The sequence below is a fragment of the Betta splendens genome, chromosome 19, assembly GCF_900634795.4.
Source record: "Betta splendens chromosome 19, fBetSpl5.4, whole genome shotgun sequence".
NCBI lineage: Eukaryota > Metazoa > Chordata > Actinopteri > Anabantiformes > Osphronemidae > Betta > Betta splendens.
Genome location: NC_040898.2, coordinates 4,296,247 through 4,366,896, shown reverse-complemented (window position 1 = coordinate 4,366,896; position 70,650 = coordinate 4,296,247). Strand labels below are relative to the sequence as shown.

General features: G+C 44.5%; 4 protein-coding genes, 1 long non-coding RNA gene and 1 other non-coding gene across 7 annotated transcripts in view; 2 read left to right on the top strand and 4 right to left on the bottom strand.

Moving 5' to 3' along the window:
* Positions 1–4,716: 4,716 nt before the first annotated feature.
* On the bottom strand, positions 4,717–6,594 carry LOC114846120 (GTPase IMAP family member 4-like). Its single transcript, XM_029134901.3, has 2 exons — positions 6,436–6,594; positions 4,717–6,011 (listed from the first exon to the last, which is right to left on the bottom strand). Exons 1-2 carry the CDS (start codon positions 6,476–6,478, stop codon positions 4,939–4,941), a joined length of 1,116 nt encoding a protein of 371 aa, XP_028990734.2. The 5' UTR covers positions 6,479–6,594; the 3' UTR covers positions 4,717–4,938.
* A 17,507-nt stretch (positions 6,595–24,101) lies between these two features.
* LOC114846166 (NACHT, LRR and PYD domains-containing protein 12-like) lies at positions 24,102–50,421 on the bottom strand. 2 transcript variants are annotated; one of them, XM_029134965.3, is made up of 9 exons: positions 50,247–50,421; positions 32,440–32,776; positions 29,804–31,637; positions 29,218–29,388; positions 28,687–28,863; positions 28,256–28,429; positions 25,283–25,456; positions 24,897–24,943; positions 24,102–24,777 (listed from the first exon to the last, which is right to left on the bottom strand). In XM_029134965.3, exons 2-9 carry the CDS (start codon positions 32,696–32,698, stop codon positions 24,212–24,214), a joined length of 3,402 nt encoding a protein of 1,133 aa, XP_028990798.2. In that variant the 5' UTR covers positions 32,699–32,776; positions 50,247–50,421; the 3' UTR covers positions 24,102–24,211. The 2 variants fall into 2 exon arrangements, with proteins under 2 accessions (XP_028990798.2, XP_055360552.1); XM_055504577.1 differs by lacking the exon at positions 50,247–50,421 and adding an exon at positions 49,537–49,618.
* Positions 32,038–32,205, top strand: LOC114846616 (U1 spliceosomal RNA). Its single transcript, XR_003784085.1, has one exon. It is a non-coding gene; the product is annotated as a U1 spliceosomal RNA (small nuclear RNA).
* Positions 50,422–52,748: 2,327 nt separating the features above from the next.
* On the bottom strand, positions 52,749–56,542 carry LOC129603421 (uncharacterized). Its single transcript, XR_008693271.1, has 4 exons — positions 55,586–56,542; positions 54,579–55,110; positions 53,892–54,107; positions 52,749–53,154 (listed from the first exon to the last, which is right to left on the bottom strand). It is a non-coding gene; the product is annotated as an uncharacterized LOC129603421 (long non-coding RNA).
* Positions 56,543–59,443: 2,901 nt separating this feature from the next.
* sh3bp1 (SH3-domain binding protein 1) lies at positions 59,444–67,530 on the top strand. The gene is made up of 18 exons (XM_029134984.3): positions 59,444–59,737; positions 61,216–61,258; positions 61,478–61,582; positions 61,655–61,731; positions 62,676–62,787; positions 62,988–63,064; positions 63,191–63,278; positions 63,356–63,424; positions 63,511–63,601; positions 63,688–63,824; positions 63,928–64,039; positions 64,218–64,299; positions 64,380–64,460; positions 64,809–64,922; positions 65,017–65,114; positions 65,421–65,592; positions 65,680–65,996; positions 66,784–67,530. Exons 1-18 carry the CDS (start codon positions 59,688–59,690, stop codon positions 67,221–67,223), a joined length of 2,265 nt encoding a protein of 754 aa, XP_028990817.1. The 5' UTR covers positions 59,444–59,687; the 3' UTR covers positions 67,224–67,530.
* Positions 67,531–67,694: 164 nt separating this feature from the next.
* Positions 67,695–70,650, bottom strand: part of cdc42ep1a (CDC42 effector protein (Rho GTPase binding) 1a) — a 7,381-nt gene continuing 4,425 nt past the window's right edge. Inside the window, exons 3-4 of the mRNA XM_029135007.3 lie at positions 69,830–70,641; positions 67,695–69,156 (exon numbers count right to left, since the gene is read on the bottom strand). Of these exons, the coding sequence (XP_028990840.1) occupies positions 68,447–69,156; positions 69,830–70,301 (1,182 nt within the window). The 5' untranslated portion in view covers positions 70,302–70,641 and the 3' untranslated portion in view covers positions 67,695–68,446. The remainder of the gene's footprint in view (positions 69,157–69,829; positions 70,642–70,650) is intronic.

Sequence of the window (70,650 nt, the reverse complement as noted above, 5' to 3'; positions counted from 1 at the left end):
CTCTTGGCATGACATGTGTGTGTGTGTGTGTGTGTGTGTGTGTGTGTGTGTGTGTGTGTGTGTGTGTGTGGCGAGTGCAAACAATTCTTCCCCAGAGTTTTTATCTCCTTTTTTTTCCGTTACTCTCATCTCTCTTTTGTTTCTTTTAGGGGTTTAGTTTCAATAGTCTTGCTTTTTCAAATCTTTTCTTTTGTCTCTAATTTTTCTTTTAAGGTGCGTATGTCCTTTTACACAAAGCGATTCTCCTTTTGAACCCATAACCAGTTTCCCACTCATGGAAACATGAAATGCACTAATAACCATATTTACTTTTTACTGTTGTAATGCTGCAGTCTGGTGGTGGAGACTTAGATCGCCCCGAACCCATCTTTCAGAGTCCCGGCGGTTTCCTGCCTTAGATTTTTTGTGTGTTCCGGCCGGAACCTTCCCAAAATGCCTTTTTATCGGACGTCTCCGTAAAAAGGGAACCAACCTGATCTGGCGACAGAGCCTTTCACGAAGTATTTCCTCAACGTTAGGCCCCTCTAGGCCCGGGTCCCTCGTATCTTGAAAATACTTCACTCTGCAAACGCGCTCCCTCTTTCAGAAGCCGTCTTTTATACTCAGTCCCCCACGTGTGGACCACGCACAGATTAAAAAAAACATGTCTGTATCCTCAGTACAGACGGAAGCTCGGTTCCACGAGCCAACCCTTAGCAACCGACGTCTCACCACCCAGAGCAGACTTTGATCTAATTAAGAACATGTATTATTGGGATTATTATTTTCTCGATCTAATTAATTTTTCCTAATCAAATTAAGTGTTTCAACCAAATAGAAGATTTCTTTTCTTTTTTTTTTCAACCAATTGAAATGTTTCAGCTAATTTAAAAATAAAAGTTCCAATCTTTTTGTTTTTCCCAAATCAAAAGAATCTCTCTCACCGAGCCGAGCCAAATTAGGATTTGAGTTTGAATCTGAGTTTGTGGATCTCGTCAGAGGTCATCCAGACGGGTGAGCAGTCCTCCCAGCTCTGAATGTCTGTAGAGGTTTGGAGGCTGAGCGACCCTAGTCCTCAGGACTATCGTCCCTGGTCACACCGTCCAGACGACCTGCCGCGGGATCCTGCCGACAACGCCAATTTCTGTGGTGGAAATTTTCCTTAAAGAAGTAGATGAGAGAGAGTTGTCCTTTTGTGCGATTTATTGAAATAATAAAGAAAATAAAAATAATGGGGAAAGCAAATAAAAAGCATGGATGTTGATCGTGCACATCAACAAACCAAAAACCAGCTGGGGAGATCAGTGCACACACCACGGAGGTGTGATGCAAAGAGCCCACGATCCTCAAGTTGCTTCTGCCTTTTTTGCTTCTCTGTCCGACTAGGGTGGAATGTCTTTCTAACCCAATCAAATTACATGCACCATCTCCTCCCTGTCGCAGTGTGTGTGAAGATATTTACATTCTCACACCTGCATTGCTGACGTCCAACTATCTGTGAGAAAGGAGCACCAAGTCTGAACAGACAGAGACACAACTCCCTGACCTTGGGTTTGGGAGCTAGAGTTGAGAGTCTATCAGGCAGAGACAACCATTGAACAATCTAGGTGAAATGTCAAATGCATACAGTAAGACAAAACAGATATTAATTGCAGAACATAAGTCATAAATTGTATAATAACTGCAAAGAAATAAGGAAGAAACAATTTTTCCCATAACACAACCCCATCACTCGTCAGTGCACTCTGTGAACTCTGAAACGTTAAAAGAATACTGTTGTGTAGTATGAACAGCAGTTGGTAGCACGTAAGTAGGAGGAAGCCTTTTTTGTTGTAAATACGTTTTTCTCATGTTGATGTTAGGAGCATAAGGAAGTCGCCCTGTCCTTTATTTTCCACATTTATTTTCAAGCAGGTTAATTAGGGTGTGGAAGGATGTGTTTTGTCTGTTATTTTGGGCACTGCTCTTTTTCGAAGCCAATAAATGCTACAAACATATTTTGGCTTTGGTTTGGTTACTTGGGCTTGACAGGAGGGGAAGACAGGATCTTGGCCCTAGACTGAGGTGTAACAGCCTTGATCAGTGAAATGGGATTCTCTGTAACATGCGATGTAAGAAAATAAAATGTTTAAATCACAAAGTGGAAGAAATTTAGATTTACAGTATAGCATATAAACATTTCATGTATTTGAAGTAAATTTAAAAATAAATTCATGGACTCACACACACACACACACACACACACACACACACACACACACACACACACACACACACACACACACACACACACACACACACCTTCTTTGGAGCGGTCTTGGAGGCCTGGGAGCTTCAGGGTCCTGCTCAGTATCTTAGCTGTTCCTGGAACTGCACTCTTCTGGACAGAGATCTCAGATGTTGTTCCTGGGATCTGCTGGAGCCTCAACCAAGTGCTGGATGCTTTCAGGGGCATTTTTACACAGCCTGCACCTGGGGCCCTGCCTGATGTGGTAGATCCCAATCTCTGTTGATCTGGTACTCAGAGCCCACTCCTGTGCTGCTGGGATCAGTGCCTCTGTGCTGTCTCTGTGTGGCCTCTAGGGTTGTTTTACACTTTCCCATTGAGTTCTGGTGATGACCGATGAAGGTTCTTAGAGTCCTGTTGATCTTCTATAGTTCCAAGCAGGGCTACATGAAGTGAATGTGGGAACTATGGATACTACGAAAGCCAACATCTAGGCTAACACTAAAATAACTAGTACAATGCTCTAATAATACTTAATATTAGTTTTCATTTTTTCCTTCATCTATATCATCTTCAAATAGTATTAATAGTATAATAGTAAACGACAGTACTTACAGCTAAGATTATGAAGCTTTTTTTTGGTTGTTGTGTTGTGTGTCCCTCTACAAGGTTAGTAAAGCTGTAAGCTGCAACCAGTCAAGTGAGAAAAAAAGGAGACTTATCTAGACTTGTATAGCCATGCCACTCCCTATACTATATACAACTCTCAACTCCATCAGTGTTATGGTGGACTGAACCTGACTGGCACTGAAACCAAATGCAGAGAGGTGAACGAATGATATTAACAACTACCTAGAATCACTGCAGGCCTAAACTGAAAAAGAACATAACAGAGCCCCCCAGTGGTCACCTCCTGGCAGCCTACTACAGTTTGGATTCGAGGCACATTTGATCATCTACAGTGGAGAGAAACACTAAGAACTGTTTAATAGGTTCCTGCTTGAAATGTGATCTGATCATTAACAACGAGAGTCTGGAAACTGGAGTCAGATACTGACAAACAATCAATCAATAAAACAAAGATAATGATGTTTAAAAGAATTAATTATGTTTCTTGCCTTGGAGAGGGATGACCTGCATATCTGGCGTGGACTAGAAAAGCTCACACCATGTTACTCTGCTGAGGGGACTACCATGAACACTTGTGTTATATGTACCTTGGCAGTCATGCATTACAGTATATTGCATATTAGATGTGCATCATTGGCACAGCCACACCATGCACTTGAGCATTGTAGCCCTGTGAAGACACCCCATTAGCCAAGCGTTGCATCGCGAATCAGTCGTGCATAAGTGTTAACCAGGTAGCAATTTCAGCACATACCAAGCTGTGTACGTAGCAAAGCCATATGCACTGTATAATCTAAACCATGACTGTTGTGTTAAAGTCATGTTAAAGTTACATAGGTCTTGACTTTGGAATTAACATAGGAAAGGATGACTTGGCACTATGTATCCTGCCAACACCAAGGCCTCAATGCCAAAATTAGGGTTAATGTAATGGTTGTTAAAGAGAAGGTTTTTTTGTAAAGAACTTTATTAAAGTGTCTTGGTTTTTTTTTCTGTGGTTCTCCTTGACTCTGATTCGGGCAGTGACAATCACTGTCTTACTGCCTGATAATCACTTCTTCTGTAATTTAAGTATATTAATGTATTTTACAACACAATGGGAGTGTGACTCACACACTGAAAATTTTCTTGCATGATCTGGTTATTATTTCCTGACCTCAGTCTGCAGTGCCAGAATAAGTTGTACAGTTGGGGTTTAATACGACCTTCCTCCAATCGAAGCAGGTACACAAGGAGACACAACGTACCTGTTAGTGGAACAATGCAAACATCTCATGCAGAGGTGCAGGAAGCTTCCTACATCCAGTACAGAATCATGCTGCCATTTACAGAGCTGTGTGTTAGTGGCACTACTAAACTACCTTTATTCAAGGACTCCAACTTAACCTTATTGTAACTTAACCCTCATGCCCCCCTCTAAAAAACTCCCCTATGAGACCTTCATGGCAAAAAAGACACGCACATAAAAACTGTTAAAAAATCATCATCATCATCATCATCATCATCATCATCAAATAATTTCCCTCTGGGAATAATAAAGTGTTTAGAATGTTGAATCTTTTGAATCACCTAAACAACTTCAGACCTGCCCAAAACCATATAATCAATTTCAGGATTGTAAATGTCATTTTATCTTCTGAGTAGGATGTGACACTGGTGACCACGATAGTGTGGGATTCACTGTGTGTTACACACAAGTGTTAATAAAGAAGTGAACTATGAAAACGTAATTACATACATTTATACTCTCTGCTTAGACTTCTTCACTTGCATTTTATCAAATTGCAAGCAGCTATTTTGAACATTGATCTAATATTGAATAAATGTAAAACATGGCATAAGGGGGGGTTAATTACATTGACCCACACCTCCACAATAAATGGATAATGGACTAATTACTTTATTTGGGAAAAAAGATTATACATTAAATCATCCAAAACTTACACTAGATGGTATCATGACAATGATGAGTATTAGGAGTTTTACTAATTTTTCTAGCACATTTTATCTCAATTGTGCCAGAAATACAATAATCTTGATTGCCCAAGTAATAATTGTAGATTTATTGCAAGAGGAGTTAAACTACTTGGATTTAAAATCACTCAAGACAGACTGCACGTTTGTTGAATTCCTTTACCAAGTTCAGTAAATGCCTCTGTAAATAACTGGCCAAATTTAATCCAAGGATTGGATTCCTCAGCTTCCTTTCTGGCCTGAGCCTCATACATGGATCTAATCCTTTCTTCTTCATCCTTCTTTTCTCTTGCAAGTTTTTCCTTTAGGTCATTTAACTCTTTGCTTTTTTCTTGTCTCTCTCTTTTTCTCTCCTCCTCTCTCTCTTTCCTCTCCCTCTGTCTCTTCTCATCCCTCTCATCTTTCTCTCTTTTCCTCTCTTCCTCCCTCTCTTTTTTCTCTTGCTCCCTCTGAGCTTGCATTTCTTCTTGTATTTTCTTCGCCTGTTTCTCATATTTTTCCTCTATTTTTCGTTCCATTTCCTCTTGTTCTCTGCGTATTTTGTCTTCCTGCTCTTTCAGGATACGCTGTTTCTCCTTCTCTATTGCTCTTTCTGCCTCTTGCAAATCCTTGTTGGTGTAATGACTTCCTCCATTTTCGTTCACTATGTTCCTAATCTTTTGCATCAGCTCATTGACCTGAGAACGATTCTCTTTGTCCTTGTTATTGAAGACATGATACTGGTTGTTACATCTGGCCACAAGATGCTGAAGGCCTGGTGATCCTTTCATGAAATCTTCAATGGTTTCATCAAGGTCATCACCACGAGTAAAGAGAACCATGCTGTATTTGTCTGCAGCCTCACCGAAGACTTGTTGAATCTTCTCCACTGACTTCTCTTCCTCTTCAGTGAACCTTCCCACACTGACGACCACCAGAAAGACATGGGGTCCAGGAGCAGCAAAGGAGATGCACTGACTTAGATCTTTGGTGGTTTTCTCCTCGTCGTATCTGGTGTCAAACAGACCTGGGGTGTCAATGACAGCAACCTGCTGTTCACCCAGCAAAGCTTGTTCTTTTTTGCAGAAAACAGTCAGAGACTGAGCACCGCACTTTGACTCAAAAGCCTTTCGACCCAGTATCGTGTTTCCACTGGCACTTTTTCCGATTCCAGTCTTTCCCACCATCACAATCCTCAGCTCTTCATCATTTGTGATCAATCCTATGTAGATAACAAATAAAATTTTAAACCATCTCATGTAAAACAAATTTTGCTTTGTGATGCTTTGTGATCACTTTGTGATGTTTGTAATGTGTCAATTCATTGTTCTGCTCCATCTGTCAGCAAAGACCAAACATGTCTAGACTCACATTTTACAGAACAAGGTCTCTTGTAGCAACAGCATTTTAAAAACTTTGCTTCTCTGAATTCAAATAGTTCGTGAAATAAGGTTTAATTGACAGCCTAATGTAAAAACCTGACTTCAGAGTAATATAACGAGCAATGAGTTTGAATTAGTAGGTGAGATGTTGTTGTGAGATGTATGTTCACTGTATTACATCATGTCAAATCATATTTAGGTTTACTTACAAATCATCAAATATCATATATCATTTTATAATACAATTGTAGCATCATGACTCACCTGCTTTGCTGAACACACTTGGGTTGTTAAAGGTGCCGTCCATGACTCAAAGAAGCAGTGCAGCTACTGAAGACTTGGCCCTTGTTGGTTTTACTACGACACAGATGCCGATGGTTCTGCTGCTGCAGCTTTTATATGATCTTCAACCAAAACCACACCCTCCCTCAGCTTCATAATGAAAGTGAAAGCAAAACTGTTGCAAAGTTGTAGTAGTGATCTGACTCCAGATCAGGTTTCTACAGGACCATGAGGAGGAGCCCAACACTCCAGAGTGACGTTCTTCCCAAAGAGGGTTAACCCCCCCCCCCGTTCTTGTCACTGTTACCTGAAAACCAAATCAATCCAAATGACAACAACACAAAGTGTGTGTCACTACAGAAACAGTAAAACAAGCAGCACTGACAGTAATACTGCCCTGGATTCAAACTCCTTCACTAGGAGACAGTGATAAATGTCTGGGTTTGCCTTTAGTGGCAGCAACACGTGGGACGTAAGTTTGAATAAGAGAAAACATCAACGTCTGTGTCCAGGAGTCTGAGTTTGTTGGCAGCAAAGAGAATTAACAATAAACTCTGACAAAGTCCAAGCATTGAGTATGTTGATTATGTTAGAATAAGCAGTCATCAATCAGGAAGTTACTTATAGATGATTGACAGGGCAAATGTCAAGTGAAATCAAAAGTCAATGAAAATGCATGAACATAATATAGTTGTTAATAAATGCAGTATTTGATTGTACAGTAATAGCTGATTAAAACACTGAAGCAGCAAACTTCAAACCTTACAAAAGGGGGCTGTCAGCGACTCATCCTACATCTATTCATATGGCAACAAATCATCTGCTTTACATAGTGATGGTTCTGTTTGGCTTTTTTCCTATCAGGGGTAACCACAGAAAATAAGTCACACGGATGTTTTGGCCAGTTTGGATGCTGGATTCCCTTCCTGACGCAAGTCCTCTATTTAAATGGTCTGAACAGACTAAAGACTAAGGAGTGGACAGCAAAGATATGAGAATAATAATTTGGCACATCTGTTTTTTTACAACCAGGAGACTGGAGACATCTGATGTCCTCCACAACCACAGGACAAAATATCAAACAAATAAAATGGGAAACTTAGGGAGGACTAGATTAAGTGACCGGTGATGGATTAGTGGATAAACCAAGCTAAAGAAAAACAAGCAGGTCATTCTGAAGCAGATCTTGGTGGCAGGAAGAAGTCAGAGAAGCTGCTGACCACATGCAACAAACATCACCTGGTCTGAATCTGTTCTGAGTTTTGCTTTTTTATTTATATGGTTTAAAAAATGATTCTAGTTTTGCTGATTGTCAAATAGACAAACGTCTGCACCCAGTGGGTCTGGATGAGTCTGGAAAGATTGAAAATAAACCAAAAACAGATCTGAGCACAAAGTCTTAGAGCTGCAACTGAGAAGCCATGAAGCGTCAGCTTCAGCATGGACACAAGTCTGACCTTTAAAAGAATTAGCAAGACAAACCAATACTGATAAAAAAACACAGTGTTGGTAAGTGATCCATTGCAGCAGCTCGGCCCGACCCACTGCACTGAGGCACTAATGGTTGTTGTTTGTCCTTTTCCACTGAATGGGTGGAGGCATTTCCAGGAAATCAGCCCACTTCAATGAGAAATTTTTTTCTAGTTTTACTTTCGGTACTGTGTCGTAAATTGGTCCCTCTGCCTCATTATCCTTTAAATCTCTCCACACATATGATGGATAAACATCTACTACTGTACATTACTAATATAATAATAATTCTTTCTTATCTTAAATTGGATTTCTGATGTCATAGACTTTTTAGAAAGTTATAGGAACACTCCTTATGTTATGTTTTGGCTCCAATAGTCATCGTAGTCATCATAGGAGGGATGTTGGGTTATAGAAAGAAAAAAAACTAAGAGAAAGTTGAAATGACTTGTGATGCATTAATGATGCGTCTCCAGCAAAATGAGACTCAGGGTCACGACCCTCTATACCCTCTAAGCAGTTGGAGTTAGAGCACATTAGAAAAAAGAACCCAAATATACAGATATCTATGTATAATGTACAGCACAGCATGTGATGAAATCTGTGGGGAAATGCTTGGTTTTACAATGTCAGTCAAACCATTACATTAATATATACAAAAATGCAAATATACTTGAATAATAAAGTATAAATTAAGTTTTTATTTTTTCCCCAAGCATGTAAAAGAAAATAAAGTAACAATAAGTGAGGTGAAGAAAAGAAATAAACAATAGAGAATAGGTTGTACATTTACAATACAACAAAGTGGGAAAACAACAATAATGAAAAATCTATGTAGTTCATAACTCATTCATATTTCATAAAATATCAACACAAACACCATATATATTACATGCTTGAAGGGGAGTAGGAAGAAGTACTTATCTAGTCTGACCCCCTTTCTTCGAACACTAAATAGTTAAGATGGCGTCCTATGCGTAGACACATATTGTAGCGGATCCAGTCCCGTGACCCCCAACACCAGCCCCACTGTGCATCTAACCTTGTGCAACGACTCACTTACACAACAGTCACTCTAATTGCACACTGACAGACAAGTAACTCAATACAAGATTATGTTCTTTAACCAAACACCTCCTAAAGCAACAAGAGTTGTGAGCCATGTGTATACATTAAATTAATTATCATACACCCTACGCCTGTCACAAACTGTGTTTGAACGGAGATGACGGACCCGCATGCACAGCTACAAAGACTCGTAGTAGCAGGTAAAAAGGCTTTAATGTTTTCCTTGGTCAAAACAGGCACAGATCGGAAACCGGGAAGGCAGATTGGCAAAGGTACTTAATATTCAAGGCTACAGTACCGACAGGGGAAATCCAGAAGACGAATCGTGGGATCAGACAGAGTGGCAACACGTAAACTGAGCACAGAATGCTGGGACGGACTAAGTCAAAACAATCTGGCGCAGAACTCAAGTAGGGTGGGCGAAGGGAGGACTGTCTGAGGCAAAACAACCAGGGTGGGCCTCAGGGGGCCACAACAACCAGCCTCAAATGAGACGCGTGCAAAATCAAAACCAGCGTGCAGAACCAAAACCCGGGTAAAAACAGGAGTCCAAATAAGCAGTCCACAAATTACATGCTTGAAGGGGAGTAGGAAGAAGTACTTACCTAGTCTGAACATGGCAACTTAAGAAAGTCCACTCATCTCTTTCAAGGAGGATGAAGGTGAGGCGAGACCCAGCAGCCGCTGGACCGGGAGCGCAGTAACGGAGTCCAGTGGCGAGCAGTCGGATCTGGGAGGTCGGCACAGTAAACAGCCGTCTCCCGAGCCCCATACGGTGAGACAACCTTCTGGCGGCAGGCGAGTCGAGGTGGCCGGTGACACAACAGAGTGCGCCCAGCGGGGCACAGGAACCGGCAATGTCCTCCAGACAGCCACCCGTCCAGGGGCTGAAGAGTTGAGGAGGCAGCGCCACCCGTGCGGCAGGAGTAGCCGAAAGCGAGGCCACCAAGCCGTCAGACGAGATGGCTGATCCGGGACTAGGGACGAGAACCGACAAGGAGCCTGAACCAGAGACGCGGGATGAACCAGGGATGAAGACAGGTGAAGGACCACCAGGAGTCGATGCAGACGTGGCCGGACCACCAGGAGCTGATGCAGACGTGGCCGGACCCCCAGGAGCTGAGACAGACGTGGTTGAGACCAGACGAGGGACTGGGACTGGGACTGGATCAGGACACGGCTCTAGGACTGGATCAGGCTGGGCTACTGAAATGGACCGAGGTTCTGTGACAGGATCGGGCTGCGGTTCTGTGACTGATACAGACTGTGGTGCTGCGATATGCCTAGGTGTCACGTCTACGGGTCACATCCTGCGTTACTGCATTACACTTCCGGTTTCCTGCCACCTACCTTAGTTCAAGCTTTACTTCCGGTCGTCATTAGCCTCACCTGTTCCATATCAGTAATTACCCTCAGCATTCTTAAGCACCCTCAGCCCCAGGATACCTTGCCAGATCGTTGTAAGCCAGACTACACTTTCCAGCAATTAGTTACTCTGTTCATGTGCCTTGACTCTGTTCCGTTTCTGACTTCTGATTCCTGCCGACTCCCTGATCTGTACTACTGCTTGGATTGCTCCTGGATAACGAACCTGACCGCCCGACGACGAGACAGCCTGCTCCCTCACGGTACCGTAATACTGCGATCTTCCGTTACCGAACCTCTGCCTGCCCCCGGATCCGAACCCGCCTGCCCCACCGGTACCGAAGCCCCGTTATCAACTGTGCATGACCCGGATTGTCTGATTCCGAATAAACCGTTTAAACCTACGTTCTGCCTGTGGTCTCTGTGCTGTGCATGTGGGTCCGAGCTCTGCCAAAGCCTGACAGAACGATCTGGCCAGACATGGACCCAGCCAGTGTAGAGACCCTTCGTGCCGCGCTGCTCGCCCAGGGACAGCGACTCAGCGAGCAGGAGGAGAAAACCCAGGACGCGCTGCAGAAGCTGGCGGACTGCGCTCTGCGGCAAGAGGCGGCGATGACCACCCTGGCGGAGGCGGTGAGTCGGCTGGCTCAGCGCACCGTCGGCGAGGAGGCGCCGATTCGGGTTCCCGTGGCCGCCGCCGCGGCGAGTGCGATCTCCGCGGCTTCCGCGCTGACCACCCCGGCACCCGACGCTCGTCTGGGAGCGCCCACACGCTTCTCGGGCGAGACCGGGGATTGCAGAGCGTTTATTACTCAGTGTGAAATCCATTTTGAGCTGCACGCACCTGCTTTTCCCACGGAGAGATCCCGCGTAGCCTACGCCGTCTCCCACCTGACAGGAGAGGCTGAGGCGTGGGCGACAGCAGAGTGGCAGAACAATTCTCCGTGTGTGGCCACATTCTCCGCCTTCGCAGCGGCGTTAAAGCAGATCTTTCAAGAGATCATCCCGGGCCGCGAGGCGGCTCAGAGACTGGTGAATATCCGACAGGGGAAGAGGACGACCGCCAAATACGCCATTGAGTTCAGGACCCTGGCGGCGGAGGCCGGCTGGGACGCGACGGCACTAGGGGACGTTTTCATTCGCGGATTATCTCGCCGGGTTAAAGACTGTTTGGCGAGCCGTGATTTACCCAGCGGCCTGGATGAGCTGGTAGAACTGGCCATCCGCATCGATCGTCGGCTGGCGAACAGTGAACGTGAGCACCACAACGAGGAGCGGGCGAGGGGACCGCCTCACTACCGGGGACAGAGTCCGAGGAGACCGCCACGGGAGGCGATTGATCTGCCGGGTCAGAGGAGCACGGGAGCGCCACAAAACGCGGAGGAGCCGATGCAGATTGGTCGCACGCGCCTCACCGAGGAGGAGAGACGCAGACGCCGCACCCAACAGCTCTGCATGTACTGTGGACAGGCAGGGCACTTTGCGGCGCGGTGCCCGCTAAAAGACCAGGCTCATCGCTAGCGCGGAGGGTAGCGATGAGCCGGACCATGCTTGGCAGTGCCTCCGCACGATCCCTTCCAACCGTGACCCTGACATGCAATGCTCGTTCCATCCAGCAGGGGGTGCTGATCGACTCGGGCGCGGACGCCAACCTGATGGACGCAGGGCTGGTCGGTCGGATGGGCATCCAGACGGCGCCATTAGCGTCACCTGTGGAGACGGCGGCGCTGGACGGGCGAAGACTGTGGAGAGTCACACATCACACTGCCCCTGTTTCCATGTCATTTGCTGACGGACATTCAGAGACGATTACATTTCTAGTGGTAGAATCCTGTTATCATCCCATTGTTTTAGGCCACACCTGGTTGAGGAGACACAACCCCACGCTGGATTGGAGGAGTGGAGAGGTGCGCGAGTGGGACCCGGAGTGTCGGCGCACCTGCTTCCAGCCCAACCCTGAGCCAGAGGCCCTGCAGAGCGGGCTGGGCATGGAAGGGGAAGAGGCGGCTGACCTTAAGGACGTCCCGGACTGCTACCATGACCTGCGCATGGTCTTCAGTAAGGTCAGAGCCACATCCCTTCCCCCGCACCGAAAGCATGACTGCGCGATTAATCTGAGGCCAGGTACAGCGCCACCCAAGGGCAGGCTCTTCCATCTGTCACCTAAGGAACGGGCGGCGATGAAGGAGTACCTGGACTCAGCTTTAGCGGCAGGAATCATACGACCATCCTCGTCCCCCGCCGGAGCAGGCTTCTTTTTCGTGAGCAAAAAGGATGGGTCACTGAGACCCTGCATTGACTATCGTGGTCTGAATAATATTACCGTCAGGGACTCTTACCCATTACCCCTCTTGTCCTCTGCCTTCGAACTGCTGTCTGGTGCCACCTGCTTCACCAAGCTGGACCTCCGCAACGCCTACCACTTGGTGCGGATTCGGGAAGGCGACGAGTGGAAAACGGCCTTCAACACACCTAACGGGCACTACGAGTATCTCGTAATGCCGTTCGGACTCACTAACGCACCAGCTGTCTTTCAGGCGTTCGTCAATGAGATACTGGGGCCTATGATCAATAGCTTCGTGTTTGTGTATTTAGACGACATCCTGATTTTTTCTCGCTCCAAGGAGGAGCACGTCTCTCACGTGCGGCAGGTGCTCAAACGGCTGCTGGAGCACAGACTGTTTGTGAAGGCAGAGAAATGCGAGTTTCATGTGGGGACCATAGCATTTCTCGGCTTCATCGTTTCACAGGGCCAAATCCAGATGGACCCGGCCAAAACGCAGGCAGTGGAAGAATGGCCAGTTCCCCAGTGCCGCAGGGACGTCCAGCGGTTTCTGGGCTTCGCCAATTTTTACCGCAAGTTCATCCGACGGTTCAGTAGCATCGCGGCGCCACTACATGCATTAACATCTGCCAAGTCCTCGTTTCAGTGGACGGCGGACGCAGGAGCCGCTTTCCGACGGCTGAAGGAGAGCTTTACGTCTGCTCCCATTCTGCACATGCCGGACCCAGGGAGACAGTTCATCGTGGAGGTGGACGCCTCCAACACGGGAGTGGGAGCCGTCCTATCACAACGGGACCCGGCGGGAGGTAGGCTACACCCGTGTGCTTTTATGTCCCGGAAACTGTCACCTGCAGAGAGGAACTACGGCATCGGGGACCGAGAGCTGCTGGCGGTCAAAGTGGCCCTTGAAGAATGGAGACATTGGTTGGAGGGAGCCGAACAACCGTTCATGGTGTATACGGACCATAAGAATCTGGAGTACTTGAGGACCGCCAAGCGACTGAACTCACGCCAGGCCAGGTGGGCTCTGTTTTTTAGTCGCTTTAATTTCCATCTCTCGTACCGACCAGGGTCCAAAAACACGAAGCCCGACGCGCTGTCCCGGCTTCACGAGGCACCGGAAGAGGCCACGGAACCAGAGACAATCCTGCCGGCGAAGTGTCTACTGGGGGCGGTTTCATGGCCGGTGGAGCGTCGCGTCAGGGAAGCGGTAAGGGATCTCCAGGTGCCGCCAGCATGTCCCCCCAATCGCCTGTTCGTCCCACCGGAGCTCCGGGGAGAGGTCATTCAGTGGGCACACGACTCCGCGGTCAGCGGTCATCCAGGTGCCCCTCGGACCACGTTCCGGGTGGGGGAAAGGTTCTGGTGGCCTTCCATGAAGCGGGACGTGTCGGAGTACGTTGCTGCCTGCCCAACCTGTGCCATGGGCAAGGTCTCACACCAGCGGCCAGCCGGGCTGTTACACCCTCTGCCAGTTCCAGGCCGACCCTGGTCACATATCGCACTGGACTTTGTAACCGGTCTTCCCTCATCTCAGGGCAAGACAGCGGTGATGACCGTGGTAGACCGGTTCTCTAGGTGTGTGCACTTTATTCCTCTGCCCAAGCTGCCCACCGCGAAGCAGACAGCCCAGGTCATGTTGGAGCAGGTCTTCCGCCTCCACGGGTTCCCCAGCGACATTGTGTCAGATCGGGGCCCTCAATTCGTCTCCCGGTTCTGGAGGGAGTTCTGCTCGTTGGTGGGGGCTGAAGTCAGCCTGTCATCGGGTTACCATCCGGAGTCCAACGGACAAACTGAACGAGTTAATCAGCAGCTGGAGGTGGGGTTGCGCCTGTTGGCATCTAGGAGCCCGGGCTCCTGGGTACAGAAGCTGGTATGGGTCGAGTTTGCACATAATACTCTGCCGTGCGCCTCGACCGGCCTAACCCCTTTCCAGTGTGCGTATGGGTTTCAGCCTCCCCTATTCCCGGCCCTGGAGGAGGAGGTCCGCGTTCCATCGGCCCATGCATTGGTCCGCAGATGTCGGCAGACTTGGTTGCGAGCCAGGCGGACCATGATGCAGGCTCAGACCCGCTACAAGGCGGCGGCAGACCGCAAGAGGGCTCCAGGACCCAGGTACGAGGTCGGGGACCAGGTCTGGCTCTCGACCAGGGACCTCAAACTGCAGGGCCAACCACGTAAGTTGGCACCGAGATTCATCGGCCCATATACAATCTCCAAAATAATTAACCCCGTGTCGGTGAGGCTTTCACTACCCAGGTCACTGAGGATCCATCCAACGTTCCATATTAGTCGTCTCAAACCGTTCCGCTCCTGTCCCATGGTGCCCCCTCATCAACCACCTCCACCACCCCGGGTGGTGGATGGGTCTCCGGCATACACGGTCCGAGAGCTCCTGGACTGCAGGCGACGTGGCCGGGGGTACCAGTACCTCGTGGACTGGGAGGGGTACGGCCCTGAGGAACGCTCGTGGGTTCCGGCCAGGGACATCCTGGACAGGTCCCTCATCCGGGAATATCACGCGGCGCATCCCATGCCTCCTGCCCCGGGAGGGGCGCCACGGCCCGCCCAGCCTGCCGCTGGGGGGTCCGGTTCCGGTCCCTCCTCCTAGACCTCCCTCCGCCCACCCTGGCTGGGGGGGAGGGGTTGCCGTGGGCGCCGTGGTCGCCGCCCTAGGAGGGGGGGTACTGTCACGTCTACGAGTCACATCCTGCGTTACTGCATTATACTTCCGGTTTCCTGCCACCTACCTTAGTTCAAGCTTTACTTCCGGTCGTCATTAGCCTCACCTGTTCCATATCAGTAATTATCCTCAGCATTCTTAAGCACCCTCAGCCCCAGGATACCTTGCCAGATCGTTGTAAGCCAGACTACACTTTCCAGCAATTAGTTACTCTGTTCATGTGCCTTGACTCTGTTCCGTTTCTGACTTCTGATTCCTGCCGACTCCCTGATCTGTACTACTGCTTGGATTGCTCCTGGATAACGAACCTGACCGCCCGACGACGAGACAGCCCGCTCCCTCACGGTACCGTAATACTGCGATCTTCCGTTACCGAACCTCTGCCTGCCACCGGATCCGAACCCGCCTGCCCCACCGGTACCGAAGCCCCGTTATCAACTGTGCATGACCCGGATTGTCTGATTCCGAATAAACCGTTTAAACCTACGTTCTGCCTGTGGTCTCTGTGCTGTGCATGTGGGTCCGAGCTCTGCCAAAGCCTGACACTAGGTTCTGCGGCTGGACCAGACTGGGGTACTGTGACAGGCTGAGGTTCTGTGGCTGGGGCAGACTGTGGTTCCGTAGCAGGAGCAGACTGTGGTTCTGGTGCTGTAGCAGACTGTGTGTCTGTAGCCTGACTTGTCCCCCTCCGACGTCGGCCGTGACACCGGCGGTTGGGACCCGACCTCCTCCTCTCAGAAAACAGAACAGGGGCTGAGCGCAAGCCACTGAGGTTGGGGCCACTACTACCTTTGGCATCCTCCGAATCTGTCGTGCTTTGCCAGGAACCAAAACAACGGTCAGTGATGGGGACAGCACACCGGAGGAAACGGCGTCCAAAAAACCCACCCGGTGAGCAGAGGAATTGCGGCCGACTCTGATGACGGCTGCTGCTGCTGGGACGCCAGAGCTCAGGGCTTAGCGGAAATGGTGTTGAGTGCAGAGCAATGGTGTCGGTGGACGCAGCTTCGAACACAGCTGGTTGTACAGGGAGAGAACGCCGGGGTGCTCCAGAAACTTTTATAGTTGTGCGTATTGCTTGAATTTTTAATTGAATATGAATTACCCCTTAAATTGTATCTCCCATCTCTTTCCTTGAATTTGACCCGTTTGCAGATTATTTCTAGCTTTGTACATGAAAACAGCAGATTTATATTTCACCAGATCAAAAAAGTTTAACAATTCAGACTGTATGAATGATGTATTAGTGTGGTCCCAGTATCCAAGTTTATGGATAAATCTTATGGCTCTTTTTTTGAACTATGTATAGTGGTTGCAATGAAGATTTGTAAGTATTTCTCCATCTCTCAACCCAACACAAATCAAAAAACAATAAAGAATGCAAAGTGATTTCATATTTCAATGTTTTTAGGTTAGATTAGATTAGATAGCGGGGAAATTTCATCAGCACTAGTCCAACAGTGGAAACAAGTTGCAGTACAAAACAATACAAAGCCAAAAACACATGCACATACAGTGGCACACAGTACAAGTGGAAACCTTGCTGGAATTTTTTCTTGGATACATCAGGACGGATAGATAAGGTCGGAGAGCAGACAGTGAGACTGTAAGGTGGGGAGGGGGTGGTGTATCTGCATCAGTGTAGTGAAGTGTTGTTTATAGAAGTATGACCAAGAACGACCAAGATGTTTACATGCCACTCTAACAGTTGTCCTTGAAGGGAGCCACAATAAGGGAAAGAAGATAGAGGCACAGCTGGTGAGCTAGATTGGACCCCGGAAGTGAGGGGTGAGGGAGAAGGGACAGAATAATACACTTCTAATACATTTTGACAATCCACGACTAATTTGTTTAGATCTATAGTGCAATCGGTCAGGGCTGAGATCTTATTAGTCAGTCCATCAATCCGGGCCATCCTCTGGTGTAATTCTGTCAGCCGAGTACCTGTCTGGTAAATACTCTGCCTGTTTTCTGACTATGATTCTGCCTCATCCTGAACGGTACTGTTATCTCTGCCAAAACGTTTAACAAACCCTGTCTGAAACCCTGAACATTTCTGCTTACCCGTGAATGACCCTGCCTGACTCTGACTCTGCATTTCTGGAATAAATCTCTTTTTGTAACATCCAAAGCTTGTTTGTACCATGCATGTGGGTCCGCCATCTATGACGTTCTGCCAGAACAATCTGGCTAGAATTGGACCCAGCCGGCTTCAGGGTAAATTCCTAAGTCGGTCTGTCTAACCCAATCAAATTACATGCACCATCTCCTCCCTGACGCAGTGTGTGAAGATTTTTACTTTCTCACACCTGCATCTGTGAGAAAGGAGCACCAAGTCTCAACATACAGAGAGACAAAACACCCCGGCCTTGGGTTTTGGAGGCTAGAGTTGAGAGTCTATCAGGCAGAGACAACCATTGAACAATCTAGGTGAAATGCCAAATGCATACAGTAAGACAAGACATAAAATATTAAATGCAAAACATAAATCATGAATCGTATAATAACTGCATAGAAATAAGGAAGACACAATTTTTCCCATGACAGCTGTTCTAGTTCCTGTCGGCTCCAGTGAGGACGCCGTTCCAGGTCCTGTCGGCTCCAGTGAGAAAGCCGTTCTAGTTCCTGTCGACCTCCAGGAGGAGGTCGTTCCAGCCCCGGTTCCTGCCGGGCTCCATTTATTCCATTTCTGGAATAAATACTTAACAATAATCAGTAATCCGTTTCTGTATATAGTCTCCACCTCACACACTCTCTAGTTGCCAGATTGTTTGCGTGCATTCACCATCATCCAGCATTTTTCTTGTCCTGACCTGTGATTCTGATCTTGTTTTGCCTGCCGTTACCGAGCCTTGCCTGATCCCTGCCTGCATCGTCTGCTGAACCTGTCTGGTAAATAATCTGCCTGTTTTCTGACTACGATTCTGCCTTGTCCTGAACGGTACTGTTATCTCTGCCAACACGTTTAACGAAACCTGTCTGTCCACGGAACTGAGCCTGCCTGAACCCTTGTATTAAACATTTCTGCTTACCCGTGAATGACCCTGCCTGACTCTGACTCTGCATTTCTGGAATAAATCCCTTTTTGTAACATCCAAAGCTTGTTTGTGCCATGCATGTGGGTCCGCCATCTATGACGTTCTGACAGAGGCAGGGAGTAACCGGACAACTAAACTAGCTCACCTTTTAGACCTTTGTGCAAAATCTTAAACGCACCAGAAGCCACAAATGCACGCTGATGGCTCTGTCAATCACCCTGGCTGAAAGAATCAGCAGTAGATTAGCGGACCTCCTCCTGCTCTCTCAACCAGAAACAATTGCGCCACGGGCGAAATGAACCGCTCCGCTCACGTCGGCACCGCTTGCAAAGCTTTAAGACGATGAACAGATGCAACGGGAGTCATGATTCACCAAAGATGCAGCTTTCTTGTTTCTGTGTCGAGAAATCTCCACTCACCTCCACTCATTAAATCTTTTCTGCATTTGTGTTTAGCTGAAATTCAAGCTTGTCAGGATTCACTATAGGTAGGAGAGGCAGGTCTAAATACAGGACTGATTATAAATGTAAAACAGCTTGTGACACGAAGTAACTGTAGAACAAAGCAGGTGAGAAAAGTATATATTTTAAAATAAAACCTGGAAGTGGGTTAAACACAGACGCATGACTCTGCGTCATGCGTCCCCCCCCAAGGGTGGATTCCAGATGGCCCAGAGAACCGGAAAGGCCGACCACAGGAGGGTGGTGCCAGAGAAAGGGACATTTGACATTTTGGGATCTTTGCATTCCACCTTTGTGGTGTATGTTTTGGCCTCCCCAATGCTAGTTGGGTTTGAGTTTTCATCGATTGCTTTCCCCATTATTGTTTTTTTAACACAATAAACTACACAAAAGACAACTCTCATCAGCTTCTTTATTGGAGATCGAGTGAGCTTCACTGACTAAATGCTTTAGCAGAATCACTTGTGGCTACAGTTTAAAATGTTCTCAAATATTCTACAAGGTGCCCCCTTATCTCACCATGAGTGAGAATCTTTACATTCTCACCTCTGCATCATAGGCGTCTTGTTAACAGAGCGGAAGTACTTCTGGCCTCTGTAGTTATGAAGTCCTTTGAGCGCCTCATCCTCTCTTACCTCAAAGACATCACAGACCCCCTCCTGGACCCCCTGCAGTTCACCTACAGAGCCAACAGATCGGTAGACTATGCTGTAAACATGGCTCTCAACTTCATCCTCCAGCATCTGGACTCTCCAGGATCCTACGTCAGGATCCTGTTTGTAGTTCAGCTCTGCCTTCAATACAATAGTTCCATTCCTGCTCCATGACAAACTCTTCCAGATGAATGTGCCTGACTCTACCTGCAGGTGGATGACAGACTTCCTTACGGACAGACAGCAGCATGTGAGGCTGGAGAAGCTTGTCTCGGATACCTGGACCACCAGCACTGGATCCCCCCAGGGCTGTGTTCTTTCACCCCTGCCTGATCTCTGACGGAGATGAGTCAGCCTACAGAAGCGAGATAGCCAGTCTGGTGTCATGGTGCAGCACTAACAACCTGGAGCTCAATGTTTTGAAGACAGTGAGGATGACAGTGGACTTCAGGAGGGACCCAGCCCCCTCCCCCCGGTCATCCTTTGTGACACCCCGGTGACCTCTGTGGAGTCCTTCCGCTATCTGGGCACCATCATCAGCCAGGACCTCAAGTGGGAGCAGAACATCAGCTCCATCACTAAGAAGGCTCAGCAGAGGATGTACTTCCTGAGGCAGCTGAAGAAGTTTCACTTCCCTGTGAGGATGTTGGTGAGCTTCTACACTGCTGTCATTGAATCCATCCTGACATCCTCCATCACAGTTTGGTTCGCTGCGGCCATGGCCAGAGACAAGGCCAAGCTGCAGCGCGTCATCCACTCTGCGGAGAAGGTAATCAGCTGCCACCTCCTGTCTCTCCAGGAGCTGTACATCTCCAGGACCTGAAGACGGGCAGGCAGCCATGATCAGCATCAGGAGCAGGACCTTGCGCCACAATAACAGATTCTTCCCAACTGCAGTCAGCCTGTTGAACAGTGCCCCCCCAACCAAAAGACTATCGCTGCCACTTACAGGCCCCACCATCCCAGTCCACCTGCGCATCCACTTCACTCCACTGTATATAGTCTGTTGATAACTTCATTTTAACTTTTCCTTAATTGCACTATTCAAATATGGTACCATGTTATGTTGTATGCTGTACTGGCCTCATGTCCTGTTGTATGTTGTGCAGTCACCATGTCATGTTGTATGTTGCACTGTCACCATTTCCTGTTGTATGTTGTATGTTGCACTGTCACCATGTCATGTTGTATGTTGTACTCTTCTACTTTTTCTTATGCTGAGATGCACCACCTGCCAACACCAAGTCAAATTCCTCGTTCTGTAAAGTGCGCTCTACACAACCTGGCAATAAATATGGCTGCAAGTGTCTGATGATCCATGTACTGAGATTTGACGGTTGCGGGAAGGTGAAGCAGGATAAAAGATTTCTAGTTCAGTCCAGCCCTAAATCTAAGTTACTGGTTCTTGGACTGGTTACTGACCAAGTTCTTCCATCAGCAGCATGAGTTGAGGATGAAGCCAGTGTGTTACTACGGGTACATCCATGATCCCACTGACTTCTGAACGACTTAGAAAGCACCAATGGAATGATTCTGTTGGGTTGCTGATCCAGCCCCATTTAAAAGGAACAGACCACTGAGAGCTGGAGCCTGGAGTAGAGGCCGACCCATGCTCTGACACGTAGCAGGGACCGACTGTGAGGAAGAGCCAACCCCATGACTCATCAGTACACTCTGTGAACTCTGAAATTGTGAAAGAATACTGTTGTGTTGCATGGACATCAGTTAGTAGCACGTAAGTAGGAAGAAGAAGCCCTTTTTGTTGTAAATTTTCTTAAGTAGGGTGATTAGTTAAGTAGGGTGTGGAAGGATTTGTTTTGTTTTTTATTTTGGGCACTGCTCCCTTTCGAAGCAAATAAATGCTACCAACATATTCTGGTTATTTGGGCTTGATGGGAGGGGAAGACAGCAACTCTGTTGCGTCTTTGCCCCAGACCAAGGCGTAACAGCCTTGATCAGTGAAAAGGGATTCTCTGTAACATGCAATGTTGATGCGATGTCAGATGTTGAACCTGGGATCTGCCGGAGCCATTCTCCCGGTTTTAATCCTCGGCCTCTTTCCTTCCGCTTAGGGTACAGTCTCAAGGTGCTGGATTTGGGGTAAAACCTTCTGTGCATTGTGAGGTGCTTCCTTGTCTTTATGTCAGTGGCTTCTATCTCTATCTCCTTCTATCTCCTCATACAGTTTGAATGACATTCCAATGTCTTGGCTGTGTATCCTGGTGGTATGTATCAGCAAGTCGATATCTTGTTCGCTCTTGGCATAAAGCTTGATGTCATCCATGTAGAGGAGGTGGCTAATGCTTGTGCTATTCCGTTATCATTACCCGTAACCAGTGTTGATGATCATCTGACTGAGGGGGTTCAGGCCTATGCAGAGCAGCAGTGAGGACTGAGCATCTTCTTGGTATAAGTCGCACCTGTTGTTGGTTTGTGTGATCGGCTTGAAGTTGGCCTCTAGGGTTGTTTTACACTTTCCCATTGAGTTCTGGATGAAGGTTTTTAGAGTCCTGTTTATCTTCTATAGTTCCAAGCAGGGTTGCATGAAGTGAATGTGGGAACTATGGATACTACGAAAGCCAACATCTAGGCTAACACTAAAATAACTAACCTAGTGTGTCCTACTACAAGGTTAGTAAAGCTCCACAAAGGTTCCACAAGGTAAAGGTAAAGGTTCCACAAGGTGACTCTTATGGAAGTCCCTGATCAGATCTCAGTCCATGATCTGAGGGGCCGGGACCCAGGACCAGTCCTCTGGTCCATAGCCCTCTTAGTCCACCAGGTACTGAATGCTTCTCCCATGCCGTCTAAATCACAGGGATCTACTGCACTGTGTAGGCCGGTGAGCCCTCGATGATCCAGAGAAGAGGAGGGACGTCAGCGGGGGGCTAGAGTTTGCAATCTGAAACAGGTTTAAGACATGACAACACAGGATGGACCTTCATAGAGCGAGGGAGGGCCAGCTTCATAGCACTTGGGTTGATAACCTTCAGAATGGCGAACATAGGCGCCAACTTTCTCTTACCGTCTTACTGTAGTAAATTCTAAAAAATTGGAGAGTCAGACGTTGTCCCCGACCGTATACAGTTGTGGCAATTGATTCGTTTTCATTTGTGACACGTTATCACCTAATTTTCAACATGCAAGAGTGTATCTTACTTCTTTTTGGCCTGTAGATGCCAATTGGCTCCCACTTTTGGTCCTAAAAGGCTGTAGTTAACTGTGTTTTATAGGCTCTTCTAGGGTGACTGTTGACCAGGTCTTGGGTGATATAGTGGCTAAACCACAAGCCTTCAAAGCTTCCTATCCCGGGTTTGAGAGCAGGCTTTCAATTTTAATTATTGGAAAAACAGCTTCTTATCATTATCATTTGACCCATGAGACAATATTACACAACATCACCGTAGTATTTAGTGCATGGATCACTAAGACTATAATATGAAATGCTGGTCATCTGTGGCAGAGGTATATAGTATTTATAAGTTATGGCAGTTTCAAACTGAAATAAACAGATACAGTACAGGCTTAGACAGATTTTGTTCGGCGGTGCACGCTCCCATGTGCAGCGGTCGATTTGTGTCGAACAAGCTGCTGGCGAAGCTGTGTAGCTGTATGCCTTCACTTTGGACGATGTTTTCTGCTGCAATTCATAAAAGGGAACCAGGTAGCTCTCAACAGAACTTAAATTTCTGAAAAAACAACATTGGTATTTCATTATTGTCAGTTTGCCCACAACACAATATCACAAAATTAATAAATTAGTTAATATACACAATTAATATATTCAATATATATAATAATTATATAAACACCCGACCTTCAATGTTAAAATATGGTTGACATAATGTCAGTTATTATTGTGACGTTGATGCAATGTTGAAACATTTCTATTATTTCTATTTTTCTATAATTACTATTGCAACACATCATCAATAGGGTAAAACTAACCTGTCTCACAACGTTCTAATACGTTGACAGCAAGACATTGAAACGTTTCCCCATCAACCTTGATTCACCTTGGAAAATGAAAACATAATCCAATGGTCAATTAGCTATAGTCATGACACTGGTTTAAACTATGATTCAGTGTTGAAATGCCTGCTGGGAGCAACTATTACCTGCAGTAGCAAGTAAATGCATTTTATTTGTATTTAGAGCAACACAGTGAACAGTGTGGAATGAAGAACAACAGGCCACAGAACCACTTTTCTAATCAAATACTAATAACAAAAATAATAAAGCATGTAAACTATTGGATGTTTAAAAAAATGATACTAAAGACTGTTGAGGAAAAAAAAAGTGAAAAACAGCTTTAGAGAGCAACAGCTCAACAGGTTTAAAAACTCAGATGCTGTGTTTTGGTCCAATGTCTCCATGTGGTGGATAATAACAAGTACTACAATGCAAACTATACTGTATCAACACATATTTACCACTATCAAAATAAACATTGACAATCATTCAATATTAATCTAAACATGAACCATCAACAAAACAATAAAAACTCGAGTCAAAATTCAACATATTTATTAGTCATGAGCTTTATGGTGTTCTATCACTTATAAACACTTTGGAAAATATATTTATCAAACTAAATTCAGATGGTTCAATATACAACAACAATAATGATTCAGAAAGAAACTGGTTTAATACATGAATTTGAAAATGAGACAGACATGAACAGACTGAACTATGTTCAACAGTGACAACGTTTCTCTGACAGGATCAAACTCTCACTACGACACATCACACAGAGACACTGAGGAACCAGGCCAACAGAACCTAAACCCAGGATAAAGAGGTTCAGTGAATGTGGTGTTGAAGGTGTGAAGGTGAATCAGTTTGTCAGAGGAGACTCTGTAGAAGGACAGAGAACCAGCAGGACAGTCCACATACACTGATACTCTGTCAGACACGGAGGAAGAGGAGGTAGATGTTAATTTGTTAAATGCAGAAGAGAAGATGGATGTTTGGTTGTTATTGTGTTTAATAGAGTAACCATCATCGGAGCAGCTCAAACTCCAGGACTGATTGTTGCATCCAAACCAACAGTTATCATTCTTTCCTTTCCTTCTGATTCCTTTGTAACTCACTGATATATGAACCTCTCTTCTCCACTCAACTTCCCAGTAACAGCGACCAGTCAGACCATTACTACACAGCAGCTGAGGACACTGGTCAAATCTGTATGGATGATCAGGATATGACTGATACTCCTTCACACGTGTCACCTTCCTGTTGTTGTCAGACAGTTGTAGTTTCCCGTTCACTGTGTTTGTGTCGATGGTGAGTTGACAGAAATCTGATGGAGAGAACAAGACACAATCCAGCTGCAGTTATTGATCTATCATCAGTTTGATGACAACTCATGACAGTTTGAAGATGGTTGAATATTGCTGATCTCAGTAAACACACACTTACACTTGCTCAGACCTGGTGTCAAATACTGGACTCCACCAGGCTCCACCCTGAAAGGAGGAGGGGGTCAGAGACATGCAGACATGGACATTACATGGCTCTCACACACACATTGTTGTAGGATAGTGTTCAGATGGAGGTTTGTATGTAGGGATGGACATTCAGCAACAACTAAGGAGTTGGATCCTTATCTTGGAATCTACGGAGCAGGAGGTGATGTGGAGAAAAGCTTTGACTTCTCTATTTCACTTCCAAACTAATGTGACACCACAGGAAGCAACGTCTGAATGTGTTTATTATCACACACTCCAAGGTTGAGTTCTAAGTTCATAAAGCTCCACATCCCTACTTGCTCCTCCATCAGACACTGTGTGTAGTTGTGTCCATACCTGAGAGTGTCCAGTCTCCAGTGTGGATCCTTGACTCCAGCAGACAGCAGCTCCACTCCTGAGTCTCCTGGATGATTGTAGCTCAGGTCCAGCTCTCTCAGATGGGAGGGGTTGGAGCTCAGAGCTGAGGCCAGAGAGACACAAGCCTTCTCTGAGAGCAGACAGCCTGACAGCCTGAACACACAGTGTTAAAGCACACTTACATACTACAGTTTGGATTAGAGGCACATTTGATCATCTACAGTAGAGAGAAACACTAAGAACTGGTCCCTGCTTGAAATGTGAATTAAGAATTAATCATACATTTCAAAATACGTCCATTTAAGATTTGTAATTAAAAAAGTTTAAATGGCTATTCGAAGAGTTTATCATCAACAGTTCAGACTCACTGTTAAAACAAAAGATGTTGTTTAGCGCGCCAACTTACTACTCTTCCCCTCTGTCTTCAATAATCATGTCAATTCCTCTCACCTGTGCCTGCCCTTCTGCTACCCACATAAAAACCCAAATCATCCACCCTGCCCTTGCTGGGTCATTACTTGTGTTCCTTGCCTTGGAGAGGGATGACCTGCATATCTGGCGTGGACTAGAAAAGCTCACACCATGTTACTCTGCTGAGGGGACTTCCATGAACACTTGTGTTATATGTACCTTGGCAGTCATGCATTACAGTATATTGCTTATTAGATGTGCATCATTGGCACAGCCACACCATGCACTTGAGCATTGTAGCCCTGTGAAGACACCCCATTAGCCAAGCGTTGCATCGCGAATCAGTCGTGCATAAGTGTTAACCAGGTAGCAATTTCAGCAAATACCAAGCTGTGTACGTAGCAAAGCCATATGTACTGTATAATCTAAACCATGACTGTTGTGGTAAGGTCATGGTAAAGTTACATACAGTAGGTCTTGACTCAAAACAAAGGACCAGACTTTACCAGAGTTGGCACACTGTATCCTGACAACACTAAGGCCTCAGGGCCAAAATTAAGTTGTGTTTTGTCCTCCCTGTTTATTGTTGGTTGTTAAGGAGAAGGAGTGTTTGTATAGAACTTTGTTAAAGTGTCTTGTTTGCCTTTTTTTGTGGTTCACCTCGACTCTGATTCGGGCAATGACAATCACTGTCTTACTGCCTGTATAATCACTTGTTCTGTAATTTGAGTTTATTAATGTACTTTACAACACAATGGGAGTCTGACCCGCACGCTGATCTGGTTATTAATTACATTATATTCAAATTATATAATATAATGTAGTGGGCTATAGGGTTAGCCTACTGTAGGAAGCAGTAGAGGTGGTGGTTCAAACCTTACTGATCCCACCAAAACTTGGAGCATGCCTCATATGTGGCTGCTCACCTCCAGTGAGATAGGTTAAGATGCAGAGAACACAATTCATGTAATAATTTCACATAACCATAAACTGATGAAATAGGTAAAGTTAATATGAAGTTCCTCATTTCCTGTACATCGGGTATCTGAACAAAAGCATATGGTTTATGTGTAAAACTACAATAACGTTATGTAACCCTTTATTTAATGGCATAACCCTAACCTGACTGAAAGGGTTAGGGTGAAACTTTTTCACAGCTTACCTAGTAGTTATGTGATAAAATTATATGTAATATTTACATGTAATTAAATTACATAAAGTCCGCGTTTTAGGCCTGATTATTTTTTTTGAGTGTATCTTTTATTTCCTGTTTCTCCCTGCAAGCTACTGTAACTATGCAATCGTGCAATCATGAGCCAGAGTTCTGACAGGAGAGAGATCCCATTTCTCCTACATTAGCTTCTCTGCACTGGCTGCCTGTAAAATGTAGGATACAATTAAAAATTCTCCTACTCACCTACAAAGTGCTCAATGATAAAGCTCCTTCTTATCTTAAAGACCTCATAGTTCCTTATGCTCCCAGCAGAACACTTCGTTCTCAGAGCGCTGGGCTACTTGTGGTTCTTAGAGTCTTTAAATGTAGAACGGGAGGCAGAGCTTTTAGCTACCAAGCTCCTCTCCTCTGGAACCAGCTCCCTCTTCAGGTTCGAGAAGCTGAATCACTCTCCACCTTTAAGATTAGGCTTAAAACCTTCCTTTTGGATAAAGCTTATAGTTAGAGATGGTTCAGGTCACTGGTAATGATTGTTAGTCACAGGCACCATCTCTTAGTTAAGCTGCAATAGACATAGACTGCTGGGGGACTTAATTTATACACTGAGCTCCTCTGTTTCCTTCTACCTCTTCTGTCTGTTCTGTTCTGGCATTTGTTGGGTTTAGTTGTGTGAGGTCGTAAACCTTACATTGTAAAGTGCCTTGAGATAACTTTGTTGTGATTTGGCGCTATATAAATAAAATTGAATTGAATTGAATGCTCCATACACAAGTATAAAACCTGGACTGAATGTTACGGGAAGACACTGAAATGAAGGAATATTTTAATTAGGTGTTTTATCAAAGCCATATCTTTGATGTGTTTTGCACTGTATTGTAAGCCAGTTCTCTCAGACTATAGGACTGAGAAGTGGGCTTCACAGCTTTCCTCTGACAGGTTACAACACACAACCACTAAGTGTTCCCGTCTAAACTTTGATAAACACAAACTTCAGCGTCTCTCAATGGTCAAAGCTTTAACCTCCAGTTTCTCTGTGTCTGTGTTCAGACACTGGACAGAGACAGGGAGAAACTTTCTCACGACATGTTAAATGTGTGGTTAGTGGATCACAGCACAGATGCGGTCATCACCTGATAGTGGCTGCATCTTCTCAGACCATGTAGTGATTTAAAAGAGAAAGTTGATGCAGAAACAGTTTGGTTCTGCTGAGCAGAGAGCAGTTTCTGCTTCTGCTCTGTCATGTGTCTCACAATCACTCTCTCTGAGAACATGTTCAACTCAACAATCATCTGAAGTCAACTCTCAATAACAACACTAACTTAACTTTAACTATTAAGCTCACACAGAACTAAAACATGGAGTCTGACCTCAGAGTCTCCAGTCGACAGTGACGACTCTCCAGAAAACCACACAGATGCTTCACTCCTGAATCCTGCAGGTCGTTGTCACTGAGGTCCAGTTGTCTCAGATGTGACAGGTTGGACTTCAGAGCTGAGACCAGAGAATCACAGCTGATCTTCGACAAATTGCAGCTCCTCAATCTGAAGAAAATTTTAAATTTAATCAACCGGAAAGAGTCAAACAAGCACATCCAGAACTGATTACAATTACTGTTTTTTTATCTCAGTGATTAAATAAAATAAAGAAACAATGACTGAATCAAACTAAAACTAAACAGTGAAAGGACAAAACCACAGAAGAAGAAAACAGACTTTTACCATGAGGACACTCAGTGTGGAACATCAGCCAACGTTCACATTACATTAAGCTCTGACAGAACTAAAACATGGAGTCTGACCTCAGAGTCTCCAGTCGACAGTGACTACTCTCCAGAAAACCACACAGATGCTTCACTCCTGAATCCTGCAGGTTGAAGTTGTCACTCAGGTCCAGTTGCGTCAGATGTGATGGGTTGGACTTCAGAGCTGAGACCAGAGAATGACACCTGCTCTCTGACAAACTGCATCGACTCAATCTGAGTAAAGAATCAAAAATGTGGATCAAAGCATTAATAATGAGTCAGATTTGTCCTGATCACTGATGTTCCTGTTTCCTGTTTGTGTTTCTACAAATGACATTATTGTCTGACATCAAGACATCAGGAAGCATCAGACACAGGTTGAAGTGTCGCCTATTAAGGGAAACAAATCAATTGCGACTAAAGAGCCTTCAAACGCATGGAGACTAAAATTTGCTTGAAACTTTCAATCATACTGTACCTTCAGGTTTCTGAAACACACAGGCCCCTTTTATTTTAGATTCAAATAGAGATACTTGAACTGATGAACTGAAAAACTACTGCTGAAAAATAAACCAGCAAAACTCTGACCTCAGAGTCTCCAGTCGACAGTGAGGACTCTTTAGTCCAGCACACAGAACCTCCACTGAGTCCTGCATGTTGTTGTTACTCAGGTCCAGATGTGCCAGATGTGACGGGTTGGACGTCAGAGCTGAGGCCACAACTTCACAGTGAGTCTCTGTGAGTCCACAGCCAAAAAGTCTGTGATGACAGAAAATATAAAATGTGAATTGTTCCTAATACAAACTGACTTTGTGAATGTTTAGGCTGTTCAGATTAACAAGAGCAGTTGTAAAAGAACCAAAGAAACTAAATGTTGCAGACATTTCATCCACTGAAAGAAACAACCATCACCCGTGATCAAATGTCAACTGTCAAAAGTCTTTAGCAGAAACTTTTTTCTCTTTTGGATTTGACTTAAAGCTCCATCAAGCAAAAAAAAGAAGATTTCCACTAACTTTACAGCTGCTTTGATCAGATCCTCAACAAAAGACATTTTCGAGGAACCAGTAGTTGATGTTTTCACTCCGTGTGTGTGAAGTGTTTCTCTTTAACACGGAGGCTTCTGCTTAATGTTGCTGTAGAATATTAATGATCACATTAACGTTGGACTTACTGAGCTTTTCTGCAGTTCCTCACAGCTGGGATCAGTCTCCATCGTCCCTCCGCTGATGTGTTGTACTTGTTCAGGTCCAACTCATCCAGAACCTCCTCTGACATCTGCAGCATGTAGGCCAGAGCTGAGCACTGGATCAAGGAGAGTTCCTTCTCTGATCTGTTCTCTGACCTCAGGAACTCTTGGATCTGCTGATGGACTGAGTGGTCATTCATCTCCATCAGACAGTGGAAGATGTTGATGCTTCTGTCTGGAGAGATTCTACCACTGTTCATCTCTTTTAGGTTATTGATGATTGTCTGGATGGTTTCTGGACCGTTCTCTGTGTGACCGAACAAACCTCTTAAGATTCTCTGGTTGGACTCCAGACAGAGGCCATGAAGGAAGCGAACAAACAGGTCCAGGTGGCCACTTTTACTAAGAAGAGATTTAGACGTGGTTATATTCAGGATATCATGCAGAGCAGCATTGGAGACTTTCAAAAAATCCTCCAGTTCCTCCATCTTCCCGTTGGTGTAACAGAGCATCATGTGAACAGCAGCCAGAAACTCCTGAACGCTCAGATGAACAAAGCTGAACATCTTGTCCTTGGTTTTCCTTCTTCGCTCCTGTTTAAAGATCTCTGTGAACACTCCTGAACACACTGAGGCTCCTCTGACATTGATGCCGCTCTTTTTCAGATCTTTCTTATAGAAGATCAAGTTTCTCTTTTCCAGCTGCTCAAAAGCCAGTTTAGCTAATGACTTGATGTAGTTGCTGCTCTGTTCTGGTCCGTACTTGTCTTTGGTCCGATCCATTTGAAACCCCAGGAACTCTGCGTACATCTCCGTCAGGGTCTTGGGAAGCTCTACTCCCTCTCTGGTTTCCATCAGATCCTCCAGAACCGTAGCAGTGATCCAGCAGAAGACTGGGATGTGGCACATGATGTGGAGGCTTCGTGACGTCTTGATGTGGGACATGATTGTGTTGCTCTGCTCCTCATCTGTAAATCTCTTCCTGAAGAACTCCTCCTTCTGTGGGTCAGTGAACCCTCTGACCTCCGTCACCACGTCAACAAAGTCTCGATGAATCTGATTGGCTGCTGCAGGTCGTGTGGTGATCCAGATGCGAGCAGAACGTAGGAGTTTTCCTCTGATGAGGTTTGTCAGAAGCTCATCCACTGAGGTGGACTTTGTGGCGTTACATTGACCCCTCTCTTTCTTACTGGTGCTACAGTCCAGTTGGAGGCGACTCTCGTCCAGTCCATCAAACACAAACAGAAGTTTGAAGCTGCTCTTGTCATAGTTGCTGTTTCCTGTTGACTGTAGATGTGTAAAGATGTAATTCAGAGCCTCCAGGCTGATGAACTCAGTTTCTGGGATACATTCATGAATGAGCTCTGACAAACTAAACTTCTGTCCCTTCAGTGGATTCAGCTGACGGAAGGTGAAGGGGAAAATCAGATGCACGTCTTGATTGGACCTTTTTTCGGTCCAGTCCAACACAAACTTGTTCACAAGGACTGTTTTTCCAATCCCAGCGATTCCATTGGTCAACACTGTTCTGATCCGTCTGTTTTTACCAGGGGGATGTTTGAACAGGTCACTGGGCTTCACTGGCTTCTCTGCTGATCTTTGCTTCTGCTGTGTCGTTTCAAGCTGTTGGATCTCATGCTGTGTGTTGATGTGTGAATCCGGCCCAGCTGTGATGTACAGCTCTGTGTAGATGTCATCCAGACGTTGGTCGTCTTCAGACCAGCCTTCTTTTACACAAAGAAACTCGTCTTGGAGGTTTGTTTGAAGCATCGGCTGGTAATATGTGATGGGCCGTGGCTCTGGTACTGGAACCATCAGATCTGGGTCCAACAAAACAAACAAATTCAATCTGTTAATGACTGCTGTTAAGGATCATTAGGTGATTGGTAGATCACTGAGCTGCTCCTGATGCTGCTTCTACTGTACATCCAGTAACAAACTAGATGCAGAGAACAACTATGAACTAGAACTAGAACAAAGTCACTGTAGTTGAATCTGTGTTAAACAGTAACATTGGTTCAGCTGCTACACCACAAATAGTGTTCAGTTCTAGAGGACCCATTGTTGCTGCTGTTCCTAGGTCAGTATGATCCTACATTCATCAGTTAACATGTTTCTTTAAGACCCAGTTACTAGACTGAGTCAGGAGTCTGGTTCCTCTGACCCGCTACAGTTGTCTGTTTGTCTGTCATATTTAAAGGAAGTTCAGTTTATTGGTTCATACTTACCTGGCAGGGGAGATACAGTAACATGATCAAGAAGGTGGTTCACCCAGGGCGAGGCTCAGCCTTTGCACTCTGGCTGTCTGACCTCTGCAAATTCCCCAAATGCGGGAATCTCAACTGGATCATTTGTCCTAGTGGGGGACTGCGTATGAGCTCTCCCCTCATATAAGTGCCCTGGTAGCTCAGTTGCTAGAGTGTCGGCCGCGGAAGGTAAAGGTCTGCAGTGTGTTCTTGAGCGAAACACTTCACACTAGCTCCCCGGGCGCCGTTCTGTATGGCAGCCCACTGCTCCCCCAGGGGATGGGGGGAGCATGGGACTAATAAGGGAATTTCCTTCCTTTCCTTCTTTAAAACCCATTTTGGGTTTTTTCTCTGTTCAGGTGTTTTTGTGACTCACCTCCTGGTTCTGAGCTGCTGTCAGACAAACGCTGCACCAGGTCGTTCCTGCTGATCTCCTCTAGAATCTTCTGGGTCATTTTTACTGCTCCAGTTGGCCCGTACTTGTGCACCATCGCATCCACGGTGTCACATGGTGTTGCCTTTTCCAGTCGTCTCCTTTTGATGGGTTTTTCATTCTGCTGCAAGCACCACTTGAACTTATGGAATTCTTCACCTTCCAAATCTTCCAGAATATGTAACAGTTTCAGTGTTATCATCACAACTTCTTTAGATTCAGCTGTGACTACAAAGCACCAACGTGATGGACCTACAAAGTTTGCCTAATGGGATGAATCCTGAAAAAGGACATAAGGAGACTTGTGATTTCATAGCTTCAGACATTCACCTGGTCACAGTGTGCAGGATTGACTTTCGAAGTTCTCTGCTCTTGAAATCAGTGCATTTATGATTAAACTTATTAAATTTGGTTTTTACTCTTTACTTTGTTACATTTAGTAAACTGAACCAAGAATCTGAGAACTTTTTGCATCACATAAACTTAGCTCATGGCTAAAGCCAGTAGAAAAAGCTGACCAAACCTCCAGACAGAAGGCTCTGTAACTAATTATTCATCAACAGTGTTGATGTTGATTTAATATAATGTATGATTTATTTTTTTTATTTTTATTTTAGATTTTTGAGAAGTTGTTTTATGATTTATTAAAAGATTGTTTGTTTGTGATGTTAAGAAAGATTTGGTTTATGTGATTTTAACCTAATGTGTGATTTGCTGCTGACATCTGACTGTAGCCTTGCTACTGTATGAAGACTGACCGTTAACGTGATATAATGTTTTGTTATAGTACACACTATAGTACACTGCTATTATGTAGTTTTGATCAACATCAGTATCAATATTGGTTCAGGTAATAAAGTCTGTTACAGCTAACGTGTCATTGTTAACGTCATAAACAGCACAGACATACGCACAAATACAGAAAAGTTTCATTTTTAGCACATCAATTGTTCAGACATAGTTCTTTTATCCAGGGATTTAATTTCTCTCTCTCCTCAACGTACCATGCCACTATATACAGTGAGAACTAAATAAAGAAAACATATACATAGAAAGCATTAAAATAAATGACAACACAATGTAAACGACAAGTTACAAAATCAGCCGTTACTTAACTAACTAGCTAATCTCTCTTCTACTTCCGCCTCTCGAGGAGTGCAGACGTGTTTTCTCACTGCTCAACTTTACTTGCAGTGTCCTTGTCCTGTTACTTCGGAGCACCCTGATCTGCTATTATGGAATAACATTTTTGAACACAGAGCTAATCAACTGGTCACTGAGCGCATTGGATAAAGTTTTCTCACAAATAAAAGAATCTCTGTGAGAACCACTCTGCACCTCAGGGACTCTTGCCTCCGGCTACGTGCGGGACGTGTGGGATTCCTGGTGCCCGGTGTGTCTGGAGCCTCTGTCCATTGAGGATGCAGAGGATCTATTCAAATTTTGGACTTTGATAACAGGGCTAATCATAATTGGCTTTGGTGGTGCTGCTTTATCAGAAGATTGGAAAATCTGCAGCTGGCTTATTGGCAGGTCCACCTGCCGTGGAGTTACAAACGTCGCTGGGGGCCATAGTTACTCGGCTGATGGAATTACACAAGAGTATTGCCTGGATTGATGGACTGACAAGTAACATCTCTTAGCATCAGATGATGACCCGGATGGAGGGACTGATTAGTATCATCTCAGCCCGAGGAGGACAAGAGACAAAGGGATAACATCTGCAGACAGACTGAACACTTGGTTAATATGGTGACAGCCTTGTCTGACAGGCTTGAGGAGATTTCACGGGTAGCCCATGGTCCCACAAGAGGCAATGAAGCCCTGAGTTCTGACCTATTGTCCTTTCTCCCTTTCACCCTCCCTTCCCAGGTCCAATCTAGCTCACCAGCTGTGCCTCTATCTATCTTCTTTCCCTTATTGTGTCTCCCTTCAAGGAAAACTGTTGGACTGGCATTTAATGCTAGCTTGCGTATTAGCTCTGAGTGAAGAGGAAGAACAGGAAAGGCAGGAGCGTAGATCTGAGAATAGGGACTCTTAACGTTGGCACAATGACAGGGAAAGGCAGAGAGCTGGCAGAAATGATGGAGAGAAGAAAGATCCTGAAAGGGGAGTTTGTAAAAAGAGTCTCAGACAGGGTAATGAGCTTAAAGCTAGAAATTGAAGGGGTGATGGTGAATGTAGTTAGTGGGTATGCTCCACGAGTTGGCTGTGAGTTAGAAGAGAAGGAAAGATTCTGGAGTAAGTTTAATGAGTTTAATGTCATAGAGAGTATCATTTCAATGGGCATGTTGGAGAGGGGAACAGAGGTGACGAGGTGGTGATGGGCAGGTTTGGTGAAAAGGAAAGGAACCTAGACGGACAGATGGTGATGTACTTTGCAAAGAGGACGGAAATGGCTGTAGTCAAGGCTTAGTTTTTATTTGAGAGAGGTTATTGACTGCACAGTGGTGGTAGGAGAGTGTGTAGCCAGACAGCACCGCATGGTGGTGTGTAAGATGACTCTGGTGATCAGGAAGAAGACAAAAGGAAGTACAGAAAGGAAAAACCAAGTAGTGAAAACTAAGAAATGAAGAAACCTACAAGGAATTTAGGCAGTAGTTGAGACAGGCTCTGGCTGGTCAGGAAGAGTTTTCAGATAACTGGGAAACTACAGCAGAGGTTATCAGGGAAACAGGTAAAAGGATGATTCGCTGTGGCGACCGCAGAATGGAAAAAGCCAAAAGAAGATGTAGTAGTAGTAGTAGTATGAAGTCTGCTCCAACCACTACCCTCTCTCTTCTGGCGATGAGGATGCCCTCATCAAACTCACTCCAGAATCTTTCCTTCTCTTCTAACTCTCAGCCAACTTGTGGAGCATACCCACTGATTACATTCACCATCACCCCTTTGATTTCTAGGTTAAGCTCATCACCTTGTCTAAGACTCTTTTCACCTCTAGAACATTGTGAACATTCTCCCCCTCCCTGTATTTCTCTTCCTATCCACAACATGGTTTGTATCCTTCTCCAATAATACGTGCTAATTTGAGGAACTCATTTTGAGAGGTCAAAGGTCAGCTATTAGTTTCAAGGCTGTTCACTGTCTAATATTTAGTAATGGATTATTACAAAAACGATTCAGTAATATGGATTGATATATGCTGGCTGTGGTAGTAGTTGACTAGTTCCACTGTGAAGGAACAGTGTTCTAATAATTTGAGAAACTTATTTAATTATAGGTCAAGTTTCAAGGCTATTTACTGTAGGAAAATTTAATAATGGATTATTCCAAAATGATCAAGTAAAATAGGATGATATTTGCTGTGGTAGTAGTCCATGAAGTACTAAGTACTACTGTGAAACAATGGTGTTCTAATAATTTGAGGAACTAATTTAATTTAATGAGAGGTAAAATTTCAGCTATTGGTTTCAAGACTGTTCACTGTTTGATATTTTAGTAATGGATTATTCCAAAAAGAATGCAGTAATACGCGTTGATATTTGCTGTGCTAGTAGTCTATAAAGTACTGAGTAGTACTGTGAAGGACCTACCTACCGCAAGTGATCCACATTTCGTGTTTGCTACGCGGACACAGTACGAGATCGCTCTGCACATGAAGACGTTGACTTAGGGACTGTAAATCTGGATTTTCAGGAAATTGATAATTCAATAGCGTCAGAACCATATGACCTACTGGTTCAAAACCTTCTCCAAAATGTCTGTCAACATCTCTTTCACAAGGCACAACCATTTTTGTGAGGAAATAGTCACGATGCATATTTTTCTATAATATTTTAGTATAAATATAACTATAATATTTCAATACCGTCTAAGCCATGTGACCTATTGTTTCAAAACCTGCTCCAAAATCTGTGTCTATATCTCCTTCAAAAGGCACAACCATTTTTATGAGGAAATATTCATGTTGCATATTTTTCTATAATATTTTAGTGTAATTAATAATTTAATATTTTAATACAGTCCAAACCATATTACCTACTGGTCCAAAACCTGCTCTAAAATGTGTGTCTATATCTCCTTGTTAGGGCACAACCATTTTATGAGGAAATAGTCATATTGTATATTTTTCTATAATAATTTGGCATAAATATTACTGTAATATTTCAATACCGTCCAAACCATATCACCTACTGGTTCAAAACTCCAAAATTGTGTCTACATCTTCTTCACAAGGCACAACCATTTGTATGAGGAAATAGTCCTGTTCCATATTCTTCTATAATATTTTTGTATAAATATTACAGTAATATTTCAATACCATCCAAGCCATGTGACCTACTGGTTCAAAACCTGCTCAAAAATATGTGTCTATATCTCCTTGTTAGGGCACAACCATATTTGTTGTCTTATTACAGCAATTAAAAGTGTCAGCCTCCACCGTGGTTTGCTTTCGTGACCGACGCATCAGCACCTTGTCAGCACTGCGTGAAAGAGTGTGTTACGCCCTTTTGGCCTGTAGATGGCAATTGACTCCCACTTTTGGTCCTACAACATCGTAGTTGAATGTGTCTCATAGCCTCTTGTAGAACAGCCACTTTTCAAGTCTTAGGTAGCCTAGTGTTTAAGAAGCGTGGCTGCAAAGTTTTTCGTCCCTGGTTTGAGTCTCAGTGGGAGCACTCTTTCAATTTTAATTATTGGAAAAACAGCATCTAATCATTATCATTTGACCCATGAGATAACATCGTCGTAATATTTGGTGCATGGATTGCCGAGACTACGAACCGCTGGTCGCCTGTGGCGGACCATTATAGTATTTAGTATAGTTATGTGCGTAAGTAAGTTATGGCAAATTCTGGCAGTTTAAAATAAGAAGCTGAACGGTGGCTCAGGGCTCAGAGGTTTAACATTTTATATTTTATTGACAGAAGATTGTAGCAACTAACAGCATACTTATTCAGTCCTTGTTCTCTTTACTGCCGTAAATGGAATACGAGCAATGATCAAACATAAGCGTCATATTACACCTTGTAAAACTATAAAAACTGTTCAGATCGTTTACAGACAATAAAACATTGTCAAGGCATCGACAAGGACAGCTAACTCGCTTTTCCCTGCTTTAAACAGCTGCTGTAATTGAGGGCAAGCAGTAACTGAGAGCAACCACACCAATTTAGATGTGTGAACTAGGCAGGAGACTGAATAGAGTTGATGTCTTCCCCGCTGACAGGTGCATTCATTTGATAATGCACGTACCTTGGCTGACAGTTCAGTTGAAAAGCACTGAATCTTTACCAAACCATCCCTGAATAACATCTATGAACTGCAGTTTCTTCCTTGATTATCCATGATTATTATGGAAGAAGCACAAATCATTCCATTTCGCCAGTTCAAATTGTGCAATTAATATTGTGTTTACAATAAAGGTAATAAATAATAATAGTAATTTCCATTTAAAATGCACTGCATATTTTAAACAAGCTACAAATAAATTAGACCAGAAAGCTACGATAAATACATACATTTACTCTTGCAGATTAAACATTTGTAGAACTAACTACTTGCTGCATTAATGAGTCTTAGACCTGCAGCTGATCACGCCGCCCGATACTGCCCAGTCTCCCATGGAGCTTTGTCCCTGAGCTGAAGTATTTCTCACCTGCTGATCGAGTGGTAGCAACACACTAGCATGTCTATGCGGCTCTACGGAGGAGGGGGAAGGGATGTGAAGTTTGCCTTTGCGACTGTGAGCAAACATGAGACAAACAAAAGCTAGGTCAAACTCAGATCCAGGTCATCTGAGTACGAAACACATCACATATAATTCGATCTCGTGTTTCATTCAAGCGGCAGCCTGGAGCTCTCTGCTAAGACTGCTGACCCACGACCCATCCACGGATAAGCTTCGATTAAAAATTAAAAGCAGAGGTAACGTGAGAATTACTTTTTTTTGTTTTTCTCTAAACAAAAAAAAGTTTAAAAAATATTTTTTGCTCGGTTTATTAGTTTGTAAGGCGGTGCTTTTATTTAATTCTTCCCATACCAAGAGAAACGAGAAAGCCGGTGAGGGTGGATGGATGGGCGAATGGGAAATCAAACTGATGAAACGTACACGGGCCGAATAAGTAATCTCAGCCACTCATTCAGATACAATGACACGCACAGTCAAAACAAATTCTCACTACATCTAGTGCACCACTCCCCTGTTTCTCTTATAGCCTGCATTTGCACATCCACACATTTGTGTATTGGTCACTCTGTGTCTGGACACATGACTCCAAAACACGTCACATATCATCCGGCGTCTTGCGTTTTATTCAGAGTCAATCATTGGTCGTGAATGCAAACTACTGTATAGGCCATTAAGGTTTGTGTAACTTTTAAGAGATGATGTCTCCACCAAATGATAAGCAGAGGTAACGAGAGAACAACTTTTTTGTTTTCCGTTCGTCTCTAAACAAAGAAACATCTTAAATCCAATTCCTTGTCTTTTTGTAAAAAACAAATATATTTGCCTGGTTTATTGGTTTGTAAGGCGGTGCTTTGATTAAAATCTGTTTGCCGCTCATCGCAAGAGAAACGAAAAAGCTGGTGAAAGTGGCTGGATGGACGGATGGGAAAGGAAAATGTTGAAACATACACGGGCTGATTACGTACACGGCCACTCAGTTACAATGAAACGCGCAGTCAAAAAAAAAGTCAAACTGCAGTTTTGCAGACGCAGAGTAAACACGTATGAAAAAACATGATGCTGTAATGCGTCGCTGTAGATCTGCTGATTTTTGGCGTCCTGTCAAAGTTACGATCGACAACTGCTGTAAAACAAGTTCCTATGATTATTACTGTTATTTACGTAAAATCTATGACTATTGGAAAACATTCATTAACAAGACAGATGGTGGTGGACTTGGCTAAGAGGATGGAAATGGCTGTAGTCAACACTTACTTTTGGAAGAGAGAGGAACAGAGAGTAACGTAAAAGAGTGCAGGGAGGAGTATGCAGGTTGACTACATCCTATGCAGACAAGGTCATTTGAGAGCAGTTAGTAACTGCAAAGTGGTGGTAGGAGAGAGTGTAGCCAGACAGCACCGCATGGTGGTGTGTAAGATGACAGAGCAGAAGACCAAGTGGTGGAAGCTAAAGAATGAAGAAACCTGTGAATTAGAAGTTGAGGGAGGCTCTGGGTGGTCAGGAAAATCTTCCAGATGACTGGGAAACTACAGCAGAGGTTATCACAGAAATAGGTAGGAAGGTGCTGGGTGTGTCATCTGGATGGAGTAAAAAGATAAAGACACTTGGTGGTGGAATGGGAAAGTAGAGGAATGCATCCAGAGGAAAAGGTTGGCTAAAATGAAGTGGGATGTAGAAAGGACTGAGGAAAGTAGACAGGCTACAAGGAAGCACAGCGCAGAGTGAAGAGGGAGGTGGCAAAGGCCAAACAGAAAGCTTACAATGAACTGTATGACAGGTTACACACAAAGGAAGGAGAAAAGGACTTGTACAGGCAAGCCAGACAGAGAGATAGAGATGGGAAGGATGTGCAACAAATAAATGTGATTAAAGACAGTGATGGAAAGGTGCTAACAGCCCAGGAGAGTGTGCATAGAAGATGGAAGGATTCTGAGGAGATGATGAATGAGGAGAAGGAAAGAATGAAGGGAAAGAAGGGAGGAAGATGTGGAGGTTGTGGAGCAGGAAATAGCAGAAATTAGAAAGGATGAGGTGGGAAAAGCTCTGAGAAGGATGAAGAGTGGGAAGGCTGTACGACGTACCTGTAGAGGTGTGAAAGTGTCCAGAAGAGACAGTGGTGGAGTTTCCATCCAGTTTGGTTGATAGTGAGAAGATGCCTGAAAAATGGAGAAGTGTTCTGGTGTCGATCTTTAAGAACAAGGGTGACACGCAGAACTGCAGCAACCACAGAGGAATAAAGTTAATGACCCACACAATGAAGATGTGAGAAAGAGTAGTGGAGGCAAGGCTCAGGAATAAGGTGGAGATTTGTGAGCAGCAGTATGGTTTCATGCCCTGTAAGAGCATCACTGATGCCATGAGGTAAAAAAGGTGCAGGTTTTCAAGACAGTGGTGAGACCAGCTCTGCTCTGTGGGTTGGAGACGATAGCAGTGAGAAAGAGACAAAAGGCAAAGAAAGAGGTAGAGGAGTTGAAAATGCTGAGGTTATGAGTGACAAAATTGAACAGAATCAGGAAGAAGCTCCTCAGTGGGACAGCTCACGTTGCATGTATAAGAAACAGTCAGAGAGTCCAGACTGAGATGGTGAGATGTAGACGCACATTTTGGAGCAGGGTTTGAACTAGTAGGTCATATGGTGTGGATGGTATTGAAATATTACTGTAATATTTATACTAAAATTTTATAGAAAAATATACATGACTATTTCCTCAAAAATGGTTGTGCCCTAACAAGGAGATATAGACACAGGTTTTGGAGCAGGTTTTGAACCAGTAGGTCACATGGGTTGGGCGGTATTGAAATATTGCATCATTATTTATACTAAAGTATTATAGAGAAATATCCAACATGACTATTTCCTCATAAAAATGGTTGCGCCCTGTAAAGGAGATGTAGACACAAATTTTGGAGGAGGTTTTGAACTAGTAGGTTGTAGTGGCCGTTTACCACGTCCACAACTCTGAAGGACACTTAGCTCGCTAGGTGTCGGGTTCTGAAGCGCCGTTCACTCTTCTTGATCCTATTTATGCAGATCCACCTGATAAGAAGATCCACTGCTTTTATGGTCAAAATATTGTTTATTGATTTTAACACAACTCGGTCCAATAACGAACGATGTCTGATATCCTGACAAAGCCTTACGTTACCAGGGGCTGCTTGTTCCAAGAAAATTTCTGTTCATTTGAGTATGGTCAAAAACTTATTTCGAACCACCTAGCCAGCGCCTCTTCTTCACTTCTTATTACCTGCGCATGCTTTCCTCCACTTACAATAGCGCTGCCTGCTGCTTGGAGGTAAGCACTACGCCTTACCAATAACACGGAGAACAAGCATCTTGGCACTATATAAAACTAATCGTACAATGAATGAAACAACAATGAGGCCATGCATTAACAATAAACCAAAATAACCAAATTAAACACATGTTACTTAGTGGCTCTCACAATTCCAGCCCCTAATTATAGGACTGAAGGGACCATAATTACTCCAAACATACCTTACACAATAAGAGCCACATTAAATCTACCAAACATAACTTCAGAACGATGTAGAAAAAACACAAACACTTAGTGTTAGTAGTTTGCGTGACAAAAACAACATTATCACATAAAATTATCTATGCATCCATTTTACAAATGAGACACAGTTTATCCACAGGCCTCTCCATAGTACCAGACTTGGTCTTAACCAACACTCTACGAACTAGACCTTCACTGTCTGGCATTGTCTGCACCACCTTTCCCTAAACCCACGACCCCCGTGGGGCATTATTGTCCAGAATAATCACAATGTCTCCTGGTGCAAGATTCTGCTTGATTGTATGCCACTTCTGACGCTCTTGTAAGGTAGGCAGATACTCACGCACCCACCTTTTCCAAAACAAGTCAGCAAGGTACTGCACCTGCCGCCACCTTCGCCGAGAATAGCAATCGTCTTTGTCAAACAATCCTGGAGGCAACAGGGGTTGTTTCTTCAACAAGAGCAGATGGTTAGGCATCAGCGCCTCAGAGTCATTTACGTCACCTGATGACACAGTCAGTGGTCTGTCGTTAAGTATGTACTCAACTTCGCACATAAAAGTCTGTAAGCCCTCGTCATCTGTTGTTTTCTCATGCAGGACAGACTTCAGTACCTTTTTTACTGATTTAACTTGTCTCTCCCACACGCCCCCGAATGAGGCCCTGCAGGTGGGTTGAAGATCCATTGCACTCCTTTCTGTGCAAGAGCATCTTGTATCTTAGCTTGATTCCACAGCTGCATGCTCAAATGCAGCTCCCTTTCGGTACTGACCAGATTGGTACCGTTGTCAGATCTCATAATAGCTGTTTGACCCCTTCTGCATATGAAACGTCTGACTGCGTTTATGCATGAGTCTGTGTCCAGCGTGTGTGCGATCTCCGGATGCACCACTCGGGTTGTCAGACAGGTAAACAGCACGCCATACCTTTTAACAGTGCCACGTCCTCTTTTAGTTTCTATAGGTCCAAAGTAATCCACACCTATGTTGGTAAAAGGAGGTTCATCTGGAATCAGCCTATCTGTAGGCAAATCTGCTATTTTTTGATTCTGAACCTTTGCTTGTGTCCTTTTACATACAACACACCTGGACATGAGTCTTCTCACTGCTGAGTTGGCTGCAGGAATCTAAAATCTCTGGCGTAATCTTGAAAGCATATAATTTCTGCCAGAGTGACCTACTTTCTCATGTATATCCCTGAGAAGGAAAGTCGTTGGGTGCAGGCCATTCGGCATGATGATGGGATGCTTGGAATCCTCAGGCATCGCTGACTTACCAAGCCGGCCACTCACTCTCAATATGCCATCCTGCAAAACAGGGTCCAGCTTGTGGATTGGGCTGTTTCTTCTACTAGAGACTTGCCCTTTCTCCAATGCGGAGATCTCTTCCTTGAAGCTATGCCGCTTACAGAATTTCAATCAACAATCTCCTTTTCTGCATCGTTAAGGTTTGCCAGTGTTAAAGGTTCCTTATCTAATTCCATGCTGCCGCCCTTTAAACTGGTCGCTTGTCCACCTGTACGAGCATCGTGCTGATGAGTTACAGCTTCCAGCACTTGACGCTTTTTACTCAACCACAACAGGTTCTTTCTGAGTTTGAGCATCCATGCTACTGCTCTTTTCAGCCTATGCCAGCTGCTATAATGATTCATGAACTTATCAGTCGCGCTAGCAGAGTCAGTTACAGCTACACAGTGCACATTTACAGTTGCTCTTACTTCCTCATCCTCTTCTGCAAGTTTTGTACTTTCTCTTTGACCTGGCCATTGGTATTCTGATTCTTTCAGAAACGTCGGCCCTTTCATCCAGCTCTGATTGCTCATGAACTGCTCTGCAATCAGTCCACGAGAGGCATAGTCAGCTGGGTTCTCCTTTGACTTAATGTATCCCCACTGCTCCACTTCTGTTGTTTCTTCAATGATGCTAACTCTATTAGCCACAAAGTTCTTCATACGTAATGTCTAATTTGCGATGTACTTCAATACTGCAGTGCTGTCTGTCCAAAAAACAGAATCCTGTAGCGGCAGCTCCTTCTGCAACATCTTGTCCATGTTCACGGCCATTACGGCTGCAGTCAACTCCATGCGCAGGATTGTAGTCTGCTTCAGTGGGGCCACCCTTGCCTTCCCCATCATGAACACACAATGTGTCTCCTTATTGCAGTTTGTCAACTTTAGGAACGACACGGTCCCATATCCAACCTTACTAGCGTCTGTGAAATGGTGCAACTGTGCTTTGACAATGTGGCCAAAACCCTCAGGTGTGTGCATCTCCTTACCTTGACGTTTTAAGCAAAGGCAGTTGATTAACCCAGCTGGTCCAGGACTGCATGAACTGAGTCGGGAAACTTTCGTCCCATGTCAACCTTTGTTTACACAGCTGCTGCAGGAAGATCTTAGCTGGCAAGATAACTGAAGCCATAAACCATATACAGAGCTTACCAGTGACAAAACACCTCTTCTTGTGTCTGTCCTTTCACTAAGGTTAAGGTTAAATTTGAAACAGTCTGTCTCAATGCACCACAACCCACCCAGTGCTCTTTCAACAGGAGGAGCGTCTTTAGCCAGGTCCAGATCTTTGAATGTTTTGGCTCTTTCCTGCTCCGGGATACTTTGCAAAAAATTATACTGTTGCTTGCCCACTTGGTAAGGTGAAACCCTCCTGAAGAGCACAACGACGTGAGCTACTTTCTCGGCATGATTGCATCCGAGTCATTGCCGACTGATTTTAAACAGTCGTCCACGTAAAAGTTTTTAAGAACTGTGTTAACTGTCTCTATTGATGCCCCAGTTCTATTATCTTCGGCTGTCTTCCTCGGGGCAAGGTTAGCACAGCTAGCAGAAGAGGTAGCACCAAACAGATGCACCACCATTTTGTATTCCACCATTTCCTGTGTCACATCGCCTTCTGGCCACCATAGGAAGCGGAGCAAGTCTGTGTCCTCCTCTAGAACTCTCACTCGGTGGTACATAGCTTTCACGTCTGCCATTATTGCAATGTAATCCTGTCTGAACCTTGTTATGTTGTTATGACACTCTGACCTGCAGTGTGGGGGGCCCCACAGGGGACTGTACTGGCCCCCTTCCTCTTCACCCTCTACACGTCAGACTTCAGGCACAACACGGACAGCTGTGTTCTGCAGAAGTTCTCTGATGACTCAGCGATCGTCGGACTGATCACCGATGATGACGATGCAGAGTACAGAGGACTCACTCAGAACTTTGTGGACTGGTGCCAGTGGAACCACCTCCTGATCAATGCAGGGAAAACGAAGGAGATGGTATTGGATTTCCGCAGACGGCAGCCTGCTGTCATACCACCGATGCACATCCAGGGAAGGGACATTGAGAGAGTGGACTCTTACAAGTACCTGGGTGTGCATCTGAACAATAAACTGGATTGGACTCATAACACGGATGCACTGTACAGGAAGGGTTAGAGCAGACTCTACCTGCTGAGGAGACTGCGGTCTTTTGGAGTGAGAGGGCCACTCCTGAAGACCTTCTATGACTCTGTGGTGGCATCAGCCATCCTGTACGGTGCGGTCTGCTGGGGCAGCAGCATCACAGCGAGGGACAGGAGGAGACTGGACAGGATCATCAAAAGTCCAGCTCTGTCCTGGGCTGCACTCTGGACACGGTTCAGGAGGTGGGTGAGAGAAGGGTCATGGCTAAACTGACATCCATCATGGACCAGGTCTCTCACCGACTGGAGGACTCACTTTCTGCTCTGAAGAGCAGCTTCAGTAGCAGACTGATCCACCCTCGCTGTGCGAAAAAGAGATATCGTAGATCCTTCCTACCTGCTGCTGTCAGGCTGTATAATCAGAACTGTTGACCATATCCCACCACAGTCACTCAACCACTGCATCAGTGGTTTATATACAGTAGCAACCTGCTCTGCACAATATTTGTGTAAATCTGTGAACAATCATGTATATTGTTACCGGCACAAATCTTATACCTATTACTGTGCAATAACCCTGCAATGACCTCATACTCACTCTAACTGTACTGTACTGCTTTGTACTGCACTGTACTGTAGTGCTTTGTACTGTGCCAACACAAACTGTTCTGTACCTGTATTCTCACTCATCTGTACTGCTGTTGTGAGAGGTAATTTCCCCACTGCGGGACTATTAAAGGTTTTCTTATTCTTATTATTCTTAATACTCCAACGAGAGTGTTTGTTAGATCTGGGCCTTGAATCAGCTCCTGGTTAAGCTATGTTCCCTGGTACCTGGCTGCACAGTCAAACACCACCCTTTCTTTTTTGGATGGTAGTTTTTTCTTTTGTGGATGGTATACTCCTTGGTGTGGGATATAACACACTCTGCCATCCTGCCGATCCAACTGCTCCTGTGGTACTTTGATGGCATATCCCTGGCTTAACAGCTCATCGATACAGACTTTATACTCTTGCCGGAAACCCGAATCTTTGCTGAGTCTTTTCTTGAAAGTTATTGCACGCTGTTTTGCAACATCTTTGTTGTTTGGCATATTGATCAGTTGTCCTTTTGTTGGGAGGTTAATGTAATAGTGCCCATTTTCATGCCGAACAGAATTAGATACCAGGCTGATGACACGCTTGTCTTCTTGCGACATTTCTAACTTGTCATTGCAGTGATGTTCAGGGAAGTTGGCTCTGTACTGCTGCATGAGCAGATTTTCCACCGTTTCCACTGAAATACGGTTCACAGAAACCTCATGTTGCTGCTCACTGCATTCTCTAAGTGGTCAATTTACAGTCCATCCAAGCTTTGTCTTCACAGAAGAACCGTTACACTGGCTATGAATAACTTTCCATGGCTCAAATGCATCATGCACATCACTACCAATAAGGAGACCTATCTCTGCATCTATTTGTGGAATCTTCACCTCTTGAAGATAAGGCCATTTTTTATTGTCTCTTTGAAGAGGAATGTTCTCCTTTGCCACCGGGATGCTCCTCTGTGTGAAAACCTTTGGCAAGTTCCTTTAGCCGACAAACTTGTAGGTCTCTAATGAAGGAACTTCCCACCTGTTTGGTTGAACATATGGTAGTCAATAAAAGTTTGGTTCCTTTTCCCTGAAGATTTAGCTTGCTTGCTAAAGCCTCTGTACAGAAAGTTGCAGAACTGCCAGGATCCACAAAAGCATAGGTTTTCACGACTTTGTTGCCACTCCTTGCCTTGACGTAAACTGGCAGAACAGCAAGGACACATTGGCCTCCAGCCCCGTTTTCAGGAGTTTCTTTCTTATCTAAATTCACGAGTGCACTTGAGACAACTGATTGCTCTAAATTGACTTCATCCAGGCCTTTTACACTTGCTTGTCCGAGCACTCTTGGAATATGTAACATGCTTGGGTGCTTTTCTAAGCATACTTGACATGTCATTATCCTTTTGCAGTCCTTACTCATATGCCCCCGCCTTAGGCATCCAAAGCAAAGACCAGACTTGCGAACGAAGTCCAGCTTATCTTTATAGGAGCATTCTGCAACATGATGACACTCCACTAGTGCATGATTTCCTTTGCAGAACAGGCATGGTTGAGCATGGGCAACGTTGCTATCTGCCCTTTCCTTTGATTTCTTATTTTCTTACTCTTTTGGCACATTTGCTGCGAAGCTGCTTCCTTTTATTTTTTCCCTCCTGCTTTGTCACCTACGTGCATCCTCCTTTCTTTCCTTTCGATTGCAGGACCTTGTAAATCCAAAGAGAGGATCTGTGACAATCTTTGCCTGCCTGTCCACAAAGGTAACCAAATCCGCAAACCTCTCTCTCTTATGATTTCGTTCCTGTATCTCAAAAGCCACTGCTCTCCCATTTTTCCCTAATCTTGTAGGGCAACTTTGAGATGATGGCTCTCATGTTGGTTGGGTTATCTAACTCTTCCATATAATCCACATCTTCCAGTGCGTTACGACAACTTAAGAGGAACAGTGAAAAACTGTTGAGTGCAGCAGCATCCTCTGGTGTTATTTGTGGCCATTTAAACAACCTTTCCATCAACGCTGCTGCGAGTTTTAATGCATTGCCATAGCGGTCTTCCAACAAACGCATAGCGGCAGGGGTCAGCGCATGCTGACATCCTTTCACAAGATCCTGTGGCTCACCTCTTGTGTACTGTTCCAAAAAAGCTTATCCAAGCTGCTGTTAGTTCTTGATCCCACTGCATGACCAAATGCCTTAAGAAATGATCTGAAGTCCAGTGGATCACCACAAAAAACAGGAACATCATGCTGCGGCAGCTGAGCAACCTGATGGTGTCTTACCAGCATCTCCGTGATGTCTCTCTGCTGCTTCATAAATCCGTAGATGTCATTTGTGGTGCTACTTTGCAGTTGCAGGCGCCCCCCATCTGCTACGCTCGAGTCCATTGACCTCTAAACCTTTGGTCTTACTGACGCAGCTGTATGCATCTTCTCCATCTCTGTTGTAGGTTTGAGCGAAAATTTACCTTCTGTATTTTCTTCTACTGGATCTTTTCGTTCACTTTCGTGAGTGTCATAATCTTCATACACCTTTATCATAGCATTGGTAACTGCCAAAGCTGTTTTGATTTCCAACTCCTCCTTCTCTGCTCTGTGCTTCCTTTAGGGCTAAAGCTGTCCTCTGTGTAAGCGCAGCTGCTTTGGCTTCCAGTTCTGCACGTTTAGCTTCTGCTCTCAAGCGTGCTGAAGATGCAGAAGATGCGCTAGATCCCTTGCTGCGGGATTTTCTACTCAGTCTAGTCACCGCAGATACACTATCCATGGGAGTCACTTCTTCATCATATGTATTCATACTTTCCCTTTCTGACTCTGCATGTTCGATCCACTCATCAATAATCATCAACACATCCAACTTTGTCGATCTTATGTTCAAAGTTTTTGACTTGAATGTAGTGGCCGTTTACCACGTCCACAACTCTGAAGGCCACTTAGCTCGCTAGTTGTCGGGTTCTGACGCGCAGTTCAATCTTCTTGATCCTATTTATGCAGATCCACCTGATAAGAGGATCCACTGCCTTTATGGTCAAAAGATCGTTTATTGATTTTAAACACAACTCGGTCCAATACTGAATGATGTCTGATATCTTGACAAAGCATTCCGTTACCAGGGGCTTCTTGTTCCAAGACTTTAATCCATACTCAGTGGCTCTTACATAGGTCATATGGTGTTAATAGTATTGAAATATTACTGTAATATTACTACTAAAATATTATTGAAAAGTCTGCAAGATGACTTCATCCTCATACAAATGGCTGTGCCTTGTGAAGGAAATATACAATTTTGGAGCAGGTTTTGAAACAGTAGGTCACATGGCTTGGACGGTATTGAAATATTACAGTTCTATTTATACTGAAATATTATGGAAAAATATGCAACATGACTATTTCCTCATAAAAATGGCTGTGCCTTGTGAAGGAGATGTAGACACAGATGATTTTGGAGCAGGTTTTGAACTAGTACAGTAGGTCAAATGGTGTGGATGGTATTGAAATATTACTCTAATATTAATACAAAAATATTATAGAAAAATATGCAACATGACAATTTCCTTATAAAAAGGTTGTGCCTTGTGAAAGAGATGTAGACACACATTTTGGAGAAGGTTTTTGAACCAGTAGGTCATATGGTTCTGACGCTATTGAATTATCAATTTCCTGAAAATCCAGATAATTTATCGACGGTCCCCAAGTCAGCGACTTCATGTGCAGAGCGATCTCGTACTGTGTCCGCGTAGCGAACTCGAAATGCGGATCACTTGTTCAAATACGGACCGCTTGCCTGGAGGTACTTTCGGTCGAATGCCTGTTGAACGTCCAACGTCAAACTAACTTCACCGCGGTCGTTACACCAAGTATCGCACGAATAGCGCACCGCAGTTTATAGACTATATATACATACAAACAAAATAGTGACATACCTCGTTGGCCCCAATAACAACTAAGAACGAAACTTATACTTGACAAGCTATATCTCAACTTTTACCGCCTTCTCGCTGACTGTGTTACATGGTAAAGAAACCTGACGGCTACGAAACAAAAGTTCCGCCTCAAGGTCTCCAAAATTCTTTCCATCAAAACCTTTTCCGGCGTAAAATTTGCTAATTCAACTAATAGAGTGAATGCGGTAAAGTATTTAATGTTGTCTGAATATTTACAGTTTTTCCGCAGTGAATGCCGCAAAGCAGAGTCTCTATCCAGGGGTGTGTTCCAGAAAGCGGGTTATGTAACATACACAGGTAAGTTTGAGGGTAAGTTAGTGTTAACCTCAGCTCTCGGTCCCCAAAACGGAGGTAACTTTCAGGGTATGTTTGTAACCATAGCAACTTACTCTCTGAACATAACCTGCTCCGGAGCAGGTTATGTTTTGGGGTAAGTTCGTTTCGGAGGTTACTGAGCAGGACGTGTCCGTTTGATGACGAGCCCGTGGACGTGGAGGCGCAGCTTAGTATAGTTTTTTCCACCGTGAGAGGGTCATAAAGCCACGTATCGATGTTTTTTTCATATGATTTTAATATAAGATTTATTTGAAGGAGGGAGTGTTATCGTTTTTCTAAAGAGTCGTTACTGTATTTAACGAACCATTTGAAACATTTCATCTCAAACTTAACAAACGCGGGTCTGCACTTACCACAGAAAGCATTATGTGCGTAGCTCTTTGTTTTTTGCATCAGGAAATTTTTGAGGGTTAGGTTTGTCCTTTCTATGATAATCTATGGCACATATTTTAATACGGAAACTTCGGACGTACTGCACACACGCACACTTTCCGTATTACTTCATTACTTTTCATTTCAGAGATTCCAAACGTGATTGGGTGCATCGAGAGCCCCCACAGCTCATTTCAATCATTACAGGACGCTACAATGGCTACTTGCTGGGGGACAGAGGGTTCCTTTGTCTGCCCTTTTTGATGACACCCTACCCTGAACCTGAGCCTGGACCACAGACACAGTTCAACCGGGCCATAACAGAACACGGCCAAGGTAGAGACGACCACAGGCATCCTGAAGGCCAAGTTCCAGTGTCTGCGTGGCCTTAGGGTCAGTCCAGAGAGGGCATGTGACAATATGGTGGCGTGTGTGGTCCTTCACAACATTGCCACAATATGAGGAGAGCCACCCTCCTTGTCTTGCTGAAGATGACTGTGAGGATCCAGTAGTAAACCAAGTCGACCACAGAGATGGAAGACTCTTAGGACATATGATTTGTCAGAATCACTTTTATTAAGGTTTCTGCACCAAAGCACACATCATATCTTCATGTCCTGAAAAATAAAATGGAATATTATTTACATTGCTTCACACAAAGTCCCAGACTGTGTGCTTTCTGGAGGGTCCAATAATACAATCCGTCCATCAGTGACTGCAAGACAATGCAACCCATAAGATCAAAGTGAAATAATGTCAGAGTACTACCACGTTGTAGAAGCCTATGCAAAATATAGATCTTGTAATTGTGTAATCAAATCTTACCTTTTTGTAGGATTTTGTGTTTCATTTTGACTTGGGACAGAATTTCTCTTTCTCCAGAAGGATTACACCTTATTAAACAAGAATATTACTATTATCTAATATTACAGTATTCAAATCTCATGGAATTAATAGTACAAAATGATGTGGAAGTTATGTTTAGTTTTCCTTTACAATAAAAGAGGAGGGCAACATAACGGTAATTAAATAAACTCAATTTACTTTATTTTTATTTCTTTTCCTTCGCCGATGCAGCTGTGTTGCTTTTTCTATTAATAATCGTCTTAAATTCTTCATTCTCTGCATTAAAACCTCCAACTCCGCCGTATTAAATACGCTGCCATTATAGTGTTTCCATGGTGACTCGTGAATTCGGCGATCCATTGACAATGTCTTTATATTTACGCAGTGCACTTGCGTTAACTCTGGGTTACCGACAGGAGGTAGATTAACCTAACTCGTATCAGGGTGAGCTGGTTCTGGGTTAATCAACCCAGAGTTCAGGGTTTAGCAGAAGGTTAATCAACCCTGCTTTCTGGAACACACCCCCAGGGATAATATATGGTTTTTCATAGCATAGCATAGATTTTCAAGATCAAAGTGAAATAAAGTCAAGAGTACTACAACATTGTAGAAGCCTATGCAAGATATAGATCCTGTAATTGTGTAATCAAATCTTACTTTTTTGTAGGATTTTGTGTTTCATTTTGACTTGCTCCAGAAGGATTACACCTTTTATACAAGAATATTACTATTATCTAATATTATTCAAATCTCATGGAATTAATAGTACAAAACGATGTGGAAGTTATGTTCAATTCCCCTTTACAATACACAACATAACGGTAATAAACTAAAGTACGCCCCCTACTTATTTCACATTTTTGAGAGTTTATCCAACCTGGTTCAAGAACCATTGTTTCAAATTTGGCGGACTGGGTACGTCTGCATTCTCTTGACCACTCACAGAACCAGCTTCGGCCCCGCCGAGACAAACCTGGACCCCTAAACGTACCTGCAACATTTTGTTACAGTCACTCACTTCAGTTACAGACAAAAGAACAAGTCACTTACTGACACAAACTGACATGGGGCCATTAGGGTTCAGAAAGTGCTCCGTTGTTCGTTCCAACCAGCATCGCAGCGTTTAATTTTACTGGCGGAGCGAGAAAGAAGAACTTTATGGATTAATTTTATTGTAAATGGACCGGTGACTGAATGCTTCTTTGTGTGTGGATACCGTTTCACCTCCATCTACTTTGAAAACGAGGGTAAATTAATTACTGGGCTTGAGGTTGAAGAAGCGCTCCGTTCCTACAAGACGTGATCCACTTGCTGCTTTCCCAAACGTAAGTACATGCATGATACTTATTGGATGTATGTACTCCAGGAGTTTCTTTGGTTATAATCTAGCCTCTACATATTGTTAAGAGTACATTTGTGAAGATTGTGAGATACATAGATACATACATTAATCTACTAATCTATTCTCTATACCTTCTAGAGTGGTGTCAAGGAAAACAGCTGCATCCTCCATCTGTACAGCAGTTGCACTGCTTCCGATGTCTTCCAAAACGTGATGAAGACAAAAAAGATCCTCAAATCTCCCCAGCCAACTGCCCATGACTGTACCTGTTTCACTTCTAAAACTATGCTTTCATCATAACTATGAATCCTACCCATTCATTTTGTGGTCTGTTTACCCTACTTCCTTTCATTAATCCATCAGGCTACTCTACCTGCACATTAAATTGTGAAGGTAACTTATTCAGCATTATAGTGCTGGTGCATTGGTTGACAATAAAGTTAGCTTTGACTATTGCTGTTTCACCGAACTATTTTTTAATGAGGGGAAAACAGACAAATGTTTTATAATATTTCAACTTTTATTGAGGTATTGCAACGAAAACAGTAATTTATTTATTTCACAGGTGGTCTAAGTCCAACAGGAAACACTGCCCTGATCCACAGGACCAGGGAAGATGGGATGGGACAGCTTGGACTCTTTGCCCTAGAAGTCCCCAGCACCAGCTAACAAGACTTCTCTAGACTAGATACCTGCAACGACTTAATATGCACACAGACATAGTACTTTCAAATTTATGAAGAAAAAAACAATAACTACATTTCTATTAGTTATATATTAGCACTTGATATATCATACACCTTACTAAAAGCAAATAAAAATATATTAGGTCAATATGTATTTAGAACCAAAGATGTGCAAACCAGAGTTCCCAGGTACGTTATGATTAATCTGTAAATAGTAAAATGTTCTAAAATTGTTTATAAATTTCTAAGATACTGATTTATTATTATTTATTTATTATTAATTGTAATTTATTATATACATGTGTAATTGTCTGATATACTGTATATTAAATGTGTTCTGTAATGAATACACATTCAATCATACTGGCTCCATCCTGGATCATCAACCATAAATGATAAATAGGTTTGGCAACTAGTTCAGGGGTCTTGAGGTAAAATTTATCAAATTTTAATTTTAAATACCATATCGCATTAATAAAAGTATTAAACACATGCAATATCTTGACACCATTATGGAAAAATTATTTTGACAGCAGAAGCACGAGAAAGAAAAAAAACATGTAAAAATGAGTTTATATTAGTTTATCGAGCTATGCTCCCAAACAGGCTGTAGTTGTGTTATAAATATTCTGTTAATTAATTCAGGCTGCTTATTGGCAACCATTAGTATTAGTGTTAGCAGCCGCTAATCAAGTTGCATATTATATAAATCAATAAATTAAATTAAATGTGAAATTGCCAGTTAGACGTACCTTGGGCCAGTCGAAGTGTAACCACTTGCACAGCCTCCCATTCGACTTCAGACTCAGATTTTGGATCAAACGTATGGTTGAACTCCACTACGAGGACGAGTTAGCCAGTTTTGCTGTTACAGTGGATTCAGTGACCGTGACGTTTGATTCCTCGGTGGATCACGGCTATGCGCTTCCTCAAAGGGGTGTGGCGATCAACTTTGCTACGGCACGTCCCTAAAACAGAGCGTTGTGGATGAGAGCTTAAAACACACATTTTCAGATGGGCCGTGTGGGTGATCTACAGAGCTTTTTAGGCATTAAAAGTTACAGACACCTTACTGAGACATCAAGGTCCAATTCTTTAGCATTGCGTAGCTTGAAAAAAGCTTGTGCATGGACCTTTAAAGTTAATGTGATCCTACAAATGAATCATCTTTCATCACATTCAGGAGTGAGAAGAGATGAGGAGTGGACATGTACAACTTTATTTGTTCTGTTAGGTTATGGTAAGAAAAACATAGGATAAGTGCATAAAGATGTTGCTATAAGTTGAATAAGTTGTCATTCTAATTTTAATATATTTCATTGACAGTAGTATAATATAGTGTAGTAGTGTTTCTCTGTTTTAGCTGCAGAAGGTGACACCAGGCAATGGTAAATACAACTAAAATGTTATTCAAGTATTTCTCTGACGTATTTACTCACTCTGCATTCTAATGCTTTCACTTTACCAGAGACGACCGATCTGGACCATGGTCCTGCAGTCCAAGGAGATGTCAGAGCGATTGCAGGAACTACGGCTGCACAATTACATTCAGTAAGAATGACATATCGTGGCTTATTCGTAGTCTGTACTTTACGTCATGTACTCCTGAAGCCAATGTTTTCATTTTGGTTGCGACAGGTGCAGCTGTGGAGGATGGACACAACAGACACCATAGCTACCTGGAGAGAAGTTGTCAGCCGTGCATACGGAGGCTCAATGCTGTAAGTAATCACCTGAGTAGTAAAGTGGTGATAAGCTTAACATCTCAATGCAGACTGGTATGTTAACAACACATCTGTTTGTGATGTTTCTTCTAGCATCCTTCAGCTCTTTGCTCCCTCCAGCCTCCGGTCCCGACAGAGGGGAGTCTCCCAGTCCCAACCACGTAGAGGAAGTGTCTTTATCACTGCTCCCTCTGTGCTGCTGGGTTTGGGAGACTCTTCACATAATCAGTGGTGTTGACCTCCATCTCTAAACAGAAGACAGTCAAGACAAGTCATATTCATAAATGATTTGAAACAAATTGTAATAAATATGTTTCATGTTAAACATCTTTTACTTTAAATTTCTTCATGTTTTACTGTGAGATTCTGAATATGTTGATCAAATGGTAAAAATAATTACTCATTACTCATGACACTTTTACAACACTTTCATGAAGCGCTAAATAACAGACTGAGATCAGAATTTTGTTGTAACACTAATCGGGTTGTTCATTTGTCCCTAGGAACCTCTTCCTTACTTCACTTTACTACATACATCAACTTATTGAATACATATGTAATAATTAGCGAGTCTGAAACAATAATGATGTAACTGCATGTCGTGTCCACACTGGTTGGTGACAGTCTCCAGTTCCTGAGTTAATCTCTAGCTAAAGGAGACAAGCTGATCTAAGATCAGTGGGAGAAGTAGAACACTGTCACAGCCTGATAATCTCACATACAGTAGGAAAACCTTCCATGTGCACGTGTTCCGCAGAGACCTCCTTGAAACACAATGCAATGATGTGTTGAATCTTGTGAACCTATTGAGGTAGATGTGACACACTCCTATTTAGAGGCAAAAGCATCGGTGTTGTCCGAGTACAAACACAAGAGCTTTGGCAGATATGTGGTACATGGGAGACTTCCTACCTGCTCTCTAACAGAGGAGAAGACGAAGGACATTGTCTCTGTCTCAGATCTGTGTCCATCAGAGGCATCACTATGGGGTGCCGAATGTAAAAGGAGCACCTATAACTAGTTTCTCACTTTTAACTTAATGACACAACATGTTTTCTCACATTTAGTTAAACGTGCAAAAGTCTAAATGTAAATGTTAAATGTTAAACCTAAATGTTAAATGTAAATGTTAAATGTAAATGTTAAATGTAAATGTTAAATGTTCGCCGAGTGTAAACTGAATATTCATGAATGGGCAAGTAGACTCCACCCCTACCGTCAAACAGCGCAGGTCTAAGATCAGACACGCGAACTCAATCACCTCAAACAGTGCGCGCAAACCCCGCCCACATCTGATCTGGAAACTTTTGTTTTTAGCCTGGACGTAACTTCGGCTAGCTAGTATAGTTAGCCAACTAATTCTCCACCGGCGCCACAGAAATATTCTTTTTAAACCTACTTGACTCCTCATTAATGGTGTTTACGACAGAACGGCAGTTTAAAGCGGAGCCTCAGCCCGCACACCTGCCGTTACAGCCCGTTCAATCTCCCCCAACGGGAGGGAGTCGGAGCTGGCGGCCATGATGGCTTCGACTTCAGGCTTCTCTCCAGTATTTTCGTGCACCGATCCAGAGTCAGATGTGGGCGGAGCTATGCGTACGTGAGGTGATTAAGTCCGCGTCACTGACCTAGAATCATAGAGGGTGGAGTCTACCTAAATATTCAGTTCGATCATGTAACATTTACATTTAACATTTACATTTAACATTTTACATTTACATTTACATTTACATTTACATTTACATTTACATTTACATTTACCTTTACCTTTAACATTTACATTTATATTTAACATTTACATTTATATTTAACATTTACATTTAGACTTTTGCACATTTAACTAAATGTGAGAAAGCATGTTGTGTCATATAGTTAAATGTGAGAAAACTAGTTGTAGGTGCTCCTTTTACATCCAGCACCCCATACATCAGAGGGGGAACCGTGGCTCAGCAGGTCGATCTGGCAGCAGCATTGCTAATATTCATAAATGCACACAAGAAAGATAATATAACATTGGTAGATGGTTTATGCTGCATTTACATAGTTCAGTTTTAAGTTGTTTTTAAAATGTTTGGTGTTTTGCTTCTGTTGAGGCCAACAAGGCAAAGGAATAGTTCACTCAAGATGAAACTGTACTTTTCAAACACTTGAATTGTTTTACTTAGTGTCACCCTGTGGTGTTTTAGAAAACGGAAAACCATTTGAGGCGATTCCTTCTTACAGGACGTCCGTCAGCAGCGCCCCCTGTTGGATGAGGCCGACAACTGTCCTGATGAGTTTTTTTCTGCCGGGTTTTTTCCCGATTACAGTTTTTATTAGTCGGTTTGACCTGTTTTGCATGAATAGATTTACCACTTATATTCATCATCACTATTACAGCAGTGCATCAGACACACAAATGTGTAAACCCGTTCTCATTGGATACACACATGTTCAGTGGCTGTGTCTGATCCTCTAATGGATTTGACTGTATTTTACATGTATTTTCTGTAATATTTACAATATTTCAGTTTACTGCCACAATTTGAAAAACGGTATGTCATGGATTCAATAAATCAAAGCCTTTCTTCATCTGGATTCAATTCTTTGCATAAAAGGTAAATTTGACATAAACTACAATGACGACAAATAGCAACAGGCTACAATGACAATCATTGATGCACCGATTCACACATAGTTTCAAACCTACAGGCTAATGAAGCTGAAATATGTTTTTTTGTATATGTTTATTTATGTGCTTGTAATAGAACACCAGCCACCAGTCTCCTGCTGACTGAACACATTACAGTACGTTGCTGTTATTTATTATTGATCACTTCATTACTATAGAATTAGTGAATAAAATGTGTGTGTTTCCTTTTCAACATTCACAGTCGGCCTGAAGAAGATTTGTCCTTTACGGGAGACGAGGAGGAGGAAGAGCCGAGGCTATCGGCTGCTAACATAGCAGAGTGGACACAGCCATCCAGATGTGACTGGATACACAGTGGCTAACTGGTCCTGCACTACAGTACCAGAAGTTGTTGTGAGGGAACTTCCACACATATGTGACGCTCATTGGTTATTTCCCGCTGCAGACACCCCATACTTCTTCCTAATTCGCTAAACTAGGTGTCAGTCGAAAGCTCAGACCTCCACTATGTGGTGTGGTCAAAGTAGTGTCCAAACAAAACGCCAGCCAATAGCGTTGATAAAAAAGTAACAAAAGGCGTTATGGGGTCTTGAAATGGATTATTATGATGAGAATATCAGCTTTCCAACAATGTGTAGCATGTGCAGGGAGGAGGAGATGAGCCTGAAAGGAGGCTGTTGTGTACTGCACATAACTCATAACTCCATATCTCTGATACTGTCCTGTGGACCAGACAGACCTTATGTTATACATCTGTACCTGTAGATTGGTCTGACCCCAAAGGCACATGAAGAAGAATGTTTGACGGTATAATCATAATAGATGTAGAAAATGTGCTGCCACACAAATAATGTGAATGTTGTAAATTTGGCAAGTTTTTGCATCTAAACAGGTGAGAAAAGTAATTAAGAAAAGAAAATGTATGTCTAAACCAACAAGAATTATTGTTCAATACATTACATTCCAACCATGGTTTTACAGTAGTGTACGAAAAAGAAGAAGCCACCAACTATATAACAGGTGCAGGCGTCCTGATTGTGTATCAGAGGATCAGCCACCAATACTCTGGCTTTGGAGTCACAGCTAAGCAAACATCCAATCACTTCATATATTATGATTCTAATAGAGCATCAATATGCAGCAATTATAGTGTATATTTACTCAAGAAAAGTGTACAACTATAACATTCACAGCTGTTAGAAATGTATACTTTCCTCTGGTCAAACGGTTTTAAATAAAGCCTGTAGATGGCAGTATTTAACTTGTAATGTTTTGCAGCCAAGCGAGTTTCTATTTAGTCCAGTTTCACTGCAAAACAATTAGAACCACCCAGTTTTTACTTATATCAGACATACAGCAGAGGTAGACGGTGGTTATCTAACTCACCTCCTCACTCCTCATGACCAAATGTCAGAGTCTCTAAAAAGTACATTACCCTCAATTCATGAGTGAGCATCATAAATATATTCTGTGCTAGTATTTGTAGAAAATAAATCCAGCTTTTAAACAAGAAGGTACAAATTACAAAACCAGAACCAAAAGGAAAGTCAATATTGGAATTATAAGAAAGTCTTAAGCAAAACATTGGATCCACAAAATAACATTCAGACTGACCTGCTAGAAAAAAGCACAGTTTTAGCCAGAATGATAGTTTCCTCTTTTGGCCTTTTCACATCCTTTTTAATTTTTTAGCATTTACAGAAGCATGGACTAACCCCAGCAAACCTCAGGATATTTAACAGGGTTGCATCATTCTCATGACTGACAGGTTCCACAGCCCACAAGAGCTGATTCTGCACATGTCTTGCTTCCACCCAAAGTTAATCCACTCACACACGTGTCAACCCGGAGTATGAACGTATAAATAGTAAAGTTTTTCCAACGAGTTCATTCTTCTCTATGAATGCACGCAGACTCGAATCCTAGTGTGACAGTCGGACCCGAGGTCTCTTCCTCCTCAGAGCTGTGACTTCCTCATTGGCCGACGCGTGTTAGATGTGACTTACGAGCACCCTCCTAAAACAAGAACGAAAACCGGCGGCCAAAACAGGCACGCAGAAACGCACAGAGGCACCGGCTGCAGATGAGGCATCGCCAGCGACTCCGTTAGCGCCTGGGGAGCCAAATAACCTGAGGGGGAACGAGCAGGACGGGCCCAGAAGAAGAGAGGCTGGTCGGGCTCCACTGCCAGCATGCTGCGACAGTCCCTGAGCATCCTGAAGCAGCTCAGCTCTGCAGCGAGGTAAGCACTTCGATGCGTTCATATCTGTGAAAAGGCTTTCACACACACCATGTCTAAATAGCAGAGCTGCGATGCACCGGTGCAAAAAAATGTTTGTCTCAAGGTCAAGTTCAAAGCTGTAGGCCGTTTACTACATGTTAATACTTAGTGTCATTATGAAAAGTAGGTTCATCTAAAGAAGCTAAATTCAGCATCAGATGCTCCAAAACAAGTGTTCATAAACAAGGTTTTTGACTTAAAGGTGTTTGACCTGTACTTTATGTTGGTTTTGCCCAATATTTTCATTTTGTTTTAATCTTAGCGTTGATCAGAAATCCCAGTAGCCTAATGTTCAGCTTTCCCTCGGTTGCAGTTATCTGCTACAGTTTACTGTTCTGCTTTGAGGAAATGCTGATTTCTGCTTTGGTTTCCATGTTCTCAATTTCACTATTACAAACACAATGTGTGTAAAGCGGGAATGCAATAGTTGCTTGTTCCTCTTGAAAGTGACACAAGCTGCTTGGGCTTCTGAGGTGAACCTTCGAGCCCTCCTGCATGCGCTCTGCTGCTTTTGGTTTGGGGAAGCATAAGTATATGTTTAATTGTAACCAAGCCTTGCACCTGAGCCCTGTCTGATGCTCTTGCTGCAGATCTGCATGTGTGTGTGCGTGCGTGCTCTTTTGACACATTCTGGTTTAATCACAAACCTACACAGCGTGCAGCTGCAGCAGCACAGCGAGAGCTCCTGCACTTCACCTAGTTTTCAGTTGGTTTCAGCAGGGTGACAGATCTAAAAACACACACATGCACGCACACACACACACACACACACACACACACACACACACACACACACACACACACACACACACACACACACACACACACACACACTAATAGATGTATGCATCAATAGCAGAAGAGTTCACCACTGACTGTGGGTGACAATATATTGTCACCAGTTCTAAGGAAACACTGAGTGGGTAGATTCACCTTTTTGCCTTTAGGCTTTTTAACTAAAGGCAGAATTACTTTTACCTTATATGGATTATAAGGTTTTTTTCTTGCTTCGGGACAAGAAAGTCGAAATGAAAGCCAGCGGTAGAAGTAAAAGGAACCGGCGTGTGATTCAAGCTCGCTGGGGATTTCTCCTGTGTGTTGTGAAACATCAGATGTCAGGTTCACTGGAGGGAGGAAGAGGCTCCACCTTGAAGGTGCTGAAGCTCATCTGACCTCTTTGCAACTGGGTGTGGCTTCCTTTCCTGTGAACGTGAGGATGTTATGAAGGCGTAGTGTATTTAGCTGCATGTTGTTGTAAATTTACCTCCGGAATGACCCCAAACCCTTGTTAATTGGCCATAACGAAGCTTTAATGCAGCTTCATGGCACAAGGGGAGGACGTCAAACTATACGTGAACCCACAACTTCACCCAGTTAAAAAATCTAGTGTTCAATTAATATTTAATTTTGTATTAATTGCTGTGGAACTTACTCTACAGGTCACAAGATGCCACTGAGCTTTTACATGAGGACCTGGTTTTGGTGAGAAAAGACAAAAAGTTTTATACCCACACTTTCAAACTTATTGAAATAAAATTTTAAGAAATGTTTTTTATAGCTTGGTCCAATACTTTGTTGTATCACAAGCTTCACACCAGTATATATTTCAGATCCTATCATGAAAAATGTCTTTTTGCACAACTGATTCATCAGTCGTCACGTGTTAAGTGAAAACCCCTCTGAATCCTCCGCTGAGTGCAGGTGGAGCAGCGGGTGGAGCCGACCAAAAAGGCGGCGCAGGTCCTCCACAAGAAGCTGCTGGGCTGCATGCAGAGCCAGCCGGGGCTGGAGGCCGAGAGGCGCATGGTACTAAGCGGCTCCGTCCGCCTTCGCTCAGGGCGTGTGACGTGTTACTAAAAGGCGTTTCCCTCTGCACAGAAAAAGCTCCCGCTGATGCTGCTGTCTGTCAGCATGGCAGAAAGCTTCAAGGACTTCGATGCAGAGTCTTCCATCAGGTGACGGCTCTGTTCCATCTCTTTTAGTGATTACAGCTCTTGCCCATTGCTCACACACTAAAAGTGACTGTTTTGACCAGAACCTCAATACTTAAACTTTTTGTAGCACAGTGTTAAACACAGCGTAACCACAGCTTAAACACGTTGGTAGAGCATTGGTCTGGGGTGGGGAGGTTCCCAGGTTCAAGCCCACCAGAGCACCAATGTGTCCTTGAGTAAAAGGGGAGGGGGGGTAGAAGACGGGACCCATTAGGCCCCCCACCACACACACACACACACACACACACACACACACACACACACACACACACACACACACACACACACACACACACGCGTCATTGTTTCTTCTTTACCTTTAGTTGCTAAATTTCTGTAAAAATGTTTTTTGTGTGAAAACTATATTGTTTGATTACTGTAGAAATGATTTGTTTGATTTTTTTTGTCTAAGCAAATTACAATTCAAAATGGAAACACAAATACTGAAGTGTTTTATATTAGGCCCATCAGTGTGTTGCTGGTGATATGAAAGGCTCACTCAAATGGCATTCAAAGGTTTTCTTGCCAAAATTTCATCTTTAGAAAGGAGTGTTAAGTTCTGATTGCAGTTTCATTTTGGTAACGATGTGAGTGGTTAATGTCCCAAGTGCTGGTGCCAGAATCAGAATCAGAATCAGAATCAGAAATAGCTTTACTCGCCAGGTTTGCACACGGCAACCAAGGAATTATATGTGTGATTTGCTCGTGTGTACAGTTTAGACATAATGGGTCGAATTCTGCAAAAATTGTGTAAGCAATAGGCAAAAACTGTACAATTAGCATATTAATTTTAGATGCTGACCACAATAGTTGATTCTCCTACAGGGCTTTAAATAGAATTGTCTTTCATAGCTTTGTGAAATCCGGTTGAACAAATGGATTAATCCTGTGCCTGTGCGTCGCAGGCGAGTCCTGGAGATGTGCTGCTTCATGGAGAAGATGCTGGCGAACATGCTGGCAGACTTTGAAATGAAACTAGAGAAGGAGGTTCTGGAGCCACTCAACAAGCTCAGTGAGGTGAAGGTCTGACCACAACGTCTAATAATACATGGAAACAAAGGGGTTCTTTATATAATATAAGCAGATTAGAAGTCACAATGAAAAAGAAAGAATCATAAGAATCATGCAAAGGATTTATTACAAAATTCGCGATCTATTTACATTTGTCAAATTTCAGGCACATATGTTTATGAACAATTGTTTGTGTTTTATTCTAGGATGATTTACCAGAGATTCTCAGAAATAAAAAGCAGTTTGCAAAGCTCACCACGGACTGGAACAACGCAAGAGCCAAGTGGGTCACACGGCTTGAGCCCCAGACATGGACTCACCAGTAAATGTGTTCTTACCGTGTGTGTGTGTGTGTGTGTGTGTGTGTGTGTGTGTGTGTGTGTGTGTGTGTGTGTGTGTGTGGGGACAGGAGCCAGGCCAGCACTGGTCCTCAGGCCAAGCAAGATGGTCTCAGGGAGGAGGTGGAAGAGGCCTGGAGGAAGTTGGAGAGCATCAAGGTACCAGTGTTTTGTCTTCCTGTGTGTCCTTTGATTAGTCCCTGAGTCCTGATGCCTGACCCTCTGTGTCCCTGTAGGACCAGTACTCTGCAGACCTGTATCACTTTGCCACCAAAGAAGACGACTACGCCAACTACTTCATCCGCGTGAGTTGCAGTTGAGCGCAAACTGGAGCAGCGGTGTGACCGGCGGTTGCTTAACATATCACCCCTGCTCGTCCGTCCATGTATAGCTGCTCGAGCTACAAGCAGAATACCACAATCACTCCCACCAGTTCCTGGAGAAAAACATCAGCGAGCTCAAAGAGAATCACAGTCAGAAAGGTGAACTTTGTTCGCGCCAGTCGATGCACTTCGTTTCCTGTATTCGCGCCGCGGTTTTCACTTATGGGCTGTTCTTGATCTTGCAGGTCACGCGCTGAGCCTCTCCAGTCAGAAGGTCTACAGGGAGCCCCTGCACGCTCACCTGTCTCAGAGCAACAGGGAGATCGCTGCACCCATCCAGGAGTGCATTCACATGCTGCTGAAGACGGGCATGCGGGAGGAGGTGGGTCATGATGTCATGAGGGGATGTGTAGAAGACGCTGAGTCAGGTTAGGCCTCGTGCACTGAGATCATCGTTCCCCCTCCTCCTCTCTCTCGCCGTCAAGGGCCTGTTTCGTCTCACGGCGGCAGCGTCGGTGGTGAAGAGGCTGAAAACGTGTTTGGATCAGGGAACAGTCGAACACGGCGACTTCAGCATGGACCCCCACGCTGTGGCTGGTGAGGATGCGTCTGTTCATGCGTGACTTCAGCTGCGACACTTCCTGTTTTGCCTTTTTTTGAAGCACAGGCTTTGTTGCTGTTTATAGCTGTTGTTCTTATGTCAGATACGTCATTAGCGATTATTATTTACGAGATTATTGTTATCAACCTGTGAGAGGTATATGTATAATTACAGGAGCCCTGAAGTGTTACCTGCGAGAGCTTCCTGAACCTCTGATGACCTTTGAACTCTACAGTGAGTGGTTTAAAGCAGCAGGGTGTGTATATTAATGGTCTAAGTACGTCTCATCGCCGCTGCTGTTATGAGTCTGTCTGAGTCCGACTCATCATTAAACAGGGAAAAGGACATGACAGAGAAGCTGGAGCAGTTCAGAGCACTACTGAAGAGGCTCCCGCCTGAGAACTACAACAACCTCAGGTGTGTGTGTGTGTGTGTGTGTGTGTGTGTGTGTATGTGTGTGTGTGTGTGTGTGTGTGTGTGTGTGTGTGTGTGTGTTCACTGAGCCGTTGGCTGACTTTAGAGAACGTTGTTCAGGGATCCTGTTTCCTTGCAGCTGTGTGGCTAAAACAAATGTATCTGATCAGCATCTTTTGAATGAACTGAGGAATGCAAGATGGCGGACCTGCAAGGCATTCTGGGACCACAGTATTTTGGAAGCAGTCCATCACTTATAGAGCCTCACACACCCCCACTCACACACGGGGACCCCCTGGAATCAAACTCAGGGCCTTCACGTGCCTCCTCTCCACCTCTGTCTGCCGGCAGGTACCTGATCCAGTTCTTGTCTCTGCTGTCGGAACAACAGGCTGTGAACAAGATGACACCCAGCAACATCGCCATTGTCCTGGGGCCCAACCTGCTCTGGCCTCGAGCTGAAGGGTGCGTAACCGCCCCGCTGTGTGACCCAACGCCTTCCTCCACCTGCTCCAGCAGCTTGGACCACAGCTTAAATCCGCGTCTCTGCCTCTTTTAGCGAAGCCGCTCTGCTCGACATGGCGTCTGCTTCTTCGGTCCAAGTGGTCACGGTGATCGAGCCCCTCATTCAGCACTGCTCCAGCCTCTTCCCCGAAGGTACACGAACATCTGTGTCAGGGTATCAGCTGTATTTCAGCAATTGTGGCCTGACGCAGACGGCTGAGGACACTTTGAAGGTGAATGGAGGCAAATAAAACTAAGAGTCGGAGCCACTGTTGTGCACAGGAAATGCTGCACCTGCATCTGCAGACGCCCGTGTGTGTGTCTGTGAACTGTGCTGGTGAAAATAGACTCAGCTTAGTCGTTTTTTACATCACAACCAGACAAAACAAGGCCGTAATGGCTTTGGATGTTCCTTCAGCGGTGCTGCCCTCTATTTACTGTCCCATTTCTTTGGACCAGCCGTGTCCTTTGACGTCCAGGACCTACCTGCCGTTCCAGATGTGCCGCTGCCTTCTCCCATTTCCCAAGCTCCGATCCCAGAAAAGGAGCCTCTGAGCAGAACAGCCTCCTCCTCTTCATCCACGTCCTCCTCGTGCGCCTCTTTTCACCTCCCTCTCTCCAAGACGAGCAGGTAGCGCTCTGCGAGGGCAAATCTCGCGCCAGCTGTAGTGCTTTTACAGCAGGAAGGATTGAACCTGCCGCGTTTCTTTTTCGTCAGCACGGCTTCTCTGGACAGCGCCGGCTTCTTCCTGGTGAAGTCTGGCTCCGTGAGCCGCAGCGGCACCACCACCTGGGGCAGCCCCGTGTCCGAGGCGGCGCCACCGACGCCTCCCTCCTCCTCGGCGCCGATCCCCGACGCTTCCGCTGCCGGCGGCTCAGCAACAAACCAGGTGCCGGTTCCTCCTCCCAGAGGGACCACTGCCAACAGGAGTCCCGTCCAGAAGCAGAGCTCGGACCAGTCCCAGCTGGAGCCCATTCTGGAAGCGCCTCCGGAATCTCCCAAGGCACTAGTGATGATCAACTCACCGTATAAACGTAAGTCAGTGTGACTAAGAGCAAATAGCTGTGAGGAAACACGCTGGAATGAAGCTATTGAGCCATGCAGGAACTTTTTAGTTCCATAACAAGTCACATAAAACTAACCACAAAAATATATTAACCACATTCATGGGTGTGTTCACACATCAGCGTCAGGATTACGGTGATCATGTAGTGAGTCTGGTTACTTTTATTATTTTTCATTGTAATGTAATGTAATTTCACTGCTTTCTTACTTCGACTTCTCAAAGTGGGGTCTAAATGTGCCACACTCATTGTAACAACCAGGAAGTGCACAGGAAACAGGAAGACTCTCACCACTGACCAAAATATCCATCGCTAGCGTTTTACGTCACCTCTATAACCGTCACACGGTCAGAGGCTCCTACAAGTTCTAACTGCTAGCGGTGAAGCCAAAGATCCAGAAGCAGGGTGCATGTGATGCTGCATCCACCGCCACACTTTTATGTCTTTGGGGACAAAAGAGTATTTAAAAGCAACAATACAGATCATAATCACAAAGCAGTGATCTAATGAAAATCAAAGAGATCGAGAAGCTACTTGATGTGACGCAAGACTTTGTTTATCTTAGCTTCCTGTCATGTCACATAGAACTAGTAGTTTTTCATGATGCAACAATGGAGAACCTTTACAATATCTGTTGCAGTTTTGAGCATTGGAAGTAATATTTTTACAGTTTGATTTCAGTTGCCCAGTGAAATGTCTATATTTTTAGGTGGCTCTTTCTAATCTGATCACTTCTTCTTTTTCTTCCCTTTTACAGCCAAAAGAACCTTCCCTCTGAACAAAAGCCACGAGCCGGTGACGGTTCAGTACTCCAAACCCAGAGCCCCCCTGCCCCCCAAGCTCCAGGCCCCCCCCCGGCCCCCCGCCGCCCCAGTGGACGCCGACACTGTGACGCAGCCCACGCCTGCGACCCAGCAGACGCCTGCGACCCAGCCCACGCCTGCGACCCAGCAGACGCCTGCGACCCAGCCCACGCCTGCGACCCAGCAGACGCCTGCGACCCAGCCCACGCCTGCGACCCAGCAGACGCCTGCGACCCAGCAGACGCCTGCGACCCAGCCCACGCCTGCGCCTCGGGGGCAGGCGGCCATCGTCAAAAAGCCTCCGCCCAAAAAACCCGGAGTAAGAGCCCCCAAATGCCCCCCCCCACTGCCGCCGCCGTCACAGGCCAAAGAGGTGTCCACGTTAGCACAATGAAGACACAACCTATGACGAACTCCTGAACTCCTTCTCAGCTACAGCTCTTCGACCGTGCAGATGCCTGGTTGGTTGTTGATGATAACACTGTTTTATATTGTTTATGAACAACCCTATTCTTGCATTGGTCAGTCTGATAAATCTTTGCCTGCTTCACTTACTTACTTTGGGTTTATCTATGTTTTCATAACCAGTATTACCTATTTATTTGCTTAAGGTTTGGATTATTTACGGTATATATTTCCCAGTATGCTAAATATATTTTGGTAAAAGAAATACTGTAAATAAAATTAATGATTCTACAACATTCTTTTCAATAGTTTTTTGGTATCAAGATGACAATAAAACACTTAATCCATTACTGTAATTATGTTAAGGGACTTAGTGGGAATAGACACAACTGAGTTCAGTTTAGATTTTCTAGGGGTGAAACATCAATCTCAGATGTTAAACATGACATATAATTGTATATAAAGGCATATTCAACATGTTTATTGCCAGTTTATAGCGTCATAGTACAGTATATGGGGTTTACTGACTGCAGCATATGGATGTGAATTGCACTATGTTCTGTAGGTGCTCATGTTTATAGGAGGTCATTTGATCTTTAGTTGTATAAAAGTACATATTTTTATAAAAAGCAATATAGGAGTTGGACTTCATAATTATAAAAGGTGCAAATGAGTATCTATGTAGGTCTGCGGCACAAAACGTACACTTACATGGTTCAGGCTTTAGTTGCATCTAACACATACCATTCTTCACTTGTCATATTCCCTCGGTTCACGTGGTTCAGTAACTGAGACATTAGCATTTCGCAGGCTTCTCTGATGCTTCGCCTGCAGGTCTCCCGGTGAAGCCCTTCCCCTCCTCCTTCTTGGTAGCGTATTCCTGAGTGAAACGTTTACAACGGATCCCGAACGGTCGTCAAAGTGAAGCACTTGCCCCGAACACTCCCGTCCACGTTCCACTTTCCTCTTCGCTTCAGTTCGCTGGGAAAAAAGAAACCTGTCTCCTTTTCTGAGCTGAGCTTGGAAACTAGCAGCGTTAGGTCAAACTGTACATCCTTGAAACATGGCGTATTAAAGAGTCCAATAGTGAGACTAGTGGGTCCGTGGTGTAGTGTTCACGGCCACTCTGTCAACAGAGCCGCCCACTGAAGCCATAATGCAGGTAAAATCAATCATACATCAGAGAAAGACTCGTTTAGTTTAGTGTGAAGCTCAGACTTTGATTTCATCCTCGTCGTCCATGTAGCTGTAGGACATTTTCTTCTTCTGGTTGATGATCAACATCTCTGCCTCCGTTCTGCTCGGTTCCTTCGGCAGCCTGACGCCGTAGTGGCGCGCGAGCACCTCCGTAGCGCTCTGGAACCGCTCGCTCTCTATCCCCGGCCCCGGCCGAACCCTGTCCGGCGATCCCATCAGCACGTCGGGGACTTTGACGGACAGGCCGTTCATCTCCGTCACGCTCCCCTCGTCCTCCTCCCATTCAGCGGCCTGCGGGCTCTTCCTGCCCACGCAGTCCTCCCTCAGCAGGGAATCCACGTATGAGATGGTCGCTGAGTCCATCTCCGAGCCCTCGTTGGTGAAGCCGCAGGCCGACCCCACGTCCTCGCCCTCCCAGGCGGTGCCGTGCTCCTCCGGGTGTCCGTCAATCAGGCCGAACACCTCGCTCATGAGAGAGGGGCCGAGGTCAAAGGTGAAGGTGTCCAGGGACGTGAGGGAGGGCAGGGAGTCGGAGTAGGTCGTGGTGGTGTGCTTGGAGGCGCAGCCGACAACGGGGGCGGAGCAGGTGGATAAGACGGCGTCGCTGGGGTCGGTCAGGGAGCCTCGGTGGATGTTAGGGGAGCAGGAGGCGGGGAGGGAGATGGAGGGCTGCTGGCGCTCGGAGCGGGAGAGGCGAGGCAGAGTCACGAACCCGGAATCCAGACCTGAGAAGAAGACACTGACTCAGTTGAGAAGTTCACTCTTTCTGACATTATTGACATCTTGCTAATGTAAATCCGCCAGCAGGGGGCAGCGTCAGCCCGTCTGACAACATCCCGCTGATGCGAAAAATGAGGCATCTGCATGATGACAACTCAACTAACCTCCCTGCTGAGATGATCCAAACGGGCTGAGGCTTTTCATTCCAACTAATTAAAAAATAACATTTCATAATGTACCCTGTTAATAATGTATCCTGTGTACTTATCTAAACTGCATTTCAGGAAATGCCAACCCTCTGTTGTGTCCAATTAAATAATCAAAACAAACATCTTGAGAGAATGTCATTCTGTGGATATCGTCTCATTGCTTCATGCTCAGACGCAGTCGTACGCTGTCGAGCCAAGTGTTGAGGACATGTGGGGCAAAGCTGTCCTCAGATCACAGGGTGGGACCGATACTACATACGGCTGCAGTTTCCCTTGTGTCACTCAGTAACTTATTTGACCTTTGTGTTTAACGTTATTTAGTACATGTGAAAGTTAATCAAGAGGGAAAAAGTTAAGGTCAAATTTCATATTTGGTCTCATATTGTAAAAAATCAAGAGAATTTTATTCTCCTATTTCTAGGAGAGTAATAAAAAGGCATTGGATTCTATTTATGAGGACAGAACTCACCATAGGAGCTTTTCTTCTCCTCTGGTGTAGTCTGAGAACTGGGGAAGAGGACTTTGACGGTGGGACTCCCGTTGGACATGTCCACATCCAGCCTGGGAAGCGAGATGGCGTTTTTAATGATGGGAGAAACCGGCGGCGGCGGCGGCGACAGGTCCCTGGAGCCCTCCCTCGGGCGGCTGTCGGAGCCCCTTCGGATCTGACGCAGCGTCCTGGAGAAGAACGCCCCGATCTTGCTGTCGGGGCCGGAGGCGGAGTCGCTTTCGTCCTGGCCCCCGTTGGCCGTGCCCCCGTGGTTGCTGAGGAAGGAGGTGTCCCCGAACACGTCCCCGCCGCGGCCCACGTGCATGGTGTGTCGGAAGTCTCCCAGCGGCGGGCTGATCATGTCCGCCGTGAGCTCGCCCCTCAAGCGGCGCTTGCTGTGGGAGTGGGCGACGAGGCCTTTGAGGCCCGACAGCTTTTCCTGGAGATTCATGGTTCAAAAATCCACCTTCAAGTTGGTCTTGAAATGTCTGTAATGAGTATGAACGAGACCAAAACGCTAACTAAAACCCCTGAGTCCAACAGGCTACACGAGTCTGAAATGTTCTAAACGTTGTCTAGCTCTCTGGAGCTTGTTGTTGTGCATGACTGGCTGAATTAAACGGACGTGAATGGAGGCGAACGCTCCGCGCGCACGTTCCTGGAGGCTGCCGGGCCCGTTGGAGTGTGGTGGGGACGGCTGGCTTGCTCTGGGCTTTGGCTCAGTCCACATCAGCTCAGAAATAGGTCCAAGTCCAGCTGCAAGCGGTTCCGCGGTTGCACCATGGAACCATCTATCAAGA

What these genes read in the sequence shown, in the direction of transcription:
- LOC114846120 (XM_029134901.3), bottom strand. Translation starts at nt 6,478, where the DNA reads ATGGACGGCACCTTTAACAACCCAAGTGTGTTCAGCAAAGCAG. An exon ending in AAGTGTGTTCAGCAAAGCAG is followed by an intron (nt 6,012 to 6,435) that starts GTGAGTCATGAT and finishes TTATCTACATAG; the next exon opens with GATTGATCACAAATGATGAA.
- LOC114846166 (XM_029134965.3), bottom strand. Translation starts at nt 32,698, where the DNA reads ATGATAACACTGAAACTGTTACATATTCTGGAAGATTTGGAAGGTGAA. An exon ending in CAGCAGCTCAGAACCAGGAG is followed by an intron (nt 31,638 to 32,439) that starts GTGAGTCACAAA and finishes TGTTGGACCCAG; the next exon opens with ATCTGATGGTTCCAGTACCA. An exon ending in AGGAACTGCAGAAAAGCTCA is followed by an intron (nt 29,389 to 29,803) that starts GTAAGTCCAACG and finishes CTGTCATCACAG; the next exon opens with ACTTTTTGGCTGTGGACTCA.
- sh3bp1 (XM_029134984.3), top strand. Translation starts at nt 59,688, where the DNA reads ATGCTGCGACAGTCCCTGAGCATCCTGAAGCAGCTCAGCTCTGCAGCG. An exon ending in GATGCAGAGTCTTCCATCAG is followed by an intron (nt 61,732 to 62,675) that starts GTGACGGCTCTG and finishes TGTGCGTCGCAG; the next exon opens with GCGAGTCCTGGAGATGTGCT. An exon ending in CCTCTCTCCAAGACGAGCAG is followed by an intron (nt 65,593 to 65,679) that starts GTAGCGCTCTGC and finishes CTTTTTCGTCAG; the next exon opens with CACGGCTTCTCTGGACAGCG.